The sequence below is a fragment of the Leptonychotes weddellii genome, chromosome 13, assembly GCF_054177405.1.
Source record: "Leptonychotes weddellii isolate Sample4059 chromosome 13, ASM5417740v2, whole genome shotgun sequence".
Lineage (NCBI taxonomy): Eukaryota > Metazoa > Chordata > Mammalia > Carnivora > Phocidae > Leptonychotes > Leptonychotes weddellii.
In genome coordinates this window covers 57281128-57332346 of record NC_138381.1, presented here as the reverse complement: position 1 = coordinate 57332346, position 51219 = coordinate 57281128, and the positions used below count along the sequence as shown (strand labels likewise).

Sequence of the window (51219 nt, the reverse complement as noted above, 5' to 3'; positions counted from 1 at the left end):
GGGGGCTGCGGCTGTCCAAAGGAGAGTCTGGCCACCCAGAGGCCAACAGGGGTGTGGCGAGCCCTGGGTGGCATTAACGGCGACACTCCCCCCAGCATATCTGTGGCTGGGACAGGGTCCCAGCCTCGTCACAGGCCTGGCAAGAGAAAGCCCTCAGGGGGATCAGAGAAGGGTGGATGGGAACCGGGGGGGGGGCGGTGGGAAGCACTCGGTAGCCACAAGCCTTTTTTTTTCTGAGCATCAGGAGGAGTTGGGCTTGTCTGGGCTGGAGCCCTGCAGTGGTGGACAGTGGCTACAGCTGGGAGATACCATTTGTTGCTACTAGCAGTGTGGTTTGGGGAACATCCTCTAGGCTCCCTGGGCTGGAGGGTCCCATCTTTGGAATGAAGGGGCCAGGGGTTCTTCCAGACACAGTGCCCATGGGGAGAATGGGCTCTGGGCTAGCTGCCCACTCCACCTTGGCCACCTTCCTCCCACTGTGTGCTGATCCGTGCTCGCTGAGCCCGTGTCCCCTAGCCTGTCTACTAGCTTCTCCTCCCCCTTTCCCCTTGGTCCCTCCTGGTCCCCTGGAGCTCTCCCTCCCCCGCCTCATGGTTCAGACCCCAAAGTCAAACACATGAGAGACCAAACTGACCCACGGGAAGGGAGGCAGCCTAGCTCAGGGCAGAGGTGGGAGTGGGACGGCGTTGTCTCCAAATGTGATAGAATGAAAGCTCTGAGTACTCTAAACTGCCCTGAGGCTGGTGCTCAGGGAGTCTGGAGTTGGGGGGAACACTGTGGAAGGTACCAAAAGTTCAGACGGGTCACACGGGTCTCAGGCTCCAGGCTCGCCAAAGGACTTGCAGCTTCTCAGGAACCCTGAGGCCAGGTCGCAGGTTGGGGGACACAGCATTTCCTACAAGCCCCTCTTAAGCTCCATGATTTGGCTTCTCAATAAACTGTGAAGACCATGGGGGTGGACACCCTCCCACATCCCTCCCTCAGCTCAAACCAGAAAATGTGTGCGTGGCTCACTGTACAGTTGGTTTTGAATTTCCAGTGTGGCTCCTCCAATTTCACAAGCTAATGCCCCAGTCGAGACATTTACTTACATTTCCAAGGAAAGGAAATGGGGCTGTTGTAGGTGGACATGGGGGGAGCAGGTATGGGGTTATGACACTCATCTCTCTTCCTCTCTCTCTGTCTCTGTCTCTGTCTCTGTCTCTCTCTCTTTCAATCTGGCTCAGATATATTTTTAAATGAAAATCTCTGCTCCATGATGGTGGTTTCTGCGCTGCGTCCTGGGTCTCTGGGGTCAGAATTCCCCCTCATGGCACCCTGTGTGCAGTTTCCTACAATTTGGGGGCTCAGAAGAACTGAGGAGAAGGTGGGGCTGGCACCGAGACACTAGGAGTGGGTGACAGCTGCACCTGAAGTAGTCAGGACCCAAGGTACCCGGTGCCCAAGGCCTCTGATGCCGGCGGCATGGAGTTTGCGGCCAGGTGTGGGGGCAGGAGAGGCTGCAGTGGGTGGATCTGCCCCCTCTCACTCCTGGCTTTCCTGCCTGTCCTCACACACTGGCAGCCCTGTCCTGACGCAGGGCCCTTGCACACTGGATCTTCTGCTCCTGTCTGGCTCCTTCTGATCTCTTCTGAGTGATCCTTCTTTAGTACCTAGTAAAGCAGTCCCCCGCCCGCCCCCCCCCAAGTTCTGATCCTGCAGCATCCCGTTCGGTTGTATTTCCTCACTGCCTGCACCTGCCCTAACGCCTGGCACGCACCTGCCCTGGCACTGTGCCCTATAGAGACTGGGGTGCAGTGGAGAAAGGGGCTCCCTTGCCCCCCGGGGGACCTCTGGGGTCATTTCTCAGGCTGGGCGCATGCTGGACTCTTGCCCCTGGCTTTGCCCTCCGTTTGCCCACGTTCCATCCTCCTAACCAGGCAGAGTATCTCAGTGGTGCCGGGAGGGTGCTAGGTCAGGGGCCTGGCTATGGGGCAGAAAGCACAGCCTCAAGATCTTGGCCTAGCTATGGGTGTGGGCGCAGCCCGGCTCCCCGACACTCCCTCCCCATAAATAAAAGATTCCCTTCCTCCTTCTAGCTTTGCGCAGCCGCTGCCTGCTTGTTGGCCCAGCCCTTTGTGCCCACGCGTTGCCATGGAGACAGCGACTCAAAGGCCTGGCACTTCAAGGCTTCCCTCCTCTCCTGGTGGGCCGGCCTGGGGCAGGGTAGCTGGAATGGTTGCAGGTGCTGTCCCCTCTCTCTGTCCAGCTAGAGGCCCGGCCCTGACAGGGCCAGGGCACCCACTGCCTTTTGCTGACTGGTCCACCCGGGAACAGGTATGCTCTTACAGGGACCTTATCCAAAGTTGGCTATCATGCCGAGCCCCGGTGAGACCTTGCTCCCCTTGGTCTCTCTGCAGCTTGGCCTGGTGCTTGGCACATGGAGGGTGCAGCATGCCACACGATGGTGGCCAGGTGACTCTGGATGTGCCCTCCCCACCCCCCAGCCCAATTTACCGTCTGTACAGCGGGCTATTGTGTGCCTGGGCTCCCGGAGGGTCCCCGAGGCTCTGGGACACAGGCCTGGGGAGATGCTGCCCCCTCCTCCATGCCCACAGCACAGGACGGCCTGGGGCTGGCAGGGGGGCTGGGCTGCGCGGGGCCCCTGATCCAGGACCAAGCCTGTCCCTCCACTCCTCCATGTTCCCTGTGTGAAGCCTGTCTCTGAGTCACCCCATCGAGAGCATAGCAGGGTCTTTGAGGCTCTCTCACTTTCTCTACGTCCTGTGCATCACTCATACTTTTTATCTCTGCGCAATCCACCTTTAATCATCTCCTCTGACTCCTGCAACTAGAAAAATCTACAGCAGAATTTGATGGTTGCAGCCACTCCCTCCCACCCACTCTGGCGTGGCAGAGGGAGAGGCGGCCATTTGGGATTCACTGCCGCTCAGTGCGGCGTTCAGGCACATCTGGGAGGACTTCAAGCCTCAGTTTCCTCTTCTGCATCTGGAAGTGGCCATCCACCCTTTAACAAATGTCTGCAGATGGGTGGGCCCAGGAACAGGATACCCCGTTTATTTGGGGAGACTCTGACTCTTTGCTCCAATCCTGGATCTCTGGTGAGGGTGGCCAGAGACCTTCCTCTTGCCCCCAAGCCCAGGCAGGCTGGACTAACCAGGCACTTCCCCAGGAGTTTACAGATGGAGAGAAGGAAGCCAGAGAAAGGCAGGAGAGCTGGCTGTCCCCTGGGCTAGATCCCCTGGGCTAGCTCCCCTGGGCCTGGGCTTTGCACCCACTTTCCTTGGCAAGGGGTATGGCCATGAACAAACCCAGTTGTGCAGACCAGGGCCGTGTGACAGGGGACAGCAGGAGCTGGGCAACTTTCCTAGACATTGTCCCAGCTCAGCAGCTAGGTGACCCTCCATGTTTTCCCTTAAGCTCCTGGGAGCAGGTTCTCACTTCTGGAAGGAACTGGGGCTGGTTGGACGTCCCTTTGTAGTACAGAGTTCCCTCATGACCAGGCAGTGTCCAAAACGCAAGCTCAAGGTGTCAGATGACACCACTGGGCCCAATCCTAGCAGACAGGAGACCAACAGCCACCTCCAGACACTGCCCACTAGCGTCTTGGGTCCAAAAATGGGTGTTTAAGTGGACACGGGTGCCTCGGGGCTGGGTCAGGGCTCCAGGCTCCCAAGCGGGCCCCAGGTGAGGCCTCCAGGCCTCATAAAGAGAAAGCAAGTGTGTTAGCTGCCCCACTTCCCAACCTGAGGTTGAGTCCTGGGCTCTGTTGCTTGGAGCCTCTGCCCATCAGGCTCTGCTGCGGTCTAAATGTATGCCCCCCCATTCATATGTTGGAATCTTAACCCCAAAGGTGACGGTACTAGGAGGTGGGGCCATTGGGAGGTGCTTAAGCAAAGAGGGTAGAGCCCCCATGGATGGGATTAGTGACCTTATAAAAGAAGCTCCAGAGAGGTCCCTTGCCCCTTCTGCCATGTGAGGACAAAGGAAGTCTATGACCCAGAAGAGGGCCCTCACCCAACAGTGCTGACACCTGATTTCAGACTTCAGCTTCTAGAACTGTGATCAATATATTTATGCTGTTTATAAACCAGTGGTATTGGGGCGCCTGGGTGGCTCAGTCGTTAAGCATCTGCCTTTGGCTCAGGTCATGATCCCAGGGTCCTGGGATTGAGCCCCGCATCGGGCTCCCTGCTCGGCGAGAAGCCTGCTTCTCCCTCTCCCACTCCCCCTGCTTGTGTTCCCTCTCCCGCTGTGTCTCTCTCAGTCAAATTAATAAATAAAATCTTTCAAAAAATAAAAATATAAATAAATAAATAAACCAGTCTTATTTTGTTATCGGACCCTGGGACAAACTGAGACAGGCTCAGTGCCTCTTCTCCACCGCATGAGCCTCCAGTGGGCCTGCCCCGGGCCCCAGGACATGTCTGGAAGGGAGGAGGCTGGGTCTGACTCTAGGGGCCTCCGGTGTGGTCCATCCTAGGGCCTGGAACATAGCAGGTCATCAAAAGAGCTAGGCCCTTCCTTACCCCACCCCCTATTGCTCCATCACTCCCAGACATGAGCTGGCAGATATCACCAGGGCTAATTGGGGCTCCCCAGCCCAATGAGCAGAACCCCTCTTGGCCCCTCCTCGGGTAGGCATGGTTGGCTGAGCACCACTGTCCAGGAGCCAGGAGGCACCTCCCCTATGGCTTCAAGGGGGCTAAATGGTGCCTGTTCTACCAAGATCCCTCAGCCGGGTAAGGGTTAAGGCTATAGTGTGGGGTCTGAACCCAGCCTGTCTGACCCTCAGGCCTGGGGGTCCCCCAGCACACTCTACTTTCCACAGAAGAAATGGAAGGAGGCCAGAGAGTCTGGGAGACACCATCACAGCCCCGCAGAAGACAGCCCCCTGGGACTGAGTCCACGGCCCCCCTCTCCTGTGAGCTCAGATGGGCCCCGCCCTCCTTCTGCCATCTGCAAATGGGGTCACCCATGGAGGAGGGGCTGACCTCAGCCCACCAGGAAAGGGACTCACTACCACATCCAACAGTGTGGGATGGAGGGATGGATTATACCCATGGGGTCTCCCACTGCCAGGAAGCGCAGTCCAGAGGCTGTTCCAGGCAGGGCAGGTGTCGGGGGCGGGGGGTGTGCAGAGGAGAGTGTTTTGGGACTAGGCCCCACAGGGTGGAAAATGGGCACATACAAACCGTCTGAGCCACAGTCTGGGTCACCACTGGAGGGCGTGTGATCCCACTGCTCAATTCTGTATATCCCAGATTTTTTCTAACAGACCTTTTTTTTTTTTTTTTATAAATTTTTTATTTTAGAACAGTTTTATATTTATAGAAAAATTGAGAAGATCGTACAGGGAGTTCCCATGTATCACACACCCAGTTTTATCTATTAACATCTCACATTAAGATCTGTAATTGATGAACCAATGTTGATACATGATTATCAGCCAAAGCCCATACTTTATTCCTATTTCCTTAGCTTTTACCTGATGTCCTATTTCTGTCCCAGGATCTGCCTGATTTTTAGTCACTGAAACTCCCCAAGAGCAAAGGAACATAGAAGTGTGGTTGGCTGGCTGGGCCTCCAGCCACTTCCTCTCCCAGCAGCCCCCATCCCCAGAGCCCCAGGCATCTCAGCGGCTCCCCCAGGAGGCAGGTCTGGATGAAGTAGAGAAAGGGACTCACCACACATCTGGTTTGTTGCCCTTCGTCACTCCTTACTCCTAGGGAGACCTTCCTGGGCCTCAGTTTCTTCATCTGTGACATGGGCCCAGGCTGCTGCCACATCCACACCCTGCCTGGGCATGCAGCAGAGCCTTCCTCCTGATTTTGGTGGTGGCCAGATGCTTTTGGGGCTGGACTCCCTGCTCCCAGGAGTCTGGGCCCCCCAGATAGGGTGTCCCTGTCCTAGGGCCTGGGGGGGGGCACACAGCCTGCTCCTCGAGGGGTACACGGGAGGTGTTTCCTGACCTGGCAGGTGGACTTGCTCCTGGAGATGCCTCCCCAGTTCTTACTCCCCCAACTAGTGCTCCCATCCTCCCACCTCCAGCTCAGTCTCAGCTGAAAAGGTGACTTTTTCCCCAGAAAGCTCTGCCAGGACAAGACAAGCTGGTGAGTTATGGGGCAGGGGAGAGCCACAAGCTCTGCCTCACTGAGAGTCACTCTCCCATCACTCTGGTCCCTGAAGCTCAGCCCTAGGGCTGTCCAGAGCTCCAGCTTCTCAGGTACCCCCCTCCCCCGACATGAGTAGGTAACGGTTGGGCAGGCAGAGGTGGGCACGTGGGTCCTTGCAGAATGGACACTCAGCCTTTGCCACCTGGCTCGGCGCTTAGGGACTAGCAATGTGGCTCTTCCAGGAAGCCCTCCCTGGATCACTGTCCCCTTCTCCCAACCGATCTATATCTCTGCACCTCCCAGAGGGACATCCCTAGGTAGGCCCTGCAAACTCAGGGACGCTTGACGCTGCTGTTCCCCCCACGTTCCACTCTTCTTGTCCTCCCTGTTCCTGTTACTTCTCCCTCCTATAAAGTAGGTCTCACCCCATTTTGCCATCAGAGAAACTGAGGCTGGGAGGGACAGGGACTGCTCAGGGACACGTGGCCAGTCTGTGGGAAGCCTGGGATTTGCTGGCCACCCGTGGTGTCCCACACGTGGGGACAGCAGGGGCTGATAATGTGATATGGGCGAAGTTGACTAGACCCAATGAGGAGGAGTAGAGCGGGCTGGAGTTAACCTGGCACTGCTCCCCAGAAGCAAGACAAGAGACTAACTAAAGCAGGCCTCTGCCAGCACAGGACCAAATGAAGACAAAGGGGGCGCAGGTGCTTATAGGTGCTTTTCGGCAGCTCGCCACAGGTGGGAGAGCCAGGAGAGCCCCTGCCTGCTGCCTTGTCCGTAGTGGTGGGCAAGAGGAGATGGTGTCATGTGTTTTATTTTAAAATAATGCTTTAGGGGTGCCTGGGTGGCTCAGTCATTGAGTATCTGCCTCCAGCTCAGGTCATGATCCCAGGGTCCTGGGATCGAGCCCCGCATCGGGCTCCCTGCTCAGCGGGAAGCCTGCTTCTCCCTCTCCCACTCCCCCTGCTTGTGTTCCCTCTCTCGCTGTGTCTGTCTCTGTCAAATAAATAAATAAAATATTTTAAAAAATAAAAAATAAAAAAAATAATGCTTTATTTCCTATTTTGGATCCCCCGGCCCATGATATGGAATAAAAGGGGCACAAAGAAGCATCTCCCTCCCTCCCCATCTCCAGTCACCTGATACCCTCAGCCCTACCTTCAGGTGTCCCCTCTCCTCCCCCCCAGCAATATAAGTGGGTTTCCTCCTCATCACTCTCAGGACCCTACCGGCAGATGTCCTCTCCCTCACCAACTCCAGCGACACATATAGGTGTCCCCTCCCCTCACCCCCCAGCCATACATACAGTTGTCTCCTCCCTCCTAACAGTAGCTGCATGTGCCCCCTCTCTCACCAGGGCGGGTACCCCACCTTGATGAACTCTGCTGCCCTGTCAGGGGGTGGGGGAGCTGCATCTCACTGTAATTTAAATTTGCATCTTTCTCGTTTCAAGTGAAGTTGGCCTGTCTCTATGGGTTCATTTCAGGTCTTGGCCCATTTTTCTCTTGGGTAGTTGGTCTTTTTCTTACCAATTTGTAAAAATTTGTTATAGCAAACTGTGGCCCTTTGAGAAATGAGTTGCCTATATTCCTGGTTTCCTGTGTATCTTTTTATTCTGTGCCCCCCGCCATGCATCTGCCTTTTGTTTTCATGAGAGTGAATATATCCATCTTTTATTTTATGGCTTCTAGGTTTTGTGTAATTCTTAGAATGATTCAAAATTACAGACTTTTTTTTTTTTAATCCTTCTAGTAGTTTTACAGTTTTGTTTTTCCTTTTTAAAGCTTTGATCCATTTGGAACTTATTTTAGTGTCAAGGAGCAAGGTAGGTATCCAAACGTTTCCCCCAAATGTCTGTTTAGTTGTCCCAAGACTGTATATTGAATTATTTATTGAATAATCCATTTTTTTCTCCTAGATTTCACCTGCTCCCTTCTCATATTTGCACCAGAGTCTCTTCCTGGATTTTCTTTCCTGTCATCTGACTGTCCATGGGCTGTGTTAATTATTGTGGTTCTAGAACATATTTTAGGATCCCACATGGCTGGTCTACCTCGGTTAGCTTATTTTTAAAATTTTTCCTGGATTTCTTTGCTCACATATTCTTTCATGTGAACTTCAGAATTGCTTTGTTAGGGCCTCTTGATTTATTCAAATAACAAGCAGTTAGGACTTCAGCAAGGCCAGAGAGAACGGAGCACCCAGGGCCCAGCGTTGGGTTCTTCTAGTTGACCTGTGCGCACCCCCCGCCCCAGCCCTTGCTCTCCAGGCAGACCACGCCCCCCACGGGTGGAGTGCGCAGGCGCGGTGCTGTCCAGGGTGCTGGGCTGTAGTTCGGCCCCTGGCCTTGGAGGGAGAGTGTCTCAAGGGAGTGGCAGAGGCCCAAGACCTACAATCTGGGTGTCTTCACTTGCCTATGGAAAGGGAGATAGTCGTGGGGTTCTTTGGGCCCAAATGTGGGTCGTTCTGTCACATGCACCTGAGCAGAGCCAGCCTGGCCCAGTGGCCAAAGCAGGTGGGCAGCCCTGGGCACGGATGTTGAGGAGAGGATCCAAGCCCTTAGAAGATGGTTATGGTCACTTTCCTGAATGCTCATTCCAGAAAAGGCCTACAGGCAGGTGGGAGGCAGCAGCCAGTAGACTTGTGCATGCTCAGCCCAGAGCCTGGAGCCTGGGGCCTGGGGCCTGGGCATTGATTGGAGCCTTCCAGGAACCTGACCCCCCAGGCTGGTCAAGAGTGGTGGCTAGGATATTTGCATCCAGGACATGGGTAGCCCATGGTTCTATGCCCAGGTTTCCCTTGCCTATTCCTCAGCTGCATCTCTGGAGCCCAGGCTCAATTTTCACAGTGGCTGACCTGGGAGAGCCTCATCCAGGAGAAACCAGCCACTTGGATAGGCTGGTGAGGCAAGGGCACAGAGGAAGGGCTAAATTGGGGTGGGCAGACCCCAGATGTTCTGATGCAGGCTGGCAACAAACCTGGGCCTGCCTGGACAGCCAGAAGAAATCCTGGCTAAAAATACCCCAGTCTCAGAGGCCTGCCCACTGCCACTGCCTCAGAGCCCCTCCCCACACCAGGCACCAAAAACGTGCCCTTCAACCTGTGTGCAAGACACTGGCAACAGGGCCCATTGAACAGATGAGAAAACTTGGGCCCTGTGCCCAGTGAGTCCCAGCCCAGGCCCCAGTCTCCAAGACCAGCCATAGAGAACTTTGTCTCACCTCAAGGCCCTGTCTGGTCCTTGCCCTTTTCCTTGCCCGTGACCCTGGGTAGAGGTCAGAGCAAAACTCAGTCCAGAATAAGCTAGGGCATGGGGTGAAAGCTCTGCCATCCTCACCCTGCTTGCTCTCTGTCCTGTGGCTCTTGGGGTGTAGAGCCACTTGGTGGGGGCCAAAGTCCAGAGAGCTTCAGCTGAGTCACCCTAGCAGAATGTGGGGTGTCAGGTGAGTGCCAGGGGCACTCTGTCCCAATTGCCTGCTCCATCGGTGCATCAGTCCCTGTGGGTGACCAAACAGCATAGACACACCCTTTGTTTTGGGCTTAAAGGCTGAGTGATCCAGGACAAATCCGTCCTCCCTGGGGCTCAGTTTCCCTACCTGTATCCTGTGAGGGTGAGGGGAATGGGAATCCAGCTGAGCTATGAAGGTATCTGGAATTGGCCTCCCAGTGTGTCTGTTGAATGACTAGATTACTGAGCAAGAGACAAGATGAAGGCATTGAAGGGAACAAGGTGAAGGGGTCTGCCATAGTGCCCTCTGGGTGGGAGCTCTGAGCTCTAAGGGGCGGGGCGGGGGGGGGGCTGGCCCTTCTCTGCCTCAAACTCTCCATCTGGGAAATGGAGCACATCTGCATGTCTGTGGATCATGGCAGCCCAGAGGAGGGGCTCAGGGGCCCAGGGAGCCCTAGGTAGAGCAAGTCTGGGCACTGAGTCTGAGCCCAGCAGCAAGCCCCTCACTGTGGCCCCAGAATGGGTCTATGATGCCTGTCCTGCCCTTCACATCTTTCCACTCCAGCTGGCAGCTAGTTCCATGCCTAGTCCTGCCTTCCCCAGCCCACTGGGTGCTCCCAGGTCCCCTCACCAGGTGCCCCCCCCCACCACCACCGACCTGGTTTTGACCACCTGCTGGGACCCTAGTGTGAACAGCGAATCACAATTTAGCTGTCACTCCTGGGTGGGTGGCTCTGGAAGGATCCACATTCCCTGCAGGGGTGGAGGAGGAGCATGAATCAAGCGCTAATGCCTTGGGCACAGCCTGGGGACCCCACCTTCCAGAGCTCTGCCCCTGCACCCGACTTCCAGCCCTCAGGGACCAGAAGTCTCTTACTCATCCCTAGTTCAGAGACTACCAACCTGCTGCACCTGCTAGGAGAAGACCCTGCGCTCACCCTTCAGTGACCACCAGGGAGCCCTGGGATCTCATGCCTCCCTTTGGAAGCCAGGAGAATGGGCAAATCTAGCCTTGGGGGCCAGGTGCCATCAATACATGTCCCATTCAGCCTGAGTCTCCTCCCCTCTCCAGGCTCAGGCTCCCATCCTGGATTCTGGCCACAGGGGCTCCAGGTCAGCAGCAAGGGGGTGGGGGGGAAGGGCAAGGTGGTGTGGTGAGAGCCACCACTGTGCAATGTACATGTTTCATCCACAATCCCCAGCAGCCTCTCGGAGGTGGAAGGTGCACATGGCCTGAGGGGCACACCTAGTATGACAGAATCTGGGGCTCTGTCCTATAGGAGGAGGCCCCTGTTCAATGCAGAGGTTGGAGGTATTTGGAGATGAGCAGACCAGTGGGATACCTTGGGATGCTGCCAGGGGTCAGGCTGTCGTCCCCTTCTCTATAATGGTTCCGATTGCTACCGTGTGTGGCTTTAAGGAATAAGAGATGAGGAAGCAGATTAATTATGGCATAATATGCACCAAAGTTGGGCAGAGGGACTCCTCAGGGGTACAGGGCTGATGACAGAAGACCAAGACACCCCCTGAAGCCATGAGGCTGGGGATGATGAGGGGTTTGTGGGGGAAGCAGTGGCTTTGGGCAAAGGTGGCCCTGCGAGGGGCTTCCAGGAGGTAGGTCTACCTAACTCCCCTGACCTCTGTTTTCCTGTCTATAAAATGGGTAGTGGTGGTGGTGTCTCCACCACAGGACAGACTGGAACGATGCACTTAGCAGGCCTGGCACAGAGTCGTCTCAGGCCTCGGGCAGGCAGCCACCCTCTGTGGTGCCAGCAGATGGCAGGCCGGTGCCCCCCAGCTCCCTGGCAGTGGGACCACATTCCCAGCCGCCCACTCAGAGTGCCGGGAAGGGTCACATTGGAGCAGCGCCTGGGTGGCAGGCACAGGTTTGCTGCAGGAACTTTGGGCTTCCTTCCAGGTCTCTCCTTGCACTGCCCTGGGGTGGCCCAGAATGTGTGCAACAGAGACCATGTCCCTTGCTTCCCCACCCCCTCCCTGGGAAAGCATTGGGGGTACTGAGTGCCTGTGGGTCCCCCTCTGGGCTGCCAGAGCAAAGCCACCACAAGCCTGTCTCTCCAGGTTAGAAACAAGCTTCTGGGAACCTGTGGAACAGCAGCTTTCTAAGGAGGTTGAATTGTGTCCCTGTCAACACAGGACCAGCCGCAGCAGAAGGGTCCCCTTGTCCAAGCTGGATTCTATGAGTAAACGTGGAGGTTTGAGTGACAATCCCACACTGTCCATTAGGGCCCTGATCAGCCCTCTCAAGGGATAGGAGAGGTGGACAAAGGGGAGACAGTGACCAGCTGACCTAGCCCAGGAAGCATTAGCATCTGCCTTGTCTACAGGCTGCACTGAGCCCAGAGAGGCCAAGGGACTGGGCCAAGGCCACACAGCTGGGAGAGCCTTCTCATGCCTGACATGCTGATTGTGAAGGCTGGTCCCCAGGATAGGGGGTGTTGGTGAGGCAGCCCCACAACTGTACCAGGCCTCACTGGAGGGGTGCGGTGGACTGGGTGAGCTAGCAGAAGGCCATACCCTATGTGTGGTATATCTGAGGGGGGCAATGCAGGCAGAATTCTAGCCCAGGCAGGAGTGACGGATCTGTGTAGCCGAGAGAGCAGAGCTGTCTAGAGTCTTCAGACCATGCCTACTCTTGGTCCCCAGGGCCATGTGTCCAGAAAGCCTAGGGAACTCAGATCAGTGGGACCCAATGGCCTGTCATCTCTGCACCCCTGCTGGACCTTCCAGGAACTGATTGGTATAGACTACGTTAAAGGGGCAGTGTGTGGCCAAGCTCTTCCCATGGGGTCTCTGGCTTCCCCCACAGGGGTTGACCCTCAGGGCTGGCTGCAGCCCCTGTCAGCCCTCCCCACTGACTCCTCACCAACTGTCATGTGCCCCCTCTCTTTCACCCTTTGGGCCCTGGCTGATGATGACTCCACACCCGCCCCCCTGGGAAGTGCACCGTCCCTCATACTGTCCTGCACCTGCCCACATCCTGATAAATATTCCTCACCAAACCCTTCCCATGTCTCCAGCCTGAAGAGTGAGCCTTATCCTGCCACCCAGCCCTGCTCAGCAACCTCTCTCTACCTGCCCTCAGCCCCCTCAGCACTGGTCCACACCTACCCACCCCAGTCAACACCTGCAGCCAACACCCAGGAGTCATCCCACAGGCTGGGTAGCCCTCAAGGAGGGTGCTGGCCAAGGTACTGACTGGGAGCACAGGAAACCTGTCCTAAGGCCCATAGCGGTGGGCTCTCCCTGCACAGACCTGTGGGCAGGTGGGAGGCCCAGATGCCAGCTCAGAGCAGCCAAAAACATCTGAGCTTGGCAGCTGGAGAGGATCCTGGTGCCAGAATCCTCCACACGGCAACACTGGCTCCCCGTTCCCTCCTATCTGTACTTGTGCCCCAGAATGACTGTCCCAACTGCCCTCAGGAGGGGACTCTGAACCTACAGGAAAATGGGATCACAATCTTCAGCAGTGGCAGGCCAGCCTGGGGTCCTGGATCATTATAGCCACCAAGGAGCACGAGATCCTGGTCCACACTAGCTCAGACCACAGACCGATGGCCAGTGCCACATGACTTGTCATTTGGTCTGAGGTGGCCTTGTGGAGAGAACTTCTCCTGATCTGGGAGCTGCTGCATGCAAGGAGCCTGGAGGAAGGGTGCTAGCACGGGCATAAGCCTCAGCCCCTGGCTGGCTCTGTGAGTTTGGCCTCAGGTTCCCCACTTGTACGATGGGGACACACCTCCGGTGTGGCTGTGGCAAGGATTCACTGGTGGCACTCAGCAACCAGCACCCACTGGAGACGCGACGGTGGGTGCATGGCTGGGGGCAGGAGCAAGTGCACAGGTACTGGAGTGGTCTGGGCTCCACCTCACCTCCTGTGTGTCTGGGAATTAAATGTACTCCACAATGACCTGGTAAACCAAGGCAGGGAGGAGAGCGACAGGGACAGAGCAGGCAGGGCCACAGTGCAGCCTGAGGGATCTGGGCAGTGCAGCCTCTACGCCAGGCCAGAGGGCCAATCCAGCATGGGCACCACCATTGGTTTCCACCCCATGAGGCTGCCTGCAACTCCATGCTCAGATGGGAGCACTAGCTCGGAGAGTTACCTGCTTTCCCTTGCAGAGGCTGACAGGCCACAAACCCAGTACTCTGCTGACCTCTCCTAATGCCACCTCTATGGCCAGGAGGCTTGGTCTGGTGGGGAGGCAGAGGGCGCTAGGCTCTCTAGTGCCCAGGTCGCTCAGATTCATGTCACCAAGTGACACTGGCTAGGGCTCCCAGGGGGAGCACCAAGCCCTTAGCCAGGATGGTGTAGTCACAGGGAAGGGTCCAGAGCCCGCCCTGGGCACAGGATCCTACAGATTGGTACCAACTTTGCCAGCCAGTCTCTTATCCACCTGGCCCTTGTACCTGCCGGGTGGGCTCAGAGAGGCCCAGGCCAGGCTGATCAGCTCCCAGCACTCCTCCATGTGCAGGGCAGCTGCAGGGATGCTGGCCTGGCAGCTGGCTGAAGACTCCAGGATGCACCCAGGAGCTTATCTGTGAGGCCAGATAGATCCCCCCCGAGGAGAGGGACAGAGGGAATTCTGTGCAGGTGTGTTTGTGGAAGGGGCAGGGTCAGTGGTTTCTCTGGCCCTTGAGAGCGGGCTGGCTTTGTGGAGGGAGGGGGTACTAAGCAGGTGGGCTGGAAGGGAATCTCCTGGGCTTCCCCATTCCAAAGGAGGGAACAGGTGGGGTGCACCTGTGGGTAGGGGCAGGACTGTGACTGCGTCCCCTCCCTGGGTTGGTGCAGAGAGGGCCACAAAGACGGGTTGGGGGCTTCAGAAGTTTGTTGAGCTTTGAGCCTCAGTTTTCTAACTGCAAAATGGAGCAATCCTACTCCCACAAAGGGTTGTTCAGCGGAGGGGGCTCCAGGATTTAGTGAGGCGAGGAAGCGAGTGCACCTGGCAGAGGTGTCCCCCCTCCCCGGGCCTCCGGACAAAGTCCTTACCAATGGCTGGACCCATCGGGGATCCCCACACCCGGGCAAGTCCCGGCCGCCACGCCCTCGGGCCAGCGCCCCCAGCCGGCTACCGCCGGCGCCGCCATGCCCGCGGCCGCCTGCAGGGGCCGCCGCCTCTTCAGAAATGCGCCGCCTTTGTCTGGGGCCGCGCGGCGCGGGTGCACGGGGCGGGCTGAACGCCTCCTGCGGCCCGGCCTGTGCGCCCCGGGACCGCACGCTGCCCACGCTCCCTCCCCCTTCCCCCGCCCCGCACCCCCCAACGCACCACGCCCGGCCCGCGCCCAGGTGAGCGCCCCGCCCGCCGCGAGGCCCCGCCCCGCCCCGCCCCGCCCCGGCCGGCGGGGGGACCGGGCGGATTCCTCGCGCGTCAAACCACATGATCCCATAAAACATTCATCCGCTCCCGGCCCGCGCCGCGAGCGCCCCGCCAGCCCGCACCGCCGCCGCCGCCCTCGCCCTCCGCGCCCGCGGCCCCGCCAGCCCAGCCGACCCGGGGAGCGGAGCGCGCCCAGCCTCGTACCGCGGCCGGGCCGGGGCCGGGCCGGAGCGGCGGCGCCTGGATGCGGACCCGGCCGCGGGGAGACGGGCGCCGGCCCCGAAGCGACTTTCGGTCCCCGTCGCGCCCCGCCCGACCCCTAAGATGAAGAGAGCGTCTGCCGGAGGTGAGTGCCGTTCGGCACCCGAGCCGGGCAGGCGGGGTGGGGACGGTGGGGTCGGCCCCTCCTGGAGCCGCAGGGCCAGGCTGGGGCTGCCGAGGCAGGCAGAAGGGTCACCGGGCGGCCGTGAGGGCCACCGCAGTGCCGCGCCGGGCTGGGGCCGCGGGCGCCCCGGCCCCGGGCGCGCGGAGCCCGCGGCAGCAGGAAAAGTTGCCGCTTCCCAGGAAAGTTGGCCGTGGCGGCGGGGCCGGGGGCGGCGGGGCCGAGTGGCCCCGGACGCCGGGCCGGGGCCGGGGTGGGGTCTGCCGGCTGGAAGGGCGGGGTCCAGCCTCGGAGCGCCCCGGCCTCGAAGGGGTTAATGAGCAGGGTTGCAGAAACGTGGGTACCAAGCAGGGGTGGGGGTATCGGGTCGCTTCCACCCTTGCCCCAGGACTCCGCTCTGGACCTCTGGTTTCTCTGGGGTCAGGCCGCAGCGGGATGAATCGGGGGCGTTGGCGACAGTAGAGGGCGTGGGGGGCGGGGCTGGCCCAGAGCTGCCCCCTGGGCGGGGGGGGGGGGGGGGGCTGGCGAGGAGAAGAGGCAGCCTTAGCAGCCCCCACCCGCAGCCTGAGTGCCCCTGGGGGGCTCCCCTAAGAGGCTCCAGAAGTGGTGGGGCACGCAGCATCCCCTCCCTGGCAGCCCTCATGGGACCCCTTCCGCTACCTGGTGCAAGGTCCTGAGAGAAGGGTCTGGGGGAGTGACCTCCTGTGAGGGAAGTTGGGCATGCCCTGCCTGGAGGGTGCTCCCTTGGTGCCCACCCAGACTGCCCTGCTGATGTCCACCGTGCCGCAGGCGGCACACACGTTTCCTTGCACGTGCACGTGTCTACAAGGGCTGTACACTTGTACACCGCGTGTGCACATGCATGCCAGGCTGCCCCAGTATGCACGCAAACACACGCTGTGGATGCACATCCATGTCCTCGCCCCCACCTGCACGCCCACGGCCACACATGCATGCACATAGCATGCCTGCTGTGGTCTCCACACTTGGCACATGCTGGGGCCCCTTAGTGGGACCTGCTGCCTTGCCTACATGCACATGTGTTGAGGGGGAGGCTCTGGGCAGCCAGAGCTCACAGATGGAGGGGCGAGAAACCGGCTGCAGGAGCATGGCCCCACCTCTGTCTGCCTCCCCGCCGTGTCCTGGGAGTCTCCCCTCCACAGCCCCTTGGGTCTTTGTGTGTGTGTGTGTGTGTGTGTGTGTGTGTGTGTGAGACTCAGTATGCTTCTGCTCGTGTGTGTCTCTGCACGCGTGACCGTATGTGCTTGTGGTCACATCGGCATGTGTCTCTGCCTCCAGTGTGGGTGCCCCTGTATGCCCAGACAGGCTGTAAGCAGGTTTTACCCAAATCTTTAGCAGAGGCACAAAGGTTGTGTGCTGAGAAGCTAATTCAGTGCACCCAGCCTAAGGTGTGAGGCCAAAGGGCTCCCAGCCACTCTTTGCCATCCCCTGTGCTGGAGCAATGGTGGCCGATGGGGGCTGGGACTCACCTGGGCAGGGAAGGCCCATTTCAAAGCTCGAGGTCAACACAGTGGCAAACAGGCCAGACCCTTCCTCCATGCTCTGTAGTCACTGCCACTAAGCCCAATGGGGAGCAGGTGTGTGCCCACCCTGAGGTTGACCCAGGGTGACCTCAGGAAGGCCCTGCCCTCGGGCCTCAGTCTCGCTGTGGTAGGAGCCTTATTGGTAAGGTGTTCTATGGTATGTCACCTGCCTCAGGTGTTGTGTGGGGCACTGAGGTAAGGGTGTTGGTGACCCACTCTCACTGTAGTGAGGGGGACCTTGGGCCGGGGCTTGGAGGAGGGGCCATACTGCCTGGTCCCCATCTGTGTCCTTGTCTATACAATGAAGACAAGTGGGTCATCCTTATAGAGTGCGCGGGGGTGCAACAGAGGGGTGGGCCGGAGGTTGGGCCCCGTGGCTGGGCAGGCTGAGGGGCTGGCCACTCCTCTTTTCTAAGCCAGACAAGGTGAGGGAGAAGCAAGCTCCATGGGGCGGACTGAGCCAGGTGGTGGTCAGCACCCTACCACCTGGCAGAGGGCTGCTCATAAACCCTGGCTGCTGGGCGTGGGATAGCAGAACATCCTGGATTTGGGTCCTGGTGCAGCCACCCATCGGTGGTGTGACCTTGGGTATGACAGTTCACCTCTGTGTGCCTCAGCCTTCTTGCCCATGACACGGGCCAGTAATCAGGCCTCCCTTCTGGATTGTTGGGGGCACTTCCAGGCCAAGGTCCCCACGGGGTTCTGATGCCAGTGCTTTTGCCTTCAAAATACCCAAAACATCTCTCCCCAACACGCACCACCCTAGGCAGTGGTTCCCACAAATGGAAGTCCTCCCGGAACACTTACACTGCCAACCGGACCTCTTTTCTACTGATTTGCAGATGGGGAAACAAAGGCACATAGAGGTCACAGGGGAGTTGGAAAGGGGTGATGGGCAGTTGGGGGGCAGGCAGTGAGAGCACTGCAGAAGGTGGGAGGTGGCCAGCAACGTGCTTCCCAAGCTGCTGTGCCCCTCACCGGCAGGGAGCCTGTAGAACACTTGAGCCTCAGTTTCTCTACGTGAGGATTAACAGCCAGCTGTGTGTCCTGCAGTTGGGGCTGACCTTCTCCCTGTGGTCGCAGATGGAAAGTAGCAAAGAGGGCCCAGTGGGTCTCAGGAAGCAAGAGGGCTTGTAGGGGTGTGTGTAGACGACCCCCCACCACAGGATGTGCGGGGGCTCTGGAAGGCAGACGAGGAAGTCTTGCTGTCTGAGGAACCCGAGGGCTGGCCCGAGACTCATGTTTGTTTGCTGTTACCCATTGTGAGTGACAGACCATGAGGGGCTGGCCGTGTGCGGCCCTGGTTCCCCCGTGCTCTCTGGACTCCAAGCTCCCCCTCCCTCTGCTGCTCCCAGGCCAGGGGACTCGTGCTCACCGTGCTCACCGTGGCCAGTGCTGCTGCTGGGCTCCAGCCCCTCCTTGCTCCCTGCCCCGGGCCAGAATTCATGGCTTTGTGGCACGGATGCCCGTGGCAGCTGGTGCAGCACCAGGAGGGTCCCGGCTGGTGGAGGCAGAAGGAACCCATCCCCCGGGGCTGCATTTCCTGATCTCCTGGGCCTGTGGCCAGAGAGTCTCCACAGAGCCTCAGTCTGCAGCCTGAAGGGGGTTAGAACAGGAGCACCAGGAAGGAGTTCCACGGTGAATAAGTGAATTGCACTGAATGAGTGAATGGGTGTGTGAACGAATGTGTGAGTGTGTGAGGGGAGTGTGTACGAGTGTGACACTCCTGCCCCTGGGCCCTGTTGTGGGGATCCTGAGGGCTCTTGGCTGTGCCTGGTTAACAAGTTCATGCCGCCCCGCCCTCAGCCTGGTGGGCCCTGCCCTCTGACCACCCCTACCTGCCCCTCCCCCCCCGGGGCAGGGCTGCCTGTCCCTTGGTGGCCACCCAGGGCCTGGACCTCAAGGTCCATAGGAGCCGGCCTGGCTGCCCATACCCCTCTCCCCTGTCCCTTCAGCTGTGCTGGGGCACTGGCCCCCAGCGCCCACTTGCCCTCTCAAGGTAACCCCTCAGGAACCTCGGCACTCCTCGGTGTCCCCCCACTCTGTGGCCCAGCTGCCCCATCCCAGACACTGCGTTTGCTCCTTATCCGTTGACTCAGACACCCATTCATTTACTCATTCATTTGTCCCTAGCCTGCCAGACCCTATTTGGAGCCAGGCAAATAAAGGGATGTGATCCTTGCCCTCCTGAGTTTGTAGGACCAAATGCTTTAAAGGACAGGTGGTCACAGAGCCAAAAATGGAAGCCCAGCCAGAGGGTGAGCACGCAGTCCACACTCCCTGCCTCTCCCCGAGCCGTCACTGGAGCGTGTGGGCCCGGCCGGGTGTTGTGTGCTGCAGTTTCTTCTTTTGTCGCTGTATTTTAAACATTTTGCACGTCGGGAACTATTCTTGTGCATCATGGGTTTACTGGTGTATGTGGAATCCCTTCCTGAGGATTCGCCATAATTTATTTATCCGAACTTGCCTTGGCTTCTCACCCTGTCCATGGTCCTGCAGGCGGCCCCCAGGGAGGTGCACTCAGCACATGCCCCCGGTGTCCTCACTGCAGGCCCTGACAGGTACCCCCCCACCCCCAAGGGCCTGGCCACAGGCCCCCCTGCCCACTGCAAAGGTGGCAGGCCCTGATCCCCACCCCCTCCCAACATTTTATGGGTGGACCCCCTGGGCCTCTCCCTCACCTGGGGTCCAGTTTCTCACTGGTAGTGGTGGAATCTGCTTCTGGGCTTTGATCAGGATTCTGACTCTGGGGATGGCCTTTATGCAGCTGGGCTTCCGGCTGCCTCTCTTGTGCCCCCTTCACACAGCCTCTACCCTCACCCTGCAGCGTCCTGACAGTCCTGTCTCCACGTGGGCCCGCTGCCTTGCCCTGCTGAGAGAGGATGGAGGATGGGCCATGCGGCACCATCCTACAGCCTTGACCACCCCCTCCCCCCACAGGACAGGGCAGCCAGGCCCAGGAGGTGCAGCTGAAAGGCAGGACTATGGGCAGACTTCCTGGCGGGGCCGTGGAAGGTGCTGTATGGGCAGAGGCCAGGGGCTTGGGTTGGCTCAGATGGGCCTGGCAGCCTGTGAGCCCTGTAGGGGCCCAGGCACATGGAGCTGGGCCGGTGGTGATGCAGGGAGCCCAAGTGGAGGGCCCGGGGTGTCAGGAGCTGACATAGCTTTGTTCAGGCAGCCCACCCAGCACCCTGGGGGCGCTCCTCTGCTCTCTGGTCAGCACCAAGGCATTCCTAACTGGCCAATCACAGGTCACACTCCACATAATTGAAGTTCTACAGAAAGTTGGTAGGGATTGAACAAGGGTTTCATGGTCAAGCAAATTTGGGACTGGCTGGGCTAAGTGGAACTGACAGATCTCCTTTACCGCAAGGTGTCTTGGGGCCTTGGGTTTGCAAGCAGATTGGGCAGGGCCTCTGACGGGCACCCCTATGTGACACACTTCAGGGACTGGTGTGTCTAGAAACTGTTTTGGGCTACAGTGGCTGAGATTCCTCAGAGGGCCTGGGAGGGAGACCTTCGGGCCCCCCAGGAAGGGCTCCAGGGATGGGTGGGCCATCCTACACAAACGCTGCAGCCACAGCATCTAGTGGGTGGAGGGACCACACTTCTCCTGGCAGTGTGAGGCAATGTGCAAATTTAACCTTTGGGCTTATGACTCTATTTCTTTGCAGCAAATGTCACGGGAAATGTCAGGCCGAGGCTGAAGCTGGTGAAGGGCCCATCGAGGAAGGGGGTGGAGTGCCGAGGGGCTCAGGCCAAGGCAGCGTTCTGGGCCCCTCACCTCCTCCAGGGAGCCTTCTCGGATTGCCCCTCACTTGCCTGGGCCCAGTGCCGTGTCCTCCATCTGTCCCAGCTATTGTGACCTTGTCGAGATGTTGCCTTTATTCACCTCCTGCCAGGGCCCAGATGGGGCGGGCTCAGAGACCTGCCAGAAGTCTCCCCATCCTGAAGTCTGGGCAGGCATTGGATTAGCCCGTGTAGTGCCGGCTCGCTGTGTGACCTTGGGCAGCACCCGCCCTTTCCTGGTCACCAGAGGCTTCATCCGTAATCCACGGCTGTTGACCAGAGGTGGTGCTTCTGGATCAGTGCCTTTGTGGGTGGGAAAACGCTCGAGCCTGAGGTATGTAGGGTGCTGGGCTCTGGGGGAGACAGATGGGGGCTAGGTGGCTGGCTCCCGGTATCGTGTCACAGCCTCAAGCACACAGTAGGTGCTCCACAAAGAGCAGGGGCCAGTGAGTAGACTTGGAAGGCGAAGAGGTGGAGGGGGTGCAAGACCAGCTGGGAATCCAGAGCCCCCAGACTTCCTTGCCTCCCCACCCACCCCAGCAAGGCCAGCTCTGAGGTCCAGCCTGGCCCGTCACTGAGTTCTGCTGTGGGCCTCCAGTCCCGGAGATTGCTTAGCAAGCGTTTATTGCCTCCTTGCTGTATGCCAGGCCTATGCAGTTGAGCAGGGGTCTCAGGGCCCTAGGCCGCCCCCACCCAGCAGTTCTACATGTATTTCCCCTGCATGTGTAGCTCTGCTCCAATGGAGTTTCAGGTCCCCCCCCGATCCCGTCTATCTGGTGCTAATCACCCCTGTACGACCTGCCCCTCCACCCCCAACATCTACACCCAAGGCCCAGGGTCCTGGCTGCCTCCCATCCCCAAAGGCACGTCCAGTGTCAAATTGGGCTCCAGGGAAATCCGTCCCCTTTTATCCCTCAGTGAGGGCCTGCTCCGGGCCGGTCCCCTCCCAGGTCCATGGCCACAGACGCCCGCAGCTGCCTGCCTGCCATCTCATCCTCCCTTCAGGCTCTGAGATGCCTGCCAGCCAGGCCCCTCCTGCTCAAACTCTCCCATGTCTACCCCTGGGTGAGCCCGCATTGTTTTCAGGGCCTGGGCCATAGAGCCACATTTGGGAACCTTCTCTTCCACCCTCACTGGGGGAGGCCTCCAGCTCCCTGGTCTTAGCACCTGATATGCGCACCTGTGCCTGCCTCCCCGTCTCCACGTCCCCGAGTCCAGCCCAGGCCTGGCGCTGGGACACAGGGAGTGAGCTCCCAGGAGACACAGGAGGTGGCAGTCCTGGCCCCTGGGGATGGATGGCTGCTGGTGGTCAGGTGCAGGCCAGTTGCCCAAGGTGGCTACAAGAAGGCGGCCCCCCTCCGGGACTCAGATGAGCAAAGACACGGGTCTAGAGAGAGACAGAGACGCCATCCTGTGGGGGATGCCCTCCAGGCAAAGTCTGGGCAGGCAGTGTCTGGCCTTGGGACCCTCTTGGCTTTAGCCCCGAACCAGCTGAGCACCTGGGTGTGTCACTCACCTTCTGAGTCTTTGTCACACAGGAGACTCTGAAGGGGGAGTCAATGTTGAATGTTGCCCACAAGGCCCATCCCCCTTATGGGAGCTTGATTGTCCCATTCAGGTGGGACCCACCTGCCCTAGGCTGGAACTTCCTATGGAGACAACAGGTTGGTGATGGGGCTTCCAGGGCCCTGAGCGGGTCATGGGGGCCCCCACCTTCCAGGGGCGCCCTTGGTTTCCCAAGTCCTTCGCAGCTGCCCTGCCCGGAGGGGGTCTATGGTGGAACTCGGGCAGCAGGGTAGAGAAGCGTGTGTGGGCCACTGTGCGCCCTAGAGCAGAAGACTCTGTGGAGCCATGGGAGCACAGAAGAGGAGCCCCTGTCTGGGCCTGCCACTCCCCCATCAGTCCTCCTGCCAGGAGGGTCTTTGCTACCTGTCCCAATGGGAGTCTGTGACATATCAGTTCATGCCAAGGGGAGCCAAGTGAGGAGTGGGGCTGGGAGGCCCCGGTGGGCTGGGGATGGGATGTGCAAAAGTCCAGGCAGGGCCAGAGGCAGGGGAGCCTGGAGGGGTGTCTGGGACCCACGTAAGGTGAGGAGTCTCTAAGTCCCAGCAGGGGTCTGGGGCAGGTGGGCCCTGGGCCTGGTCACCCCATACTAACTCAGAAGGAAATTCTGAGTCCCTCTGCCTTCACAATGTGGAGACTTCTGCCTCCACAATTCACTTTGCAGCAGCTTTGTGTTACGGTGGAAGGGCACCCCGTGGTCTTTGGGCAGGGTGGGGTGCAGGCAGCAGGAGGTTGGGCCATCTACCCCCTGGGTGTGGCTTCCGGCCCAAAAGCACGCCCATCCCCAAAGATGTGGCTGGAAGCAGAATTACAGAAAAAGGCTAATCCTGGCCAGCCACCAGAATGGGTGGCTGTGGGCCCCAAGGTCACACAGGATGCTCACACCCAGCTCTCCTACCTGCTTCCACAGGCCTTCACCTGCCTCCACAGCACACCCCAGCCAGGAACTGGGAGTGGGCCTAGTGCTCAGCCCTGCCCCCACCCTTCCCAGAGCCCTGCCACATTCCTCCCACAGCCCTCTCCTGTCCACTTCCCTCAGCTGCCCTGCTTGAGGCCTCCCTGCTCTCCCAGGACACATTCAGCCCCCTCCTTGTCCTTAGAGAGCACAGTGCTGGCTAGTCACACCCCTGCCCAGCCCCCACCCCCAGGCTCCAGGGGGCCTCCCCAGGGATGAAGCTGTGTGAGGCAGTGGCCCATGAGCCTGGTAGGAACTGGGCTTTTAGGTTTCCTTGGGGGCTGAGGCCAAGACCCCCAGGGCCACCATCACTATCTCCTTGGCAGTGAGCTTCCCCACGAGACAGGGACTGATGGAGGAGCTGAGGGGGGTCCTGGGGTGTGGTTCTGAAGTATGTCCTGGCAGCTGGTCCCCCAGCATCCCCTGGGCAGGACCCTCCCTACCCTCGATGGGATTAGCCAGGCACCAAGATGGACACTGGGGGGTGGGGGCTGGGAGGGAGACCTGGGCAGGTCCCTGAGGGTCACTTTTCTCTCCCTCCATTCTCTTGGTGAAGTGTTTTCTAGCCTTTAGTTTCAGGCCAGCCCTGTGTTAGGCAGCAGGGACCCCTAGATTCTTGTGACACATTCTGCCCCCCCAGGCCTCCAGGTCCCAGGGAGATACCCCAAAGCCCATGAGGTTCCCAGGAGAGAGAAGTGCTAGTGGGGATGCGGTGAGGACTCTGAAGCCCAGGCCCCTGCCCTGAGATCACACTGGCCCTAGGTCTTAAAGAGGCACTAGAGCTATTGGTCTAGATGGGGCGCTCCTGGTGGGAGCAGAAGCCGGGAAACTGGGACAGCGTACTCCAGGCCGGGGGACTGGCTGGGGCTGCTGAGCTGGGCCTAGGCTGTTTCGCAGGGGGAGGGGAGATGGGAGTTAGGTGAGGAGCTTGTGGGGGCCAAGAGGGGAGCCAAGGGGGGGTGTTGGGGGATCTCAGGCTGAAAGGACAGGGTGGAGTGGGCAGTGGCATGCCCCCCCCCCCAGCCCAGCCCCAGCGGGAGGCCAGCCCCCTGCTCTGTGTGCTCCCGGCCATATGACACATGGCCCCTGCACACTGGCCGTGCCCAGGCTGTCTTTCATCTCCCTGCCTCAGCCCCAATTTATGTCAGGCAGAGGCTGACACGGGGACAGGTGTGACAAGTGTCTGGCTTCCTGTTCGAAAATTGGCAAAAGAAAAACTCTCCCCATAAAGATATTCCATCTACATACCTCCTGGATGTCACCGAGCGGACCCATCACAGCTGAGACAGATGGTGGCCCTAATGGACTCCATTCTTTACCTGCTGCCGGAGCCACGGCCCAGTCCCCAGGGTGTCCCGAGGCGGGTGGTGGCAGTGTGTGCGTGTGTGTGTGTGTGTGCGCGTGCGTCCGTGCTCCTATGGAGCCCTCCCCGATGCCGTGGCTGACTCTCTCCCACCTCCAGATCACAGGAAGCCTGATACCGGCATGACCCTCTCCTCAGAGACAAGGGGACTTGTCAGCGGGGTGTGCAGTATGTTCCTAGAGCAGGTGGTGGGAATTAGGGAGTGAGGGGCTACCGACCCTCACCCTCAGGCCCTGCCAGGTGGCCAACACCAGCACTGGTAAGTTCACTATCCCCACGTTGCCCCGAGACCCAGGTGGGGTCAAGACCTGCTTGGCATGTCACTCACGCAAGAACCCTCAAGCCTAGCTGATGCTTTTCCCCGGCCATGTGCCCCTTGGTGGGAGCCCACGGCTGTGACCCTGGCCAGGCTCCAGGGCTCTGCTCGTTCACCTGCTCCCTTCAGTGGCCCCATCGGAGCTGAGTCCAGCGTTGGGGGCAGGAGTGAGGACGGACGCCACAGGCAAGGTTGTGGTGTGGGAGGGGAACAGGTTGGGAAGGGTCTAGCTCCAAGGGCTGGCATGGCGGGACTCTGAGGAGGAGAGCCCTTCCAAGAGGATGTGTTGGGAATAGGGCAGGCATTCTGGAAAGGGGAGCTGCCTGAGCAAAGGCTCGTGGAAGCCACAGGGTCCAGTGCACGTGCCGGGGTCAGAGCTGGAGTGAGGCTGGGTCAGGCACGAGCGTGCCCTTTCTAGCTATGACTTGGCCTCCCTTCTGTCAGGTGAGGACAGTGGGTTCCTGTTGGGGGTGACATGAGGCACTCCTGTGATGATCCCACGGGTGAGCCAGGCATTTCCACTCTACCCACTGTGCACCAGCCCTGCGTGGGCTGTGTGGTCTCTCCATACCCTGCGAGGTGGGTTTGGTTATCCCCATTTTCCAGGTGATGGGACAGGTCCCAAGAGGTTGGGAGACCTGCCTGAGGCCCCAGAGAGGCAGAGTCAGCACCAAAGCCTGGCCTTCTCCAGCCATCCTGCAGGGCTGGCTGTGGTGGGCAGGGACCCCATGGCATCGGGGGTCTCGGAAGGGGGTCTGCCCCCTTGGACAGGGCTGCCTGTCCAGTGTTGGCACATGAGACCAAACAAACCAAACTGAAAACATTTCTGATTTTACTGGTTCGTGTGTGTTGTAAAAAATCTGGGAAGATATATCAGAGATGTAAGAAAGAAGTTGTATTAGTCAGCTCAGGGTGTCATAACAAAATACCGCAGACTGGGGTGGCTTAAACAACAGAAATTTATTTTTTCACAGTTCCGGAGGCGGGCAGTCTGAGATCAGGGTGCCGGCGTGGTCCGGTTCTGGTGAGAGCTTTCTTCCTGGCTTGCAGATGGCCACCTTCTCACCATGTCCCCACATGGAGACAGTGAAAACAAGCCCTCCAGTATCTCTTCTTATAAGGGCCCTAATTCCATCATGGGGGCCCCACCCACATGACCTCATCTAGGTCCTGATCTCTCAAGGCCCCTCTTCCAAATACCATCACGTTGGGGGTGAGGGCTTCAACACAGGAATCTGGGGGTGACAAAAACATTCTGTAACACAAGTGAAATTGCCTTTGGCTTCCGGGTGCAGCTGCCCCCATGGGGATGCGAGTACCTGGTGGACTCTCCTGGGGACTCTCTGAGCACATACTCGGGGAATGCTGTCCCTCGCAAAGTCTGCAACTTGCCTGTCTGTAGTGGTGGACATTTCTTACACTCATGTGTGACAAACATTTATGGTGTGTGCTGGTCACCAGCTGGGGTCCTGTCCCCGTGGAGCCCACAGCCCAGAGGGGCAACCGAAGGAAGCAAAGCAACATGGAGACCTGCTAAACTAATCAGCGAGGTGTGTGTTGAAGTGGGCGCCCTGGCAGTGGACGGCGATGGGAGGTGGCAGGGACCCTGGGTCCACCACAGTGAGTGGAGTGGGTCCACCAAATGCCCCCTACCCCCAGGATTTGTCAGGTTCTCAGACCCAACCTCTTCATTTCACAGATGACCAACCCAGACCTGAGAGGCGAGGTCACCGGTGGTGCCGGAGCTGAGCGGGGCAAAATGGCTGAGCTAGGAGGTGCCCCAGCCCCTCAGGCCTGTAACTGCTGTGCCGGGGGGCAGGGAGGCAGCTGGGGAGGAGCAGGAGTGGGGATAGGTGGGCACAGCCTGGCCTGGGAGCGAGGCAGCGACTACCTGACTAGTGCATTGCAGAGTTTTAAGTACACACTTCCCAAAAGAGGTGCAGCTCTGGTGCATGGGCCAAAGGCACCCTGTTCTCTGGTCATCTGCTTCCGCCTCTTCATGGGGCTCCCCCGGCCCTGTAGGGCCACGAAGGCCGCAGGGTCAGTGTGCGGGGTGCGGCCTTCGGGAGTGCAGGCTTTCTCACCTTTGTTCAGTGTCTGCTGTGTGCAGCTGCTCACGCAGATCAACAGATAAGCACGCTGAGCCCCTGGGAGTTGGGAGCCAGCTAGGGGCACTGTGGGGGGACCAAGTCTGTCTGACCTGGGCCTGGGCTTACACCAGAGACCCTCGTGTATTGAGCTGGGGGAGGAGGCAATGAGGATGGGGGCAGGGCTTGAGGTTTCGGGGGCTCCTCCCCCCGCTCCCCCAGCCTGACCCTTCTTTGGCCCAGGATACATATGTGCCCTGGGTCTGGTGGGGTAGGCTGGGCCCCTTTTGGAGCTTCCAGCAGGTGTTGGAGGTGGGGAGAGTCCATGCTGGAGCACCTACCCTGACTCCTCCCAGGTCCCAGGGGCAGGTGCTGAGGAATAAGGCCGCCCTCCCTAGCCCCCGCCCCCAAGGCAGCCAACCCCCTTCCACATGCCAGCTCCTGGCACATCAGCCTCAGGAAGTAGCCGAAATACATTGACCTGCTTTTCCAGGAGGCAGCGGCACCTGGTCCTCCCACCCTCACTGGTGAGAAGCCGCCAACAATTTCCATCCCAAATTGATTTCAAATAAGGACGAGTTATCACACACAATCATATAGGAATAATTTGTCACTCGTTAATAAAAGGGCAATTACTTATTCACGTCGCCCCTGCCTGTGTGCCTCGGGTTCGGTGGCAGAAACGCAGCTGGGGCTCTCACTGAAACCGAGGGAGGTCTGCGCTAGGCCAAGGTCAGGGCAAGCCCTCCCCAGGGGCCACAGACCCCCCACTCCTGAGGCCCCATGTGCACACAGCCCCCTGCCAGGATTACCTGCTGGGCCACCTGTTCTTGGGGGTCCTCAGTCTGTAGTGGGTGGTCTCAGGTCTGTGAACTGGGCAGAGATGAGAAGGAGCTGGGGTGGGGCTTTGTCCAGATGTGGAAGGTCTGAGCACACTGCTGAATTTTCAGGCCAGAAGCTGTCCCGTCAAGTGTCTGACTTGTAGAGGCCTCTGGAGCCAAGAGCCCAGAGTGTCCCCAGAGATGGGGAACAGCCTCGGTGACCCTTGGCTGAGCATGGTGCCAAAGAGCTTTGTTCAGGGCCATGGAGATGCTGCTCAAGCAATCACAGGCCCACTTTCTCCTCCTGGCCCTCAGAGATGCCTGCTTCTAAACCACATTCATCTCCACCGTCGGGCAGACACACTTTATTTTCTCTTTTTTATTTATCTCTATTTCTGAAATTTCAGTGCAAAATATGTAGTCATTTTGAAAAGATAAAATGGTCAACCATATCTTGCTCAAAGTTAAAACCTGCACCCAGTCCTTTAGGGCTAGTCTGAGAATTGGCTTGCTCTGCTCCAGCCCCCATTCCTCCTTGAAGGCAGCCACTGTTGCTCTGTTCCCTGTTTTTCCTAGTGGTTGCCTTCATATTTCCGTGGCTCCTACCCCAGCCCCCTCTTCCCCAGCATACTTCCCAGTGTGGGTGTCTCACTACCATCAGTTAAATTCATAACCAGTGTTTCCCAACCCAGGTCACATAAATGCCCTTCACCACCCCACCCCAGGTTGGAGGAGCAGGGGGTACTTACTTTGGTGACCTTTCTGCTCTTCTATGGCCTTTGGTTTCCCTGGAGTTTATAGCTGACTGTGTCTTTTCTCCCTTGTCCCATCTACTACCCTCATGCGCTTTCTCTCTCCACCTCGGGCGGTCTACTGGGTGTCTCATTTAACTCCAGGGAGGTCTGACCCCAGGCCTTTGTCTTGCTGTCCCCATATGGACCAGGCATGCTGTGGTCCCCTCATAACTGCCCAGGACTTCTGTCATCACCCAATGTTTCCTGGGCCCCACATTTTCCTCTTTCTGGGTTTATATCCTAGTTCTAGCTGAAGCACACCCCCAACTAACCCTCTAAGGAATTCACAGTGAAGAATCATTCTGAGTCCTCATATGTTAGCAAACCTATTCAGGCTGGATTGGCCTGATCCAGAATCCCATGTTGAAAAGGATGTCCCGGGCGCCTGGGTGGCTCAGTTGGTTAAGCGACTGCCTTTGGCTCAGGTCATGATCCTGGAGTCCCAGGATCGAGTCCCGCATGGGGCTCCCTGCTCGGCAGGGAGTCTGCTTCTCCCTCTGACCCTCCCCCCTCTCCTGCTCTCTCTCTCTCATTCTCTCTCTCAAATAAATAAATAAAATCTTTAAAAAAAAAAAGAAAAAGAAAAAGAAAAGGATGTCCCTCAGAATTTTGAAGCCATTGCAATTTTGTTATCTTCTTGGCATCCAGTGCTCTTTAGAGAGGTCTGATGCCACATTGCTTTTCCCTCTGGAGCTTCAGGCCTCTTTTCACCCCCAGGGGATTGAAATCACATTGTGAATGTCACCTATTGTGCTAGGCACTTACTTGCCCAGTGGAGGGCTGGGTCTTCAGCTCTGGGAGATTTTCTGGTGTTATTTCTTTGATAAATTTTTTCTCCTTTATTTTCTCTGTTTTTTCAGATATTTGACCTATATTTGCCTTCTGAATCTCATCAATTTTTTTTTCTTTCTTTCTCTTTTTGTTTTTCTTTCTGGAAGACTTCCTTGACCTTGTTTTCCAACCCTTCTATTGATTTTTTTTTTTTTTTTTTTTGGTAATTTTAGTAATTCTATATTTAACTTCCAGGTACTCTTCGTGTTTTCTGATGGCTCCTTGTTCATAGCACCCTGTTCTTGTTTTAAATCTCCTTCTATCCCTGAGAGGACACTGATTAGATTTTTTATTCCTAATTTTTATCTATTCCCTGCACTGTCTCTGCTTCTTTTAGAGTTGTTTTCCCTCTTGTCTGCATTAGAGTCTTTTCCAGATGCCTGGTTTTCTGGTCATGTGTTCTAGGGAAGCACTGTTTAGAGTGGGGCTTATCAACTGGCAGGTTTGGCGTGATCAGGAAGTAGTCACCCTGAGCGCCCCCAGAAGCCCATGGTGGAGACACTTTCTCTGGGTGTTTCTCCAGGGGAGCGGCCCTATCTCCCTGGTCCTTGCCCTTCTGATAATACATACTTCATCATCATCATCTTGGCTCTTGAGGAGGGGGGCTGACCACTTGTCTCTAGCACAGGTGGTGGGTGGGCAGGGAGGAGAACCACCAAGTATGTGCCCATGTTCCTTGAGAAGAAGCAGCAACTTGAGGCCATGCTGAGCACAGGCAGCGATCTCTCATGCCTCAAGTTGGGCTGCACAGGCCTGTCTGGGAGCCTCCTCCCACAACTGAGGCTGAGCCTGATGGCGGGGGTGGGGGAAATGGCTCTGGGCATGCTTACAGTGTGCAGCCTGGCTGCTGGGCCCTCCTCCTCTACCCTCCTCCCGCCCGGTTGCAACCTCTCCTGGACAAAGCAGGGCCGTCAGACCAGGCAACCAATCAGTATGGCTCTGGGATGCCACCTCTGAGTTATAGGCCTCATCTCCCTGGGTTCCTCACCTGAGATGGGGCTGACAGAGGGTCCCCTGGGGAGGCAGGACACCAGCCACAGCGCCGGAGGCATCTCAGGGCCCTGGAAAGGCTGGTGCTAGCCTGTTGTCATCCTCACCGCATGGGTGTTGACACAGACCCAGAGCTGGCCAGCAGCATCCCCAGCCACTCCGTGAAGGGTTACAGAGCCACATCTGAGCCTGGGACCACCAGACCCCAGGGCCCACTAGCCCAGGGAACAACAGGCTTGGGCTGAGGATGAGGTGCAGTAGGGGTCAGGGAGCCCAGAGCATGGGGGTGCGCTCAACAGTTGCCCCTCTGCTGTATGGGTCTCTAGGGCTCAGGGCCTGCTCTGGTCATCTGGGGCAGTGGCAGGGGTTCTTAGATCCTGTCCCCTGGCCTCAGCTGGTACGCATGGTCACCTCACCTCACTAGGCTTCAGTGCCCTTGCCTGAGGAGTAGGGTTGATGGTCATCCCCTTGCTGTGCTGTGGGATGTCATGAGACCTCAGGAAGTCTGTGCCTTGAGCAGTCCCAGGGAGGCCAAGGGTCCTATCTCTCCCCTCTCCCTCCCTGTCCCCTGGTACAGGCCCTGTGTGGACTGACTGGGCCTTGATGGGAGACGTGCTTGGCCAACAAGCCCCGCACAGCCTCAAGGCTGGAATGGGCATCCTTGGGCCACAACCCTGCTCAGCGGTGTCTGGTGTCCACCCCACACTGGCCTGCTGCTCACCCACTGCTGGGGCTCCCCGCCCTTGTATGAGGCTGGCTACACTCCAGAATGGCCTCAGCTTGGTCCCAGGCTGGTTCTGAGCTGTCGTGATCTGAGGACCTTGCACATGACTGGTGTGATGGTGGGGGTGGTGGTGGTGGTGACAAGGATCATGGGCCTTCACAGCCCACTTTCCATTCAAGATTCTGGCCAGAGGCCCACAGGATGGTCCAGGGAAGCCTACTTGCAAGGAGGCCCCTACACTCAATGCCTCTCTCCTTTTCTGGACAGAGTCATCCCACCTGTACTTTTTCTTTGTTCTCAAAGGGGAAGATTCTGCCAGCCGAGGCTTGGACCTTGTCCCACATCCTGGGAAGTGCATCAAACCTGACCTGCCATGTCCCCTCCTCCCGGCCCAAGTGGACAGGCTGATGGTAGTGGGCCAGCAAGCTGCCCTCAGTGTGACCTGGCCACAGAGCCCCTAGAGGAGGGCACAGGGTTCTGGTGCTGTTGGATTGGCATGGAGGGGGTTGTGGCCCAGAGACCCCAAGACCACCCCTCCCTTAGATTGTCTTCCTGAAGCACAAGCAGGCGCCGTGTGCGTCAGTGCCTCCCCCCACCACCCCAGAGCCTGAGGACATCCTCCTTACAGCCAGCTTTGTTCGACAGTGTTTTAAGTGTCCTCTTTAATGCGTGTTCCATCGCCAGCCCCTCAACAGCCTCTTTAGCAGAATCATTGTGTTTCTTTTGACCTACACACCATTTGGGGGTCATCTTCCCTCCAGCCCCGTGGGAGGCCACCAGGCTCTGTCCATCCCAACAGTGTGGTCGCAGCAGTGTGGCCCTCTCTGACCCTTGGGTTCCTTTTCGTTAGGTGGGGATTCAAGCGACCTCTGCAGGACCACTGTGAGGGTGAGGGTGGCAGCAGGTGCTCTGTGTGCTCCAATCACAAGCCAGGTCGGGAAACTGTTTCTCTAAAGGGCCAGATCCTGAACAATTTCAGCTCTGTGGGCCACACTGTGTGTGGGGACTACTCCACTCAGCGGTGGTAGTGCTAAAGCAGCACAATCAACACCCAGGTGTGGCCATATGCGGATAACCTGTTATTTACAAAGACAGGTCGCGGCTGGTGGGCTGGTTTGCCAGACGCCGATAGAATAGGAGGCATGAGGACCCATTGGCTCAGACAAGGGTTTCACTCTGGTCACCTGAACACGGTGCCCTGGCCGGTGGTGACCCAAATGGGAGCATCTCATCACTGCCTCTGGAAACCCTCGTCCCCTGGAACGGGCCAGACCCCGTGGCCCTTCCCACTTGTCTCTGTCCAGGGGTTCTCAGCAGCCCCCAGTGGACATCTCCATGGTCTCAGCAGGTGCTGCCCCCCACCACCCCGCCGTCCCCAGCACTCCAGCGTAGTGACAAAGCCCCTGAGCGCCCTTCATTCTTTACACCCCTCCCCGAGGCCTGACTGCCCTGGTCAGGGGTGTTTGCCAGAGCTCGGCTGTCCTGGGACAGTTCAGGTAGGCTGCAATCCAGCTGCTCCCTCAGGACTAGGGCTGATCCGAGGCAGACGGCCGAGAGGTGGGACTGGCTGATCCCAGAGGGCGAGGGAAGAATAAATCCCACTCTTACAGAGGCCACCGGCCTGCCTTGTCGGTGATGTTTGACAAGTGCCGAGGGCTCGGGAGCAGGTGGGGACACGCCCTCCTGTCTTGTCCCACCACAGAAGAGAGCAGACCCTCTGCAGCCCTGCTTCCTGGCAAGAGCTCCCCGTGTCTGTCTGGCCTCATCACAGCAACCCTCTGCTACTTGGCCGACTCACCCACTGTGCCCTGACCCACCCCGGCTCTGGCGGCCGAAGGCCCAAAAGTGTATCCCTATTGTGTGTTCCTACAGTGTGCACCCCGAGGGTGTGTTTCTATAGCGGGCACCCTCAGTGGGTGTTACCATAGTATGCACCCCAGGTGTGCATTCTTCTAAGTGCACCCAAGAGTGCACTCCTGCACTGTGTCTGCCCTGTTGGAGGCTGATGCTCTGGGCCTCACAGGGATGGTCAGCTTCTGGTAGGTATCAGATGCAGGGCCCTGGGAGGAGGTGGGATGTATCGGGGTGGGGGCTAGGCGCCCAGTCCTGGATAGGAGCTGGCAGTGGGAAGGGGTCAGAGAGGGCAGATGGGCATGGTGGCAGGTATGTGCTAGTGGGAGTGCCCCACTCCTGAGCTGCCTGCCCTGGGGTGGGGCAGGGCCATATTGGCCACCAGCTGATTCCTCATTAACATCCTCTGGGGACTTGAGCCCATGCTGGCCGCCAGACTGAATTAGTTGAGGGACCAACTGATGAGTGGTTGTGGAGACAGGTTCCCCAGGTAATTAGGCAGTGGGTGTTTGTTGGTGGTCTTGATGGAGGGGGGTAGGGGATGCCCACCCCATGTGAGGGAGGGGATGCTGGCTGAATCCCTGGAGCGAGGGGGGTGTGTCCTGCACCGTGGGTGGATTTTCAGGTGAACAGAGCCTCCAGATGCTGAGCATCATCAGCCCCCAGTGTGGGGCTCCCTGGGGTGGGGGCCAAGGAAGGTGGGCATCAGGTGGCAACATGGGCTGGACAGGGTGAGGTTCCCAGCCATCTGGTCCAGCAGCCCACCCTTGACCAAGGATGGATTCCCAAGGCGTGATTACGGGGCCAAGGATCCCACCCATCAGAGTGTCTGCCTGGACACTCACCCTGGCAGTGGGCTCCAGTACTCCTCCCCTGGTGTCCCCCTGTTGTCTGGGGCCAGGTCAGGATTCCATGGTCCCTTAAATCCCCCATGTGGCACATGCCATGCAGCAGGGCGACCACCGATGGTCAGCCTGCTCCTTGACCATACGTGTTATAAGCCGGGGACTGGTCTCACGCTGACAGTGTCCAGCGCGGCCCCTATCGTGGGGTATCCCCTCAGGAACACACCCTTAGTGTAAGCTCTGCAGCCAAGACCTCCAGCTCTCGAGTGGGCCAGTCCCCTCCCCTGGCAGCCTTGGTTTCTTTGCTTTGAAAGGGACCCAGCGCCCTCCCAGGTGCCGTGTTAGCTGGAAATTTTAAGCGGGAACATAGCTTGGGTTTCAGGGGTGGGGGTGATGGTAAGGTGGGGACGGGGGAGCTTTAACTCTCTACTGCCAAGCAAGGCCTTTTAGTGATTAGACACCATGGGGTTGGTTGGTGTCTAAAACCAGATTAGACACCTGGTACTGTGAGCAAGTGGCTTCCCCTACCAAACCTCATTTTCCTCTCCTGTAAAATAGGAAAATAAAACAGGTCCCAAGGAGGATTCAGGAGACCTCTGTTGGCCCTGAGTCCACCTGAGCACTGAGTGCATTCAGGAGGCTGCTCCCGCTCCCTCTGCCTACGCTGGGCCTCAGTTTCCCCTGGTGCATGCAGTGTGGCCTGCTGGAACTGCTCAGCCCTGGGTCCAGTGCCCTCCTTCCCTGGCAGGTGACCTTGCCTGTTATCGACCTGGCCTGCCCCTGCAGCTACTGCCCCGACAAGATCGATAAGGAGTGGGGCCTTGAGGGGCATGACCGGCAGCAGGGGCTGACAGCCCCACACCCCCAGGAGATGCAGGCCCTCTTGGGGGCGGCCTGTCCCCCCCGGGGAGTTGCTGCCACCCTCCGCCCCCTGGAGCCAAGGAAGGGGCCTAGGAAACGCCAAGGGCGTGCACACTGCCTCCTGCGTGCGTCTATGGGTTGGAGGACAGACAGAAGGTGGGAGGTGAGTGTGAGCAAGGAGTGAAGACTGAGGGGGGGACAGATGGACGGTGGGGGGTGGGGGGTGAGCCAGTCACTGGTGGAGGGCTGGCGGGGGTGGGGAGCAGGCACGGGACAGGAAAGCGTGAGTACAGCACTGCTGGGGTGCCCTGACTCTCTGCGGTGTGTGGAGGCCCCCAGCCCTCCACCCCCGCCCAGAGCTATTTCTGGCCTTGGTGTGCTGAGCTGTGACCTCTTGTTCTGCCGTGTAACTGCGGTCTGGGATGTGACCCTTCTGGGGACGTTCCCGGTGATCGAGAGGGTCCTGAGCTGGCCAATGTCCCGGCTGTGCTACAGCCGCCCGGCCCCCCTCTCCCAGTCTACTCACCCCAGGCTCCTGGGGGGGTCAGGGGGGGACAGGCAGCAACTCAGAGCCTCCCGGGAGATGTCCCCTCCCAGCCCCAGATGGCACAGAAGGGAGCTATGTACCCCTGGTGCCTGCCTACGCCCTCGCAGCCTGGGCTCCATTCCTGGCTTGGCTGGACATGGCCCCTCCTGGGTGGCCCCTCCTGGGTGGCACCGTGGCCCCTTCTCTTTCCCACCCTTCCTCCTGGACCATCGCCAGGTGGGAGCCGTCCAGGGCTTAACTGCTCTCTCCCTCAGTTTCCTAATCTGTAAAATGGGCTTGTGATATTATAAAGAAAATGGATTCTGAAGCAGCTCTGACTCACGCCTTCCATGCCAACTGGTAGACTCTCGGACTGCCCCCTGGAATAGAGTGTTTCTGCCACCCCACTGCAGCAGGGAGCCAGTGCCCTCGGGCAACCAAGGCTGCCAGCCCTGCGCTCGATCCATGACCTCATGGGCTGGAGGTGGCGGGCGGTGGCACAAGTGTCCCGTAGCACCTCAACGGAGCTGCACCCCTGCATACGTCGGCCCAGCCCAGGCTAGGGGAGCCCCGAGAGAAGTAGAGGCCAGGAAACACCCCAAAGACCTCCCCTGCGCCTGCAGCCTCTGGCAATCCCTGCTCCCGAGCTGCTGACTTCAGCAGCCGCCTGCCCGCCTGCCCACTGGCTCCTGCGGTTGCCGGTGAGTCCCCAGAAGCCTCCGCCCCTCCTGGCTCCCCTCCCCACTCCTCCCCTTTCCTCCCCCCACACCCTGCAGTGACCACGAAGGAGAACCCGGGCCTTTTGCCGCCCAGAGGATGGGGCAGGGTACGCCCTGCAGGTGCTCTTTGGGACCACACCCAGGCCTGATGGGATTTGGGCTCCAGGGCCGCATCAGCCCTCATTCCGGCTTCGTCGGCTGCCCCAGCGGGAGAGGCCCTGAGCAGAATCCAGTCACCGCCTCCCTCCACAGCCTCCCGGGCAGGAGTGGCCCGTCCTTCCCCAACGGTGGCCTTTGTGTCATCACCACTGCTCCTGAGGCAGACCTGAGCTGAGAGGGGAGCCCCTCCCATGACCCCACGGGCCTCTCCACGGGGGTGCGGGGGGGCACTGGGGAAGACCCCTGACAGGGCCCTTCTGAGCTGAGGCCTAAGGAAAGAGGAGGCAAGAATCAGCCCCAGGGATGGCAGGAGAGGCACTGGTTTGGGTGTGTGCGAAGCCCAGGTGGCCAGGCGGCCTGGTGTGGGAGTGTGCCTTGCTGCGGTTCCCGTGCGTGAGCCAGGGCTGTGGCGGGGCTGTTTTCTTGCCATGTGTTTGGAGGTGAGCTGGTATTGAATGCTCACTGAGGACAGGAACCCAGTGAGGCTGGGCACAAGTGGGAGGTGGGGCTGAGGGGATGGGCTAGGAGGACAGGCTGGGGGCAGGCTGGGGGGACCAGATGGCCGGGGGCACTTTTTAGGGTTCAGAGGGATCAGATGAGTGACTGGGTCCAGTCCCTGGGGTGGGGTCAGGGATCACCATCCCCACAACCTGGCAGGGCCTCCTGTGTCCCTAGGGCCCCTGCTGTGAATATGAACACAGGTCGCAAAGTTGGGTTTGATTATCTCCTAAAAAGATGCCCCCTCTGCTTGCTCAGCAGAGGGGTTGCCATGGATACCAGCAGGCAGGCCCCAAGGGGGGCCGGGCTGGAGCCAATTACCGTGGCTGCAGCAAGGAGAGAGCCCACCGCTGGCCGCTGCCCTGACAGCAGGCCCGTGCAGGGGGACCGACCCTCAGAAGTTGGTTTCTGAAAAGCAGTTGGCTCAGCGGGAACGGAGCCGTGTTTGTGCCTGATGCCGATTCCCAGCAGCGCTGAGCCGCACAGCTGCTCTGCCGCTTGCCCCCACGGCCTAGCTCGGCCCCGGAGCCTCGCTTGGGCCCTTCTTGGAGTGGGGGTACCCCAAGCAAGTGGCTCACAGCCTCCTGGGGGCCCAGGCTGGGGAGGGCTGGAGGCTGGAGGAGCAGCTGGCTCTGGCGAGGTCCGCTGAACCTGACACCAGCCGAGCTCCCAGACCACGGCTTCGGGCCTGGCAGCCGCCGGACCACTCAGGGGGTGATGTGGCAGGCGTGGTCACGATGGGTGGCCACTGACATAGCCTGGTTGGTGGTGTGGCCCAGTTCGTGGCAGGGCGTGGTTGAGGACATTGGCACTGCTGTGACGTAGCGTGGTTGGTGACGTGGGCCATCCTTGGTGGTGAGGTCCAGAGCCCAGCCTGGTGAGTACCCGGGGCCCCCATCCCACCCCAACCCACGTCTTCCTCTTCCGTGAGTCCTCGGGGACAGGAAGCGCTGTTTTCATAGGCATCGTTACATCCGGTGACAGGTGAGAGGCTGGTGAGAGCAGGAATAATCAGGCCCGACCTTCCTGAGAAGGCCGGTAAGGAGAGAGCCTGAAGAGGATGTCAGCAGTTTAAGTAGAACAGCAGGCTGAGGGGGCCCCCTCACAGCCTCCTGCGCATGGCCAGCCCGGGGAGGGGTGTCCTGGGTTTGGGGAGTTCTGGACCAGGCCTGCCTCTCTGGACCGCCATCCTGGGGCTGCGGGTACCCGACAGCTAACAAATGGCCCCGCCCTGGAGGCTGAGACAACGCAAGAGACAGAGGAGCCCCCAGGATGTGGGTGCCTATCCTGGGGACCAGAGTCCAGGAGGGCACACTCCTTATGACCACTGAACATGTTGGCCTTGCTAGGGCTCTGAGCTTGGGGCATGCATCGGCACCGGCCCAGACAGAGAGGATCCAGTGTGGCGAGGGCCCCAGCATGAGTGGGGGGCCCCCAAGGTCACAGGTCTGGGTGGGGGAAGGTGGCCCGTGGTCCTCTCCTTCCTCCCACCTGGCTCCAGCCCCAGCACTTAGCCGGCCTCCTGTCTGCAGAATCCTGCTCTTAGCTAACTGCCAGGAAAGGTGTTAGCTGTCAACGAAGGTGTTAGCTGATAACTCAAGTGTTAGCTGATAAGCCGTAACCCTCCCAGGGGGATTCACATTTTAATAGACTCACTCCTGAAGGAGGAAAGAACCTTTGGCATTCAAAGAGGGGGGCTCTAACGGTGGGATGATAGGCAGAGAGCTTCATATTGGGGTGTGTGGCCCCGATGGTGAGGCCAGGGTGGATACAGTGCCCCAGGGGTATAGGGTCTTTGGTAAGGCCCTGTGTCTGGCCTCGAGATGGTGGCAGGGGCGGGGGGGTATGAGGAATTGTGCAGGCATCGACTGGCTGGAGAGGAGTAAGCACCTCACCCGCGGAGGAGATCAAGCAGAGAATGAGGCCGAAGGGAGGAGGCTGCAGGAGGAGCTCCATGCCAAGTCAGGATGTGTGGAGGAGGGAGCAGCCTGCCTGGAGGGGGCTCGCAGGGCGGGCGGGGCTGCTGCTGCCTGCCCTCCTGACCCTGCCCTCAGGCACCCAGGCTCCTGATCCTGTAAGAACAGAGTTGCTCTGGAGCCCACAGTACCTGTAAGTTTTGTGTGTCGTGTGGGTGGGACCCAGACCCCCCTACAGGAGGGCTGCTGGGGGTTGTGGCTCCCGGCTCTAAGGCCCTCGCGGTTTCCTCATTAAAGCACAGCTTTCTGCAGTGGTGAGGCCTCCTCAGAATCCGGGCAGCCCTGGTGCCTCAGGGGCTCCGGGAGCCTGGGCAGGGGGCCTGCACAGAGCACAGGGTCTGGGCCACAGCCCCTCCCTTCCTGCAGCTTGGGAGGGCTCTCAGGAGGCGCTGCTGCAGAAGCTGCTGGAAGCCCAGCAGCTGGCTGCCTGTCAGGCCTGGGAGTGAGCCTCGGCTCTGTGTGAGCTCAGCCGGCCTGATCCTCAGCCGATAGGCCAGTGGGGCAGGGCACAGGCCAGGGACGGTGCTGGGACTGACGGGAATGGTGGGCAGGCCCGGGGCGCTCGCTGGTGTACTGAGAAGGTATCTGCAGGCATGAGTGTCCATCTCAGGAGGGCTTCATATGGTCCTTGGTAGTGACCCCGCTAACCTCGAGCGGCTGGTGTGAGCCTGTCAGCTTGTATGTTTGAGCGCTGGGCAGGGCGGCGTGGGGCATCTGCAGGTGAGCTTTCTCAGTGTGGAGCGTGGAACTCCCCAGGCAGGTTTCAGCCAAGTCGTTTCCATGTGGCAGGTGGAGCAGGGGTCACAGCACCTGAGTCTTCAGGGGTGACAGCACGTCCTAGGCCCGGCTCAAGGCTACTCCCGAGGACTGATCCCAGGGGCCAGCCTGGCTCCAGCATGACCCCCAGCCTCACGGGGCCCCCTGCCTGTTAACCACCTCCTCCTCTGCCCACAGGGAGCCAGCTGCTGGCCTGGGTGCTGTGGCTGCAGGCGTGGCGCGTGGCTGCCCCATGCCCGGGGGCCTGCGTATGCTACAACGAGCCCAAGGTGACGACGAGCTGTCCGCAGCAGGGCCTCCAGGCCGTGCCCACTGACATCCCGGCCGCCAGCCAGCGCGTCTTCCTGCACGGCAACCGCATCGTGCACGTGCCCGCGGCCGGCTTCCGCGCCTGCCGCAACCTCACCATCCTGTGGCTGCATTCGAATGCGCTGGCCCGCATCGACGCGGCTGCCTTCACCGGCCTGGCCCTTCTCGAGCAGCTGGACCTGAGCGACAACCCGCAGCTGCGTGCCGTGGACCCCGCCACGTTCCATGGCCTGAGCCGCCTGCACACACTGCACCTGGACCGCTGCGGCCTGCAGGAGCTGGGCCCTGGCCTGTTCCGTGGCCTGGCCGCCCTGCAGTACCTCTACCTACAGGACAACGGGCTGCAGGCGCTGCCCGACGACGCCTTCCGCGACCTGGGCAACCTCACGCACCTCTTCCTGCACGGCAACCGCATCCCCAGCGTGCCCGAGCGCGCCTTCCGCGGCCTGCACAGCCTCGACCGCCTCCTTCTGCATCAGAACCGCGTGGCCCGCGTGCACCCGCATGCCTTCCGTGACCTCGGCCGCCTCATGACGCTCTACCTGTTTGCCAACAACCTCTCGGCGCTGCCCGCAGAGGCCCTGGCGCCCCTGCGGGCCCTGCAGTACCTGCGGCTCAATGATAACCCCTGGGTGTGTGACTGCCGGGCACGGCCTCTCTGGGCCTGGCTGCAGCAGTTCCGGGGCTCCTCATCCGAGCTGCCCTGCAGCCTGCCCCCACGCCTGGCCGGCCGTGACCTCAAGCGCTTGGCCGCCGCCGACCTGGAGGGCTGCGCCGTGGCTGCCAGGCCCTCCCGTCCCTTCTGGACCGGCGGGCCTACTGACGAAGAGCCTCTGGGGCTGCCCAAGTGCTGCCAGCCGGATGCGGCGGACAAGGCCTCAGTGTTGGAGGCGGGGAGCCCGGCCTCCGCCGGCAATGCGCTCAAGGGACGTGTGCCATCCGGCGACAGCCCGCCAGGCAACAGCTCCGGCCCGCGGCACATCAACGACTCCCCCTTCGGGACCCTGCCCGGCTCGGCTGAGCCCCCGCTGACCGGGATGCGGCCCGAGGGCTCCGAGCCACCAGGGCCCCCCACCACGGGCCCTCGCCGGAAGCCAGGCTGTTCCCGCAGGAACCGCACCCGTGGCCAGTGCCGTCTGGGCCAGGCGAGCGGTGGGGGCGGCGGCGCTGCGGATGCAGAGGCCTCGGGCGCCCTGCCCAGCCTCGCCTGCGGCCTGGCCCCCCTGGGCCTCGCGCTGGCGCTGTGGACGGTGCTGGGGCCCTGCTGACCAGCCACCAAGCGGGAGGCCTTTCTCAGCAGTCAGGTGTGTGTACATACGGGGTCCCCTGGGCACCGCCAGCCAGCACCGGGCGGCAGGCCCTCCCTGATGGACGCGTCCCGCCCGCCCACCCCATCTCCACTCCATCATGTTTACAGGGTGCGGCGGCAGCGTTTGTTCCAGAACGCCCCCTCCCACCCGGATCGCGGTATATAGAGATATGCATTTTATTTTACTTGTGTAAAAATATCGGACGACGTGGAATAAAGAGATCTTTTCTTATGCTGTGGCCTCTCGGGCTGGGGCGCTGTGGGCAGTGAGAGGCATGGGGGCCCTGGGCTGCAGCCCCGCCGCAGTCACAGGCACGTGGAAGCCCCGGCAGGGAAGGGAGCTGCCTGCTGGTGCAGCCTGCCCTTTCAGCCCCGTAGCACCCGTGGTGGTCACCGGGGATGTGTCATGCCCCGCCCCCTCCCCACCCCAGCCGCGAAGACTAACGTCCGTTAGCCCGCCAGGCACCTTAGCCACCCTCCCTCCCAGCTGGGTCGATAGCAGCGTCTGTCCAGGGAGAGGCGTGTGTCCAGCACAGGCCACACAGCAGACCCGCGGAGCAGGTTGGGGCTGCCTTTCCGGGGGTGTCTGCACTGCCGCAACACGGACCCCCGGAGCTCCCAGGCTTCCACCGCCACCAGCGCCCCCCAGACGCCCCCCCAGCTCCAGGTGGGTTGGGGTGGTCCCAGGAGGACCCCGTGCAGGTAGACAGGGTGGCCCTGAAGGAGAGCCGAGTGGGTGAGGCCAGGCCCCTCCCTCCGAGGTGTGGCAGGGCTCGTGTGTACCCCCACCCCACGGCACACGGTCTCATGCCAGACCCGCAGCCGTGCCCGCGTAAGCGCGTGCCCGGGCACGTGCGCACTTACACCACGCCACACCCCAAACCCGGGCCTGCATGGTCTGCGTGACCCTGTGCACACACGCGCACACGGCACGTACGCAGGCAGGGCGAGGACCACGCGTGTGCACACACATGCACGCACATGTGTGCTTGCAAACACAGCACACACAGCACAGGCAAAGATATGCACACGCACGCACGTTTTCTCAAGGCCTGGGCCCGTGAGGACTCAGACACAAAAGGGAAAGAGGCCACGTGGCCTGTGGCTGAAGCTCCCCCATCCCCCTGGGGCAGGGGCCTTGGGGAGCAGGGTGAGGGAGGAAGCACAGTGAGTTGGGGGAGGGAGTAGGGGGAGCGTTGCTGGTGGAACCAGATGGCGGTGGGGGCGGCCAGGGCTCCAGAAGCCCAAGGGAGGGAGGAGGAGGGGGGACTTGCTCAGCAACCAGGCTCCCGGCTCCCCTACCCAGCTCCTCTGTGCACACGGTGTGGGCTCAGGCCCTCCCCACCCCGGGGCTCAGGGCTCTTCTTGAGCCTGGGCACACTGGCCGCTGCCTGCCCCCCCACCCACCACCCGCCGGTATGGGCCCTTGCGGGTTGTCCCTCTGCACAAAGGATGCCAGCACATCTAAGCTCAAAGACCTGACTGCTTTGAGACTGCCCAGGCTCGGGGGGGGCAGCTCAGGCAGACCCCACAGGGGTAGGGACACGGTGTGCCCAAAGCTCCTGTCTCAGCCCCTCTGGACCTAGGAGACCCTATTGCTCCCCCTTGATAGCCTTCACAGAGGCAGCTCGGTGGTCTGGTGTGGTGGTGTTGGACAGCCTTGGCCCTACGCCCGAAGGCCCACCATCAGTGCTCCCTGGCTCCTTGTCCCTGGGCATCGGTGGGCAGAGGGAGCATAGGATGAGAGTTTTTTTAATCCAGTTTTCACCTGAGCAGACCCTGCCCTGCCAAACTGCTAGGTCTGGGGAAGGGGCAGGGCTCCAAGCTGAGGCTGAGGGGCTTTTGCATAGCATGGTGGCCCCTGGGCTCCCACCACCTTCCTGGCAGCCAGGAAATGGCAGATGCCCATTGGCAAAAGAGCTTTGCCGAGAGCAGATACCCACCTGAGCTCCTCAGCTTGCGTGCCTCCCAGGACAGGGCACTCACTCACTATGTTGAGCCTGCTCCTCTCTGAGAGACACCTCAAGGCACTTTGAAGGCTAACTGTGTCTATCACCACAAACTGGCCCTCACGTCTGGAAGCCCACTGGCAGCTCGGGAGACCCCAGGGCCCCATGCTGAGCTGCGTGTGCCTTGGCTGACCCCCCACATGCCCTGGATGGGCCCTGCCTCCACAGCACATGTTCCTCGTGGTGCTGCCAGAGCCCAGAGCCCCTCCCTTGGGACTCTGCACCCTCCTTTCCCCCAGGAGGGAGAAACCTAGGCCATGGCAAGGAGTGGGGACAAGGGGCCGACCAGGTTTTCAGAGGGTGAAGCAGGTGGATGTGTGAGCCCAGGTGGAACTGGAGGGGGTAGGGGGTCGCATCCCACAGACCTTGGAGGCTTTGTCCTGAGAGGGGCAAAGGCAGGATCTGATTTCCAGAGAAGGTCCCTCTGGCTGCTGTGTGCGCAGTAGAGGCTTGTGCAGTGGGAGGGGGGCCAGGCCCGAGTAGGGTGGGGTGGGGGGCTCAGGAGGGACATGGCTGCATTTCGATTTGGATCTGGCAGAAGGCAGAGATGGTGGGCAGGACTCCCGGCGTCTGCCCTGAGCAGCCGGCATGGGGCGCCCATCCCCAAGGTGGGGGTGCAGGAGGAGCGGCCACCGTCGTCGAGGCCCAGGAGACATCTGGGCGGGGGTGTCGCGTGGGCTGTGCGGGCTGAGCTCAGGAGAGGGGCCTGGGCTGGAGGACAATTTGGGAGTCGTGAGCGTTTGGGTGATATTTACAGCCCAGGAAGTGATGAGATCACCGGCCGGTGCTGGTGAGGGGCAGGGAGGGGTGGGAGTGCTGAGCCTGAGGCTGCGGGCTCAGCTCCTGCCTGCCCCCACCGGACCCCCAACCCCTTAGCGGCCCCCTGCTGATTCCCTGAGGTGGGGCCCCTGGCCCCTGGTGGGCGGGTGGCTGATGTCCAGCCTCAGTCTCTCGAACCCTGAGATCTGCACTGGAAGCTAATTAAAACCATGAGAAGTGGTGTTGAGTGTCAGCTCCCCCCGCCACCCCGGCAGCGGCTGCTGGTTTACAGCGAATGCTCCTGGCCTCCATCCAAAGATGCCACGCCAGCCACAGGGCAACCTGTGGACAGAGCATCCTTCACAGCTCACAGGTCAGCACTGCCAAGAGCAATCGGGAGAGGATGACCCCGGGTGCCGGGGCTCACTGGGGGTCAATGGGGCCGGTGAGCAGCCCTCTCGGATGCTTGGCTCAGGGCTGGGCTGCCCCCAAGGGTCACTTCTCTGCCAGCCCTGACTCCGGGGCCCTAGGAGGGTAGTGAGGCACGATCGCAGGCCCTCTGGGAGCCAAAGGGTCCCTGGGGGCCGCCCTGGGTTGCCATCCACCCCAGGGGCTGCAGGGTTGGTTCAGGTCCTAGGATAGAAGCATCTGCCCCCATTTATCTGGCTGCCGGGGCTTTGCACAGTAATCGAAAGAATTATTTTTTAATGCTTAAATTAGTTCTGAAATAATAGAAGCAGCAGAATATTCAGCAGCTGATGGTCGACTGATGTCCAGTGAGACCGAGAACATGCCGGAAACATGTTTAGAGAGAAGCTGTGTTTATCTGTTGGAAGAGCTGGGGCTTGGGGCGGCAGGGTGGAGGCCCCTCCTCACAGCCAGGGTGCCTGCCCTGGTCACGGCCCTGCCCCGGCTCTCGCCGGGGCGGGCACCTCACACACCTCGTCTCATTCATGTCCTCACAGCAAGAGGCTGCTGACGCCCCCAGTGTGCAGATGAGGACGCTGAGGCCCAGGGGCGTGAAGTGATGTGCATGGGCAGCACTGGACCTACCTGAGGCCAGCACACTTGCTCAGACACACCCCGAGAGCTGGGGCTGGCACATGGCTTCCTCACCCCAGTGCCAGGACAGCACATGAACTGAGCGTCAGTCTCTCTGCCTTGTGCCAGTCAGCCTGGGGGTGTCAGCCCAGGGGTGTCCCTCAGCCTGAGGGCAGCATTCGGCCCTGTAGGCAGATACACCCCGAGCTGTAGTGGACATGTGACCACAATGACACAACTTGTCCCCCTCCCACCCAGCCTCTCTAGCAGCCTTGTTCCTGGTCCGCCTTGCTCCGCACCCCCGTCTGTCTTCTCCTACCCTGCCTCGGAGCCCTGGACAACAGGCCCAGTCACTGTGTGCAGCACAGCCCAGGAGCCTGGGAAGGCTCCCCATGCAAGACATGGGCAGCCCCAGGGGCAGCAGCATTCTGGTTGTGCCCCGCCCCATGTGGCCAAGCTGAAACCCTGAGGGAGTCCAGGGGTCCTGCCTCATCTCCCACCACTGATGCCCACCCCAGCTCCCAGTGCCAGAGTGCCTCAGGATCCTCTTCCCAATACCCTCCCCTTTGCTTCAACTCTTAGCTCCGATTCAACCCCCTCCTCCAGGAAGTCCACCGTGATCCTCCCAGGCTGATCCTCACCCAGCTAGGTGGTCATGGAATAGATCCATATCAGCCAGATCTTCTTGCACAGCCAGGGCTCAGGGAGGTCCAGAATCAGGTTCTGGTCCGGGGGCAGGTCACCACAACTCACTAGCTCTCAGTTTTCCTGCCTGTCATGAGGAATGAGTAAATCCTCATGGCAGGGGTACCTGCAGCCCACAGAGCGGCTGTGAGAGGGGCCCCGTTCAGACCGAGCACCGGAGAGGCTCAAAGACTGCCAATATGGCTGAGGTCCCTAGCAGAGGGGCTGGCGGAGGTGTTCCTGCTACACCATCCCAAGGCAGTCCCACCCTCCACCGACCCACACACAGCAGGTTTGTCTTCTTGTCCCTCAGACCTCTGTGCAGAACACACACTTGGACTCTCAGGCCCAGGCAAGCCAAGGGAGTCCCCTGAGGCCATGCAGCCGGTGTTGGGGCCAGGCGGGGCCACCTGAGCACACCTCACCCCAACGGGACTGCTGGAGCTGGCCTCAGGGACCCCTCACCCTGACGTCAGCTGAGTGCCCAGTCTACCTTCTGTCCTGAGCACTGCACACACAACTGTTCCTTCATTCCTGCAGCCAACTGGGGGGCAGGGAGGCGGGCCGAGGCCCTGCCGACCACAGGAGGGCAGCAGGACTCACAGCCAGCTATAGGGGTGACCTGGCCTCCTTGCTGGGGTGAGCTCTCCTCCAGCACGTGGCTGGGCTGGGCTCAGTAAAGGGGGTCTTTATGCTCTGGCCCAGGTTGGGAAAGGGCGGGGCCCATTCATCCAGAAACTTACCAGCTCACCATGCATTTATTAGGTACCTACAGTGTGTTGGGTAGAACTAACGGGACTCCTTCCTGGAGACCAGCGGGGTACTGCTGGGGCCTCTACCATCCACCCCCTGGGCCACCTGGGCAGGAAGGGTCAGCCTGGGACCGGGCGTGGGGAAAGCCAGTTACATGGTCTGGCGTGTTGAATCCACACAGATGGATGCGTGAGGGAGGAGCCTTCTGTTGTCCCTGCACGCGCCCCAGCCTTGGTCCCCCTAGACAAAAGCACAGGGACAGTGAAAGGCTCCTTCCCTGGCCCAGGCCCAGCCCGCTCCTCTGCGGGGAGGGCTAATTAAACCCGCCGCCGACAAACACCAGGGAACTGGAGGCCTCCGATCTGTCTTCACAAAGGGCTGTGCAGAGATTTATAGGCAATAAAGGAACATCCATCTTGGGGCAGTCAGAGGAGTGGCAGCGGGGCAGGGGGGGTGGGTGTGGGGAGGCAGCCCCCTCCCAAGGAGCACGGCAGCCGCATTTTGATGCCAGCAAAGGAGGTGGGGGCCAAGGCTTCAAGGGACGCTCACCAAGGCGGGAGACAAATTAATGTGAACAATTAAGGAATGATGAAGACCTTGCAGAGAAAACACCTTGACACACACATCGCGGCCTGGGAGGGTCTCAGGGATGCAGAACCAGCAACGGTGCCGGGGGAGGGGGGGCAGCCTGACAGGGAGCGGCTCAGCGACAGCCTGATGCCACACAATTATTTTTGAAAAATGATGGAACAGAGAGAAAGCAGAATCGGCGGCGGGGGGTGGGGGTGGGGGCTGCTGCTGCAGCCTCCAGGGTTTCAGGGGCTTCCGGGAGGCAGTTGCTCTGTCGAGTGGGGGGAGGAATGTTTCAATCTCGGGGCAACAGGGCCCCTGAGAACGGAGCAGGGTCCCTTGGCCACCAGGAACAGCCGCAGCCACACCTGCCCACCTCAAGGTTCTCACTTACCAGTACTCTCTGGCTCTCTGTCCCCCACCCCCACCCCAGGACCCCTCTCCCGTGACTGGCTAGCCCCAGTCAGGATCGGACTCTCCCTGGGTACCAGCTGCCCTGTCCGTGCATCGCAGCCTCCTGTCTATCTTTCCACCCACCACTCAGTCCATCAATAACACCTTCCCTGCTCAGCTCGATAGGTCCCGCTCTGTCCATCAGATCCTGGTTGGGGGACCATGGTTTTCCCATCCCCAGGGTCAATATCATCCAGGACATGCTCTCCCACTCCGACCACAGACCCCCTCCCGAACTGCAGAGGGACAAACTGGTCACAAGGCCACGTCCCGGGCCAAACGGACCCGGAGTGACCACCCATGCCAGCCCAGTGGTGCTATTGTCCCCATTCCTGCCTTGCCCGGGGAAGGCTATAGTCCCTCACCAAATGCTGAGTCCAGCCTGGAGGATTTGGATGACTTTAGCCCTGACATGCCCAAGAGGCAAAATGCCCCCCAAACCCGCAGGTTAACTGGAGCACGAAGACTTGCAGATTTTCCCACCGCATTAGGCTCATTCTGTAAAAACCAACCCCAATTAACACACCAAATAGAAGCACCCGGCGCCGCATTCTAGAAATAGGACATGTGCTGGGGTGAGAACGGTGGTGGGGGCGACGTGAGGGGGCGCCCGGCATCCACCATCTCCACGGTAGCATCTCGGGAGAACCTCAGTGTCCTCACCGGCTGACGTGGGCATTCCAGACAGCAAGCACAGTGTCTGGCACCCGGTTTCCTCCACCCAGTGAGTCCTACAGATGCTCTAAGACCAGGCTCTGAGGCCACCTCCTCCTGGAAGCCAGGCCTGACTGCATCCGCTCAGCCCTGGAGTCTGAGCCCTCACCCAGCGCTCCTCCCACTGCTGACAAAGCCCCAGTTGTGTGAGGTATTGACTCAAACCCTCCAAATGTAACCCAGGGTGACCCTGTCTTCTCCCTGTGACAGGCAAGCGTCGGGCACGCACCAGATGCTCCTGGAAAGGCTTCCTTGGTCTGGAGAAGGGATGAGAACAAGTGTGACACCTAGAACAACATCCACCTTCCTGGGACCACAGGACCAGCCTGAGCCAGAGCCAGGCATTGAGGACACATGGCACCGCTAAGGGGGGACCTTGGTATCCACCAGCCCTGAGTCTGCTCCCCCTCCTGCTGGCTGAGACACGGCAGCCTGCCATGCAATCAGTCGTCTGTCTCAGTCAGGGTCTCTCCTGTAGCCCTCGGGGACTGGGACCCACTGTCACCATGAGGAGGAGGGGACAGGAAAGGACAGAGGAGGAAAAGTTGGGGAGGCAGTGGGGGCCAATGCAGCTTGGATGGAAGACAGCTCTCATCCAGGGACCCTACACCAGCAGCCCCTCATCTCCCACCCAAAGAACTGCTGAAAGCCAGTGGGGAGCTAAGAAGCAGCTGTCCCTCCAGACGAGGGGGGTTCCCAGCCCAGCCGGAGAAACTAAAAACAATTTTTCCTGGCCTTGTGGAGAGCCAGCCTGTGGTAGCCAGCATCCTCCTCTATGTGTGTCACAACTGCTCAGTCCCTGAGGGCCCCGTAGAAGGAGGGACTCCTTCCTCCCCACCCCCACCTGGCCATGCAGGCACCAGGAAGGCCATCCTGGCAGAAGGAACAGCCTGTGCGGGGCACTAACACAGGAGAGCAAGAGGCTGATGGCTTACCCTGAGCTTGGGGAGCCTCACTGGGGGATGGGACAGGGTAGGGACCTGAGCCAGGTGTGCATGGCCTCACTTGGCTCCCTTACTAGCAGCCTATGAGGGATGGGGGTGGGGGTCTTCCCAGGAAACCCGGTGAAGGGTGCTGAGCACGGCCAGGGTGAGGCTGGGAACAGAGGGAGGTGACCCCGGACGCCGGTAGAAGGATGAAGCTGTAGGGTTTGCCTCATCTGCCTCTGGGGTCCCCAGGCCCTTTTGATGGGTGACTGCTGACACCTGACACAAAGCCTTCCTCGCTCCCAGCTGGCCTCTAGCGTGCCTGGCTGCATACCAAGCTGGAGACCCGAGCAGGTGCTCAATAATGCAGGATTTGACTTGCAAAATTGGCGAAGCAGTGCTAATAAGAGGACACGCTCATATGGGAGTCGGGGTAGGGACCTGAAAGCCAGGTTTTGAGGGCAGAACACCCCCGGCCTCAGGGGACCCTTGACCTGCCATTCTGGCCCTTGCTGGCTCAGGGCCCAAGGGCATAAGGTGTTGTGAGCAGGCAGGCAGCCCAAACTGGAGGAACAGTGCACCCCACCTGCCCGTCCCACAGCCTGAAGTAGGCAAAGCCACTGGGGCCAGGGTGGGGGACTGCAGTCCACAACGTGTGGCAACTTTTCCTTCCCTATGCCCTTGTGGGGAAGGGGCTGGGGGCGGTTCTTGCCTGACCTCTCCCTCACACCATCTTGGTTCTGGGGGCCTCACACGTCCTTCCTGCCCAAGCCAGGACCTCCACTGCTGTGGCTCTGTGTGTGGGTGGTCCTCAGTCCTTACAACAGCAACTCACCCCCTCCTCCTGGTCCCCCATGGGGGCTCGGGGGCTGGCAGGGTAGGCCGGGCAAAGCCAGGGACCTGAGCACCCTCAGCAGGGGCTGAGCTCAGCACATGGATAGGGTGGCCTAAGGGTGACATGTAGGGAAAGCCGCTGCATCCGGGTGGGTGTCCCCATGGGACCAGCCACAGGCACCTGGCTGGCGTCAGGGTTGAGGACCCCTCCCTGGGCCGTGTGCAGGCTGAGACAGGCCTGGTCTGAGCTGGGGGGCCATAGACCATGAGGAGCTCCTTCATGGACCCCTCCAGCATGTGGGGCCTTTGGGAGGGGGACGGAGGGAGGAGAGTGAGGGGCTGGCCAAGGTCCCCACTAAGCCCCAGGGTCTCAGCAACACATTCTCCTTCCCCTTCTCGACGTGTCCCCATCACGACGCCGGCCACACCGAGTTGTGGGCCAGCCCGTGATGCTGAGGAGGACCCAGTCCAGCCTGCGCACTGTGGCCAGCTGTTCATTTAGCCAGGAAATTCCCCAGTTACGGCTCTGTCACTGAGGCCGGCTGGTGCACTGGCTGCGTGTGGCCATGGCCCAGAAGCAGAGCTGATCTGGAACATCAGGGAGTGCAATGAGGAGGCACAGGGCACCCGACAAAGGTTTGCAATCACGTGGCATTTTCCCAGCAATGGCTGAGTGGATGGGAGGGGTGCTGGGCCCCCAGCCCCTGCTGCCCACGGCAGGTCCTTGTCCTCCCGTGTCCTGCCCAAGGACTCTGTGCCCGCCCTCCACCTCCTCTATGCACTGGGCTGGAGTCTGTGTACCCAGGTCCTGTGCCCAGAGTACACCCAGCACACCGGCTGAGGGGGCGGGCAGGTGTGGTACCAGGTGGGCACCTGGGGAAAAAAACTCCCTCTCTAGTACCCAGCATTGTCACCACGGTGCTATACAGTCCACCTGCTGCCATCGGTGCCCAGAGGCTGTGTATGGCCGCCCTGGGGCAGGCAGGGCCCAAGGGCCCCCCTGCACTCGGCCTGGCCTGTGGCACACCCCCACACTTCCCCTTTTAATTGGGCCTTCTCCCTGACAGAGTGCCATGCAGGCCTGTTCTGTCAGCGTCGGCACAATCTTTGCTCACCGGACCCTGGCAGAGCGGAGAGGCCGGTGCAGCAGAAATAGCTTTGGGCCCCTGGGAGACACGCAGCAGCAGCAGGGAGGGGCGTAGACCCCAGGTGTGTCGGCGACAGCCTGGGTCCCAGGAGGCTGCCCGGAACTCCCCTCCTCAGACCACGGCTTGGTCCAGGGCCCAGACACCTCCAAGGGACTCGGGGAGGTTCCACACGCAGCTCAGGCCACATGGGCACAGGGCCAAGACAACGTGCACGGTTAGCATCTGGTGGGGCAGCCAGCCTGGGCAGCAGGATGCAAGAAGACCCACAATAAACTGCCATCCCTCCTCCTCCTCGAGAGCTGGTGTGGGGCCCACATGGGACGTAAGTCTCCCTCCACCAACCACCTTCTTTTTTTTTTTTTTTTTTTTAAAGATTTTATTTATTTACTTGAGACAGAGAATGAGAGAGACAGTGAGCACATGAGAGGGGGGAGGG

At 60.0% G+C, this 51219-nt stretch overlaps 1 protein-coding gene across 1 annotated transcript; it reads left to right on the top strand.

Moving 5' to 3' along the window:
- Positions 1-14932: 14932 nt before the first annotated feature.
- Positions 14933-41124, top strand: RTN4R (reticulon 4 receptor). Its single transcript, XM_081801632.1, has 2 exons — positions 14933-15249; positions 39452-41124. Exons 1-2 carry the CDS (start codon positions 15228-15230, stop codon positions 40849-40851), a joined length of 1422 nt encoding a protein of 473 aa, XP_081657758.1. The 5' UTR covers positions 14933-15227; the 3' UTR covers positions 40852-41124.
- Positions 41125-51219: the final 10095 nt, after the last annotated feature.

Excerpts from the sequence above, each read along its gene's own strand:
- RTN4R (XM_081801632.1), top strand. The coding sequence starts at position 15,228 with ATGAAGAGAGCGTCTGCCGGAG. Across the intron at positions 15,250-39,451 it reads GAAGAGAGCGTCTGCCGGAG|GGAGCCAGCTGCTGGCCTGG; the intron begins GTGAGTGCCGTT and ends CTCTGCCCACAG.